Genomic DNA, 72,089 nt, shown 5'->3' with positions numbered 1-72,089 from the left:
CCTATGATTCAACGCCATCGAAGGGTTAGCAGCTGTGGACACCTTTTTGCGGACGATACAAGGGTGAGTGGGCGCATGGTGGACGCCGGCGGTAGGGTGCATTCATTCACCAGCCTAGTCAAGTAACAATACTGCGTTAAAAACATTTCATTCGAGCACACCATCAAGCCTACAAAAGGCATGCTCTACCCCAGTGGGAATCGTAAAAGACTGAGCACAACTGCCCGAGAGAAAAAAAAAAATAACAACGATGGGGAATAAATGAAGAGCCAGCCTGGGCAGTGGTGTCGGGAAGAACTAAGAACATGAAGGACGCTCACACTAACGCGTAACATTTGAAGGTAGCGAAGCTGGAGGCAACGTGGCGTGTTTCCTGTTTTTCGCCTCATGGCGTTGTTTAAGAGGGTTCAGCAGTTGGCGCCAACTCAGATTCGCACTTTTTCGCTTCACAGATGGCATCACATATCGCCCCCAAAAAGCTGCGTCAAGTAGAAGCAATCTAGCAGTGTAAAAAGAACCAGGACCGAAGCATGCTTTATGCCACAGCACGAAAGAAAATATAGCTCCGACGACGGCATGTTTTCGGTCGTGCGCGGACACACGACCGAAAACATGCGCACTGAAGTAACAAGAAATATGATGATGATGATGAATAAATCTTTATTTGCCAAGCTGGTGCAGATGTTACGGCACCCGCCCGGTGGGGGTCTTCTCTATTCCGGGATACCCTGAGCTCGGCTGGCGGTCCAGGCCCTCTTCACCAGTTCACGCTGGATCCCAAGGTCCGGGCTCGTCAGGCGGTTCACCCACTGCTTGTAGGAGGGGGAGGTTATTGGAGCAAGGCCTGGGGTCTTCTGGCACTCCCAAATCTGGTGGTACAGCGTACCGGGCGTTGGACAAAAATTGCAGGTAGACGGGTATTGGGTGGTGTAAATAGCATAGAGTAGGTTTCTGTGGGGGTACGTATTCATCTGTAGTTTTCGAAGGGTGGTGGCTTCTGCTCTTGTTAACTGGGAATGCGGAGTCGGGAAGGTTCTTCGACCTTGACGGTAATAAGTGAGAATGCAAGCATACCTGACAAGTGGTTCTGTTTTGGGGGCCGCAAGCGGTGTTTGTCCCTCTATGGTAATGGCCCGGTGTATAAGCGCGCGGGCAGCGGCGTGAGCCGCCTCATTACCTTCGAGAGATTCGTGTCCCGGTATCCAGATGAGCCGCGTTTCAGGTATGTGGGCACCCTTATTAAGAATTTGAAGTGCCGTTTTGCTGATGCGGCCTCGTTGGTAACTGCGGCACGCCGCCTGCGAATCCGTCAAAATTGTAATTGCATGTTTTCCCGTCGTGATGGCCAGGGCAATAGCGGCTTCTTCAGCAGCTTCCGTTGATGTTGTGCGGACGGTGAGGGCGGTTGTTACTTGCCCTGCTGCATTGGCGACACACACGACGTGGGCTGGCTTGTTTATGTACGGAGACGCGTCCGTATACCTTGTAGTTTGATTGTCGCCGTATTTATTATTCATGGCTCGTACTCTTGCTATGCGTCGAGCTTTGTTGTGGAGTGGGTGCATGTTTCTTGGGATGGGGGCTACCCTGATGGCTTGTCGGAGTTGGAGTGGAACCTGCTCCTTATGGTCTTGCAGTGGCGGTATGGCAAATCCCAGCCGTCGCAGTGTAGCTCGTCCCGTAGGTGTTAGGCGTAAGCGTTCAAGTTGAGAGCTACGATGCGCCTCCTGTATTTCCTCCCATGTGTTATGTAGTCCAAGATGCAATTATCTCTTCGTCGATGTTTTCTGGTGCAGTCCTAAGGCTGTCTTATATGCTTGACGAATCATGACATTGAGCCTCGATTTTTCCAGTGTTTTCAGGGCCAAATAAGGGGTTCCGTAAGCTACCTGGCTTATGAGTATGGCTTGGACAATGCGCACTGTGTCTGACTCTTGCAAGCCAAATCGGCGGTTTGACACGCGTCTTATGAGGCGGATCAGCTGATTGAGTGTCTGTTGAAGCGGTGCAACTGTATGAAGGCCTGATCCATTTTTTGGTAGTGTAAGACCTAGGATGCGTAGTTTAAAAAGAGTTGGTAATGTCTGGTCGGTGATGGTAAGCTCCGGGTCGGGAATGCTGCGCTTTCGTTGGTGCGCCGTCCCGATGAAGAGAGTGAGGAGAGCCGACTTCTCCGGAGCACATTCGAGCCCTTTATCGTGAAGGTAACGTTGGGCTTCATCTATGGCTGCTTGCAGAGAATCCTGTTGTTCCCCTATTGATCCTGTTGGTGTCCACAGGGTAAGATCGTCCGCATAGAGAGCATGTCTAAGATGCGGGATAACTTTCAGTGGGGGAGGAAGGTCCTTCATAGTATCATTGAATAAAAGTGGTGAAATAACTGAGCCTTGGAGAGTGCCTCGGGAAATTGTATTGAATTTTGTTGAGCGGAGGTGTCCGGTGCCTATTATTGCCGTACGGTCGGTTAGAAAGGCTGCGACGTAGTCGTACATGCGCTGTCCACAATCAATGGAGGCTAAACCTTGGAGGATGGCCTTATGACTGATTTTATCAAACGCACCCTTGATGTCCAGGGTTAAAATGCATCTCTTGTGGGTATTGGTGAGGCGATCAATGATCTCTTCTTTCAGTTGCAGCAGGACATCTTGCGTGGATAAGTTTGGCCGAAATCCGTACATAGTGTCTGGGAAGTGTCCACCATCATCGATATAAGGAGAAAGGCGATTGTGCACCATGTGTTCCAGTAGCTTTCCTACACATGATGTGAGGGAGATTGGCCGTAGGTTGCCGGGAGCGAGCGGTTTTCCAGGTTTGGGTATTAGTGTGATGTCTGCGTGCTTCCATGAAGAAAGGAGCTTGCCGGTCGTCCATTGTTCGTTGATGTAATTTAGAAGAACCTCTAATGCTTCTGTATCCAGATTCCGGAGTAATTTGTTGGGAATTTTGTCATTTCCTGGCGTTGTATTTCGGGTTAGATGGTACGCTGCTGACTCTATTTTTACGAGGCTGAAAGGGGCGTCCATTTCTGGGTTAGGAGCGCCCACGTACGGTGCTCTAGGGAGCGGTGCCGTTTTGCTTGTATCCTCCCACGGTTTCTTCAATTCCTCGATGAGGTCTTCGTCTGTGCCTTGGTAGTTATGTATCAATCTTTTGAGTTGATGTGTTGTTGCCATTTTACTCTCTCTGTTTCCCATTAATGACTGAAGTAGGTGCCACGTTCAACGAGTGCCGAGTGTACCTTGTAGTGTTGTGCAGAATTGAGACCAAATTTGCTGGCTGAGCTGCTTTGCATATTCAGCTGTTTCTTTCTTTAGCCGAGCTATACAGACCCGAATCTTCCTGTTGGTTCTACGTTTTTTCCACCTTTTGGTTAGTCCTCTTCGGGCTTCCCAAAGGTGTAGTAAGTGCGTGTCTACAGCCGGGCAATCTTCGGTCAGCGTAATTGCCTTCGTGTGTTTTTGGGCGGCTGCAAGCATTTCTGCTGTCCATTCGTCTATTGCTTGGATGGGGCAGGCTGGTGCTGTTTCGCGGAATTTTTGCCAATCTGTGAAGCGAGCTGTGCCTATTTTCGAGGATCGGGCTTTGTGATGGGGTAGCTGCAGCTGGATGGTGTAATGATCGCTGTTGAGTGTTTCGTCAAGGCATTCCAAAATTGGATCTTTGATGCCATGGGTCAACGTAAGGTCCGGGGTCGTGTCGCGAGAGACACTGTTGCGAATTCTGGTTGGGGTATCTATGTTGTTACACAGATGAAAATTGTTATTACAAATCGCTTCGTATAATTTCTGCCATTTCGTGTTGTCTCTTTGATACCCCCATGTAGTATGGTGTGCATTGAAATCACCGACGATTATCAAGGCATGTCCTTTGGCGGAGGTGGACTTTCACAGCGGAGGTCACCACACCGGAGGTGCACTTTCCGAGCATTCGGGCTTGCACTATCCTGGGTCCTGAAGAAAGAAATATGACAAAGACAAATATTTGGCATATTTTTATTTACAAAGAGAAATATACAAAGACAAATATTTAGCTTTCTCACCATTTACAGCCGCAGGTTTATTCTTCTTTACCAGAATAGAAAAGCACTGCGTCGAGCTGCTGCAGCCGCAAGGGATCGCGTCTTAGCCTATGGTTTTCAGTTCCCTCAAGAATCCTTATGCATCTGAGTTGGTTACGGGAAAGAACCAACGTTCTCTGCGCTTCTCTCACAGCCATGTAAACGCGATTTCCCAAAGGGAAATTCCCCTTCATTTATGCGTGTTAAATACCTTCAGCAACGATTTGCAGTGGCATAATGAAGGCTGCGAACCTTTTTTTTCCATTTCATACTGGGACTATGCATACATTTTAACAGCACAGTTGGTTAGGCTTTTATTTTTGCCGTCCAGCGTTACCAGAACACACAACCCGAGCGCACGTGAGCGTGCGACCCGTGAAGAATGCTCGGCGTCGTCCAGGCGTGCGCGTGGACTTGAAGCCACGCGACGAGCTCGCAAAAAAACACAGAACAAATTCCGTGCGCACGTGAGCGTGCGCTTTGTGAGCAGCTTTCTGCGTCGGCCAGGTCGACCTTCGATAACACTGGAGTTCGTGGTACAATCCCCTATTTCGCGAAGGCGGCAGCCACGGGTCGTAGCGCGGGAAAACAAGGTACACTTTGGGAGAGATGTGAAAACCCGCGGACAAAACCATCTGGGCCTGTCATTCATAGACAACTTTGAGCGGAAAGGGTGGAAATTCATGTCAGGTGCAACATCTGGGTCTCCGACGAAGGGTGAGGGCCGCCAGCTCTTTCTCCATCCTTGCACCAATAGTGCAAGCTGCGCCAATTTTTCCAACTATTTTTTTTTTCCGAAATGTGAGATCTTTCAGAACGACTCGAATAGGTGTATCCAGTACTGTCGATATGCGGTGACAAAAAACGGCATGCAGCAAAAAATTGTTGTTCTAAGCCCGTCAGATAATTTCAACATATGTTGCCGTCATTCCCAGTCCCGGCTTTGATTTCGCTAGTAATTCAAAACCAAAAATACAGGAGAGAATATAAAGATATGACAGAAGTGAACTGACCCAATCAACATCTCTTCCGAAAACATCTCCTCCGAAAAACGAACAGATTATAACGCCCAGAAATAAACGTAGTAAATACGAATAAAAATGTACAGATGGGAAAACCGCGGGACCACCTGCGTTTCGACAAAAATGAATTGTTGCCAGAAGTAGCACATTCACTCCTTCTAATAGCGTGAATACATGCAGATAAATCTTCAAATGAAATTTTGATAAATGTACAATGCAATAAATATAAAAAGAAATAAAATTTTACAAAAATGAGCAGTCTAAATGAAAGATTATGCATATTATGCACCTTCTCCAACAAACTGTGTCTCAAGTAAGAATGTGCGGGAAATAACGCTGCAAGTACGAATGAAAGAATACCGAAAACACGCCAACCCTCCACCACGCCTTCAATATGAGGAGCAATACGGGAATAGCAGGGTATACGAACTAAAGCGCTATAATGATGTAAATTTACCTGGTTCGAGAGAAGAAACAAAAGAAAACATTCCAGCGTGTTTTGTTTGTCTACTCATAGGTATATCTGGTTGTAGAAAACTCACAACGCCCACATGCGTCGTTATATGGTACGCATTAGTAGACAATTATATAAATTTCTGCAGATTATTCTTATATAAACAAGCTAACGAGTTCGGTTTTTTAGTACAATTACGCCATAACTTTTCATTGTGTTTACAATTTTTTGTGCGAAATATATAATAATAAAATGTTATTCCGTTTCAATATTGTCCTACATTGAAGGCCGCTATAAAAAGCCGCCCTTGGATTTTCCTCAAACTATCATATAGAAGCCGGGATTGTTCTTCATTGCAGGACACGAAAACAGGTTGCATTGTCTCAGTGGTTTTGTGGATACAGAGCAGAAAATATGACCTTACCTGTCTTCCGGTAACCGATTTCTGACGTAATCGTTAGACGAGAAATGGCCGGTACATCTTTGTCCTCTCTGCGGGTCCTGAGAAACCAACCATTATGCCAGGCACTACCGCGCTCACTGACTTCCTTCACAGTGGGACAAGCTTGTTTAAGAAAGAGGTGGGACATAAGAGGGATCGTCTATAGAAAGTTTTTATTACATGGCTGAAGCCAGCGAAATAGAACAGCTATTACTCGTTCATTATCTGTGCGTTAAATACCCTAAAAAGAAGTAATGTTATTTTTTTTCAGCGTAAACCCTTTTGTCAAAAAATACTGGCGCGTTTGCTGCTCCGGAGCTACGCCTGTGGTATGAGGCGACCCTATATTGCATGACGGCGCAGTAAGTTTTATCGTCAGAAGTTCAACCAGCGCCAAAATACATAAACGTAGGCGTTTGCAATTCTTCGTTTTCTTCAGAAAAACGGCCGCTGGAGGCGGGGATATAACTGGCATCTTTGCCAGCGGCTTATCCACGAATGACTTATCCGGATAACACTTATGTATTTACCCCCTGCAGGTGTGCGTCCATTTCAAGCAAATGAATAAATGCAGCAGGGTGCATGTTTGGGCTGTGGGCCTTGGCCTTTATGTAGGGCAGCAATCCTGCGACCTGAGTGCTCCTACACAGTGCCTGCAAAGGAGGGGCATAAAGGGTGTTTTATTAAAGCAAAGCCTTCCTGGTCTTAGTGATGGCGGTGTTGTAACCGAAACGCAACGCAGGAAAGCCACCATTACACAATGGGACGGCACATGAAGCTGATAATCAAAGAAGGAAAATCCATCCATCCATCCATCCATCCATCCATCCATCCATCCATCCATCCATCCATCCATCCATCCATCCATCCATCCATCCATCCATCCATCCATCCATCCATCCATCCATCTATCCATCCACCCACCCACCCACCCACACACCCACCCATTTATCCGTCCATCCGTCCGTCCGTACGTCCAATCCTATCTATCTATGACTTGGAGACCGAGCATAAAATGCCTCTCAGTTGGGCGAATTGGCGCATGTTCGTAATAGAGTTTTAGCTGACCGTGTTGGACATCCGCTCTGTTACTGGCGGTCCGCTCAGCGCAACCCCGGCCAAGCGCGTCACCCATGCGCACTGGAGCTCCAGTTTGCTACGGGACCGGTGTGGACCGGAAATCAGGGTCAGCTAAAACTGCTAAAACTCGCCTGTATCGCGACCCCCCTTGTGATGCAACAGGTCCGTTCGTCCTCGAGAAATAGCAGCAACTACGGAACGGGAGACAAGAAACAGACCTTGAGCGCGAAAGCCGCGTTTCATTCTCACCTTTTTAGTACACTATAAGGGACTTTCCACAATGCGACGCGCGTTTTTACGCGGCATGGCCGACCACGTGGCTTCGACGGATATCGCATCAGCGTTGGATATTGCCTCAGCGCTGTTTGTTTGGTCCTTTTTATGGCTTCGCTCGCAAAGCTTGCACCCAAGTAGTGCCCGGCGCTGATACAAGCAATGACTGATGGCCGTGCCATCACTTGGGTTCGTTTTTCGAGCCTGAGAACCTCACTCTGAAGTGGATACTCTCGGACCCCGTCTGCCTCCCCACGCACACCCACTCGCCATTTTCCTTGCTGTGTGGTTTGGGAAGCTCCTCTGAACTCGCGTCCCATACATAAATATATGTGTCACACCCACATTTCGCGCCAAAAAAGACGATATAATGTGTAAAGCGGCCCAAGATATACCACTGCCATTTTAGGCGTCATAATTGTAATAGCCACTTCGGGATATTGCGTGTATTTTAAGGCAAAAACTCAAGCTTATCCTATCACTTCTAGTTCCGTGTATAGTGCATTAATTACTACCGATCTACGAAACCAATGACGTCAGGAGAAGGCTATGATTCTTTGCACTGGGGAAGGTGTTAAAACCTACATTACCGTACGCTGCTCACTTTCAAATGCATATTACATTGTGGGTGTTGCCGCGGAGCACCGCTAAAATTAGGCTCCTGAGCAAATGAGCCTCAACATCACAGGAAACTCCACAACCGTGCTGCTTTCAGTCATGTCTATTTGTAATCATGAAATATTGGTGTGTAATTTTAAGATCACTGTAGTAACCCAGCGTCCTGCAGGTTTGGCAGCGGTCATGATGGTTCAGAAGGATTGTTGTAAAACGAGCTGCAGTGACACGTACCGTAATGAAGACTAAACAACACCACGATTGACCTCAAGGACAAAGCTGTAACTTTACCAACCTACACAGCGCTAACAAACCCTAAATTGGCCCCAACCGTTATCAAAGTGTTGGATAAGGTAAAAGTTTCAACAATTAGTTTTGATTTTCAATTGGTCATTCATCAATGTGCAATTGAATTGTAAGAGGTTAAACTCACAAACACTATGTTCTAGTAATCGATTTGGTAACTCCTAATATAGCAATAGGCGACAATTGATCCGCTCAGAACTTGTAGGGACCTTCAGACCTGTTACAACGCAGTTGTGACAAATTACAACGTAGCTGGAATCACGTTTTAAAGCAACGATTTTACGTCTACACCCCAGGGGTTCTATCGCGACCATTGGTGTCAACAGAAAACTTCCGCGAAGAAATAAAAGAATTTACTGGCACCCCCAGGAATCGAACCCAGAACTAATAGAGTAACAAAGACAGCCCGTTGTCTTACCGATTTAGCTACAAGCCCACGCGGCGACGGGGAAGACAAGTGGTGCACTCGCCAAGCACATCTACGGGGTTATTCCCTGAATTCTTGCTGAATGTCACGCGATAGTAATAAAGGAAGCTCACACCAACCCATGGCATCTTACTTCTAGTACGCCAATGTGCTGAAGCCTGTGGCTTCGTGTTCACGTAAGAAATCTCAGCTCCAAGAAATCTCAGCTCCAAATCTCAGAGAACATAAACATGCTTTATATAATGATTTGAAAGACGCTTGAGGAAGCCATTGTTCGTCAAATGAGCGCGTCCACAGAGAGGCTGCATAGCACGGGGCTGTACAACACGGTGGAAGAGCTGGTAGAGGGCCATCTTTCTATCGAGAAACTCCGATTGAGCAGAACTGCGTCGGGTCGCCGCATCCTTCACCAGACTGGCTGGGCAGCACACAATGTCACTCCGCTTGATGTAATGCTGGACTTTTGATGACAAGAACTAAAGATGCTCGCTTTGCTTAGAAATATGTACCCCTTGCCGGACAAGGGTCGCCGACAAGCACGAGCTCAAGCGCGCAACACCACCATCGGTGGGGATCATGCACTTATCTACACAGACGCTTTCGAACATCGAGCGCAGCAGTACGGCATCATCGCGGCTACCTCCATAACCAACCTCCTTGCTTGTACCTCACTTAAAACCGAAGACATGACGGCAGCAGAAGAGGCAGTCATCGCCCGGTCTTTCACTCATCCAGGGGTAAGCCTACCGGTAAGCCTACCGGGATTCACTCTCTAAGCCAATGAATCATTAATTTCTAATGTAGCCTTTACCATGGTTACCGTTGCGGACAATTCGTTAAATATATATATCGCCGCTGAAAAAAGGAGAAATGCACGAGAAAACATTTTTCAAATTTGAAAACATTTCCTTTCTAACGCACGTTGACCCCTAAATTGCGCATTGTTGTGCTCATTGTTTATTTCCGAAAGTTTAACCAAAGCACTGTTTGTGTTGGCAGAGAAAAAAATTTGAATTTGAACACCGACAGTTCACCACGCTCTTCCACAGGGCGTCTTCTCTGCACGGAATGCGCCTGAATTCGTTAAAGGCGCCCGAGACAGCGGCTTTGCGCTCAAAAATAACTTCCCCTGCAATCGTATTTAGTAGAGTCAATAAAAGAAAGAGGGATAGTTCTCCTGTTGGTGGTAAAAGTACAACGTGGAGAGAGAGCTTTCTTCTGTGGCCCTGGTGATGGTACGCCCGTTCTACGACTACGTGTAGATTCAACGGATGGCTCGACATGAATTTGCCGCTAAGGCGTGCAAATAAATCCATTCAACGTGATGACTCGGCCGCTGTTTGCTTCCTAATGTTCGGTATACATAGGAGATTGCACGCATGTATTTATCTACCTCTTTCCAGAGAAGCCCAATTTCACGAAGGACGGCATGCGTGCCAAATTGGATGACAAGGCAGTACAGGTCAGATCACTGGCATTATGCACAACTATTCGAGCGGGATACAGGGCAGGGTGGTGATCAGTCCAATCACCGTGCTATCCGCAATTTAAATCAGAGAGGTAACATTGCACAGTTTTGATATCTGCTTTAGTAAACCACGACGATAAGCAATCGCAAATCGGCATGCCCGCAGTACCAGATGTTCTACGTTGTGTGGTTTCGGGTCACTACGCATTCTTCATCCTACGGTTAACGTTGCGATCATGGCTTGAGTAGAGCGACTTTGCTTCATTGCAAAGACGGCGCAGTTCCATTGCCTGCTAGTTTCAAGTGACCACGGATACAGCAGCTTATTAGTGCAAGAGATTCGTTTTACGACTTCAGTGTATTAAGCCAGAGGTGAGCAGCGCTAATATCAGTACCGTATAGGTTATTACATAACATTTTGCCTCACCTGCTTTATTCTCACTATTTAAGTATGCGCGTGTCCCTTGTAGTTGCATTCAGGTGGCTTATTGCAATACTAGCCTGGCAAATAAACTAAGTGCCTACTTGGCACGAACAAAAACTTATAGCCATAAGTAATATTCAGTTTTGTAGTGCTTAGAGTATGCAGAGAAGGGCAACATTTTCAATAGTGCTACTTTGGTTTATTTTTTTAAAATGAACTTTCTGCTTGCTCTCTTGGTCGAAGAGACTGCCACAACAGAACGCAGATAAAACGACAGTATGTGATGAACGTACGTGAACATCCGTAATCAGACCACCGCCTGCTGACTATGCGATCAGGGCAAACCGGAGCCATTTCAACGGCTTCTGGATACCACTACATGGTCTATGTCAAGAGGTACACAACGTTGTTAGCAACTAAAACCTGTTGCAATCCTTTCTTGGAGGATGACGCGAATAGCCGCGGAACGTCGGTGATCACAACGACCCTAACAGACCTGTATTCTCGTGTGAGGCTCATTCCGGGAACCCGGCTGAGCCAGGAGTGCAAACGACGCTGCTACAAGACGCTAAAAACTGAGGCTTCTGGATCTCGGGACACAGAAACTGGTGCCAGCCAAAGTGACTCAGAAACACCAAGCCAAGACGTCGACGAAGGCCGCGGTGAGAGCTCGGTGACAAGAAGCCGTCGGCAGATCTCACGTTAAGAAGTCGAGAAATGCCGGGCACTATGTCTCGGAGTAAAAACGTTTGTCTCATATTTCACTCACTTTTGAAGCATTGGGCTACTCTTCGCAGGAGTGGCGCGTGGCCATCAAAACGAGACGCGAAATACTCTTCGTGAGATTTACTTGCTGCTTTCAAGGCGGAGTACTTGAACCCTGTATGGGCACAGCAACACCACCTCCATGACAGCGTTCCGTAACTCCCTTTAGGCGTGAATAAGCTCTACTGGCTGCGGCGTTACCGGCTACCGCAGAAGAGTACTACTACTCTCTCTTGGAAAGCATCCCGCTACCCTTCAGAGCGTTCTGCTATTCCCCGCGAGGTAGCCTGTTTTCGCTCCGCCTGCTACTACCACCCTCCCCACAATGGTACTGTAGACAGTTACAAGCAAACAGAAACGGACAAGCTACATTGAAACAAAAAAGAAGGAGAAACGAGCTCAGACTTTACTTTTCAACAAAATATCACAACAATCGGTTCATTCTGCAATTTCACACAAAAAGCAATTTATTTGGAATTAACATATCGCAGCATAAAAACGGTTCCTACTCCAGATGCACACAGGAGACGTAGCGCCTATTTAGGATACATCCAAGAAAAATTCACAAATAAAAATGCACAATAGCAACAGAAACCACTGAAACTACAAACAATAAATTTCGACAATAAAAACGACATTTACACACACAACTAAAAAGGTACTGGCACTAGCACAAAAACAGTCAGGAAATGCTGCTGTGTGAGAATAGTTAGCAGTATTAAAATAAAACAAAAGGGCCTCAGTACATCAGTAAGTGCTTCACATGGATTGGAAAGCCAGTTCTTCTTTAGACACACTAGAAACATTTACAAATAAATTTTGCAAAACAAAACTCCGTGAATCAAATATTTCAGCTTGAATTACGATTCACACATTACAAAATGCCATCAACACAAAGATAAAAATTACGCTTATCTTCCCGCGAGAGAACCCTGATGTGATGCGACGCATCGGGGGGTTCAATTGGTCATAACGTTGCCTCAAGCGTTTGCGCTGACGCTGGTATTCGATTGTGTCAGCCCACTCGCTGAAGGGACCATCGCTTCCATCACGTCTTCATCGGAGTCGTCAGCACGGAGTCGTCAAGCAAAGTCACGCGGAGTCGAAGAAGAGCGAGCGCTAACCGAATCGCCGCAGCGCGCTACCTGCTTCATATTCACAGCGATTGAAGGAGAGGAGACAACGGGGGAGAGTCGCACATGCGCGCACTTGCGCACACCGCGCGCGCCGCAGCAGTTGTTAACGCAGTGAAGCGCGGCCAAACAAGCGCGCCAGCTGTGGTATGCTAATGAGCCGGAGTGAGAGTGTTGCACACAGCTGTGGGAGAGAATAACGGAGGAGGGCTGCGGACGGACGGTGCGACGACGCAGGAGGAACATGCCTCACAGCAAGAGATGCGTCGCATCTAAAAAGACATTGACACAGAAACTCTGAAACCGATATATGCTGGTGGGACAATAGGAAACCGCAGGAAACATTGTGATGGTTCTGAAATGCGGATGCGCTAGTCAGATTTAAAAAAAGGCATACCTTGGTAATAAAAACAAACACATTCGAGCTGACTGCTTCATAATGCTGGTCCCTTCATAAACCTGGTTTCTTCAGAACTCTAGGAACCAGGGCACTGCGCTTCGGCCGGAGTAACGTCTCCAGAAGCAAGAAGGTGCGCTTCGCCTTTAAAGCGTATTACCCATTGAACAGCCAAAAGACAGACAGCAGCAATAAGAGCCCATTCACGATGTCCGAGGCTGTGAGAAGTGTCTCGAATGCGACGGTCACTCCTGCTTTAGCCTCGGTGCTCTCTCAAAAAAAAAAATGTTCGGGCTAGTAGCGTCTTCCCCTGGTTGCTACATCGGCAGAAGGATGGGCGAGCAAAGATATTTTCCACAAAAAACATTGACTAGGTTGAACAACGTTATATGAAGTTTATTGGGTTATAGCTTAGTTTTTGCGCCGATAGCACGCATTGAACCCGTATTGGAATGCAATACTGCTTGGCGCAGTCACCAGTATAGATGCGAATGTGCGGTGATCTCGGATGAAGCCACCCTCCTTGTGCCAGTTGGCCAATGTCATGTGAGACATTGCGCTGTTCAGCTCTGTCAGCCTACACAGTGCGCGCCACACTCATGACTACTTTTAGGTTTACGTGTCCGTAGCTTCGATTGTTTACCCGGCAATTATTCCCTGTATAAAACATTGCACAAAATTTAGGTACAGATAACTCTTTGTGTAAGGTTATAATCCCTGGTTAATTTGCATTGGATTTTGACACCCTCAGCCGACTGCAACGTGCGGCCCATAATACGTTCGTACGTTCAGTGTAGAAACGTTGCTAGTGGGTCACAGAGCTACTTTTTTCTTTATTCTCGAGCACGCTTCCTTGCATACACGCTGCAGATCGGAATATTTGATGAGAACCAATGGGCTCGTTATTGAGCGGTCAGAACGATCGAACAATAAAAGGGTAACCACATGCAGCGACGGCGACAAGGCACGTGAACAACGTAACGTAATTGGTACAAAACAGTGTGGACGGGCGACAGCGACAAGCGAAAAAAAAAATGTATTACCGCCAATGCCCTCCGTCGTCGTCGTTGCGGCTCGCTTGTGGGCTGGTTCTGGCCGGGAAAAACGCCCGCGACGGCGACAGTCCGTCGCCGGCCGCACTCGCCGCCGCCGGTACCCAGTGGAACAATTTCTCGCTTGTCGTTATCGCCCACAATACCTGCTTGCTGTACCCATTGAGTGAGGTTTCTCGCGTCGCTCGTCGCCACCGCCTACTAAACAACCCAGTGGCAATGTTTCCTGCGGTTTCCTATTGTCGCAGCAACATACATCTGTTGCAGCGTTTCTGTGTCGATGTCTTTTTATCTTTGTGTTGATAGCACATTTTAATGTGTTATTAGTAATCCAAGCTGAATTCTATAGTCACAGAGTTTTGTTTCGGAAAATCTATTTGTAATTGTTTTTAATGTGTCCTACATTGGAACTTTCTTTCCACTCCGTGTGAAGCACTTACTGATGTATTAAGGACATTTTGTTTAATTTTATTACTGTTAACTATTCTCACATAGCAGCATTTCCTGATTGTTTTCGTGCTAATGTCAGTACCTTTTTATTTGTCGGTTTAAATGTCGTTTTTATTGTTCGATTCTAATGTTTGTAGTTTAAGTGGTTTCTGCTGCTTTGGTGCATTTATATTTGTGTATTTATTCTTGAATGTGTTCTAAATAAGAGCTACATCTCCTTCTGGATGGATGTGGAGCGGGAACCATTTTTATACTGTGATATTTTAATTCTAAATAAATTGCTTTTTGTGCGAAATTGCAGAATTTACCGATTGTTGGGATATTTTGTTGGAAAATAAAGACTGAGCTCATTTTTCCTTGTTACTGCTGTAAGCGTGGCGGTGAGTAAAATTATTGTAATTTTAGTGACTGCCACGTGATACAGGAGCTCCCATCATTCAGCCTATTGTTCACACTTCTTTGAAGCCGTGCGGATAGCCTACTGGCCAGCCCCTTCACTACCGTCACTCTAAGCCTAGCCGCCGAGCCAAAAGTACATGATTGCGCGACCGTGCTTCTTCCCTTGCGAAAACATTCAGCTAGCAAAAACATCCGGCCTTAACACCAACACTTCACGAAACCAAGGATTGAAATGGTGCAAGAATTGATGCTTTTCGCACACGGGTACAAAAGCTGCGCTTGAAATATAAGCAACGGTCAAAATGAGTCACGAAAACGTTAAGGCTAACCGCTTAGCGGACCGAAGTTAGAGAGCACCTTCACTTCGTTAAATACCTAGGACAAGAAGACGAGGTTAACTAATGGCTTACATCTACTTCCCGCCAGCGTTTCTTCGTCCTGTAGATAAATCCAAGTTCGCCACAGCAGCGAAAGATCCCAAGCTTATGGCGCAAAGCCTGCGAAGGCCGCAAATGCACTCCCTCCAATTGCGTGCGCATCGCTACACAATGCACACACTACCGGTATCGGCCGCCGTGCCGCCGCCACTGGGATGTTTGTCCGAAAGAAAAACATTCGCGCCAATCCACCCTGTGAATCTGGTTGGAAAGCAAAGATGTAAACGGCACCCTGAACGATTACCCATGCGACGTCACTTAAATTTACTCACGTCGCTCTACAAATCGTGAAACCAGAGAGAAGTGAAATGCACTTAACTACACCCTCTATAAGTTCAAAAAGATATTCTTGGTAAGGTTAAATCAATGCATGATGCATGAACCGTGGTTGGTTGAGCTGTATTGCTGTAGCACATGAGTGGAAGCTCTTTTTTGTATTGTGGCGGCGCCCCGGCGGCGATGGCGCTGGGACAACCAATGAGTTCGGGCGAAGAGGCGCCAGTGCGCAAGCAGCCACGATCGCCCCGAGCGTGGAATAAAACGGGGCCCCAGTTTCGGGGGCGTCCAGCATCGGAAGGCTTACAAAGCGGCCCTGGGTCTATTGGACTGTACCAGCACGGCAAGGCTCTTCGAGCTGGGCGTTCACAACTCCATGGAAGAGATTGCTGAGGCGCAAAGGACCGCGCAACTGGAGCGACTCTCGACCACCAGAACGGGCAGGAACATCCTCGCCCGGTTGGGACTCGATGGGCGAAGTGCACCTAGCGAGGCGGTTATGCTACGAGAGACGGAGCATGCGCTCCCGTCGAGGACCCTGCAGAGACTGAGGGTAACGCCTCTACCTCGCAACGTCAACCCCAACTACAACCCGGAAAGACGTGCGGCAAGAGCGAGAACCCTTACGGACACGTACGCTAGCGACACCGGCGCGCTCTTCGTGGACGCGGCACGGTACGCCGGATCAAGAGACAAGTTCGTGGCGGTGGCGGTAAAGGCCACCACCGGGGAAATCTACAGCAGGTGCAGTGTGCGAGTGCGATCGGTGCAGCAAGCTGAGGAAGCGGCAATAGCGATCGCCCTTACGGACCAGAGGTGTTCCACGGTGTTCAGCGACTCCCGCTCTGCCATCAGGAGCTACGCCCGCAACCGTGTGTGCAAAAGTGCTGTGAAAATCTGTGAAGTGCAGTGCAGTGACTCCAATGCAGCGGACACTGTACCGGCCACCTACCTTCTGTGGTTCCCGGCGCACACCCCCGTGACCAGCGGCCCGCACCCCAACCGCAACGAGACGGCGGACGCCGCCGCGCGTGCTCTCACCCACCACGCGGAGGCTGCCGGAGGGACGGGCCCGCTGAACGCCTCCGAGGAACCGCACGAATGCCGAACCCGGGGAGCGTGTGAGTGGCGGTGTGGTGCGTGCAGCGAGTGCGAGTGTTCGGTGTAGTGAAATGTCGGGCCCCAGTGAGGTGAGCGAGGACGAAGAGGAGGCGGACCCGCTGCTGGGATACGCCAAGATGTTGGACTGGTACCGTGCCGGTCACCAGACCATGCCACCGCCTCATCCAAGACTCACGCGAGAGCACGCAGTGCGGTTTAGGCAGCTGCAAACCAACTCTGTGCTCACGCCGGCGCTGGCGCGCTACGTGAGCCTGGAGGTGCTTGACAGTGAGCAGTGCAGTGTGTGTGGAAGTGCAACAGCGACTTTTACCCACATTCTCTGGGACTGCACTACGGACCTGTGTCCACCCGGGTCACACCCGGGGGGCTTACCGACGGACGTGGTGTGGGCTATGCAGTCAAGAGACTATGAAGTGCAGTTGCAGGTAGTCCAGCGGGTCGAGGCGGCTCTCGCCCGGCAATCCCGAGGGCGGGCTGATGCCGCGCGGGACTGAGGGATGCGAGCCCTCGGGACCGCCCGCGGTCCGGTCGGCCCGAGTGGAGGTCGGGGGGACACCGCGCCTTGACGACAGGCCTAGAATAGTCGGGCTGTGGGCGATCCTGCGTGGTCCGCCTGCAGCCTCCGTAGGATTTTTGATGCAAAAAGTAGATTTCTCTCTCTCTCTCTCCCCGTGTACAGAACCAAATCTCTGGTGGTAAACATCGGCCTACGTCATGCGTTCCGCTGGACTTTCCTCGTGCCCAACGTGCGATCCGAATTCCTTTCGCACTTCGGCCTCCTTGTTGACATGGCCCGAATGGCCCGAAAAAGCATCCTGGATGCCGCAACCGGCCTTTCTGTCACAGGCCGATCGTCTACCGTCTCCCCGTTCGCCTTTACTCTTATTTACGACCTACCTTCTCCATACCGGGAGTTGCTGAATGAGTTTCCTTCCTTGACTGCACCTCCTCACTGGACAAACCCAGTGAAGCATGACGTCTTTCATCCGATCATTAGAACCGGTCCCCCTACGCATGCTGTGGCGCGTCGCCTTGATCCGGAGAAACATAAAATCGCCGAGCAGGAATTTGAGCACATTGTGGAGATTGGCATGGCTCGCCCGTCCTCGAGCAACTGGTCCTCGTCATTACACAGGGTCCCGAAAAAATCAGGTGACTGGAGGCCCTGCGGTGAATACCGCCCCTCAAATGTGGCCACTGTAACCTACAGGTACCCCCTACCTAATATACAGGACTTCACCAATCACCTCAGCGGATGTACCATATTTTGAAAGCCTGACCTCCAAAAAGCCTACCATCAAATCCATCTAGTCCCGGATGACGTCAACAAAACTGCCATCATTACACCGTTTGGCGTTTTAGAATTCCCCCGTATGCCTTTCGGGTTGCGGAACGCACCTCAGACTTTTCAACGCTTCATACATGTCGTCCTCCGTGGCTTACCTTTTGTTTTCGCCTGCATAGATGACGTTCTTGTCGCGCGCTCATCGTCATCTGAGCATCTGCACCATCTACGGATAGTTTTTGAACGGCTAGCAGAGCATGGCTTCATTCTTAACAGTGAAAAGTGCGCATTCAGGTTGCCGTCGCTGGAGTTTCTTGGTCACCTCGTTGACCGCAATGGAATTCGCACGCTACCAGACAAAGTGAAGGCCACAATCGACTTCCCTTGGCCTGAGTCCTTACGACAACTGCGCCGTTTCCTAGGACTGGTAAATTATTACAGGCGGTTCATCCCAAACTGTGCGGCCATTGTACACCCTCTCGAAATTTCCCTTCAAGCTTCCAAGTCTCCCGAGTGCAGGCTTGAATGGACTGAAACTGCCGATCGCGCATTCACTACCATCAAGGAGCGCCTGGCTTCTGCTACTCTCCTTGTGCACCCGCGCCACCAGGCTCCCACGAGCCTGATGGTAGACACTTCCCATTGTGTGGTTGCAGGTGTACTTCAGCTGCACATCTGCGGTACCGGGCACCCGCTCGGTTTCCTTTCGAAGAAGCTTTCTCCAACTGAGCAACGCTACAGCACGGTCAGGCGGGAGCATCTGGCGGCATACCTCGCTGTTAAGCATTTACGTTTTATAGCGTAAGCTACACTGGCCGATGTTGTGCGGCTTGGCGTGTGCCGTGAGGGGCCCTTCTGCGCAAGTGCGAGGAGCATTGAATTGGTTTGGATTGGATCGGATTGAATTGGCGTGGATTAGATTGGCTTGGATTGGCTGGGATTAGGATTGAATTGAATTAAATTCGATTGTGTTGTATTCAAATTCAATACAATTCGTAGTACGGGTGTGTAGAGAATTGGGTCTGCACATTCGCTGGTCTGCGCTTTCCAGAGGAGTGACGTCATAGCCGCGGCAGACGCACTGGCGCAGGGGCGTACCTAGCTCTGCGCCACCGTAGCGCAGTCGCGAAGTATGACGCTGCGCCGGAGCCGCTTGATAGCTGTTTCGCGTGGCTCCTGGAGAGCCGTGCTGCGCATGCTCGAGGAGCAGTGGTCCAGCAGACTGGACTGGAGCGGACTGGACTGGACCACACTCGACTGGACTGGATTGAATTGGATTGGATTGGAAATGGTTTTAGCAGCAGTAAGCGTGATAATCAGCCAATCTTCAGCAACCAGGAAATTTAAATTAACCAGCTGAACCTTAGCTCACGTTACGTATATTCCGGCATAGCCGAGCTAAGCGACTGCTGTTTTTTTTTCCCTTGAGGGCCCAAGCTTCGTAATCTTCACCGATCACAAGCCTCGTTCGCCTTCAACTCATAGGAGACTACATATTCTCCCCGTGAGACGTGACTTTTGGCGTATATTGCAGAGTTCACGACGGACATTCAGCATGTCAAGGGAGTTAACAACATCCCAGCCGACGCCCTTAGCCGTATTTCGGCCTTAAACGCTGCGGTTTCAGTACACAGGAGTTGGCTCAAGCCCAGCGAGATGACGAGGAGCTCCGCAGTCTGCGTTCTTCAAACAGTTCCTCTCTTCAACTCCAGGACATTATCTGCCCTCATTCGGGAATAAGCATCGTATGCGACATTGACCCCGTTCCAGGCCGCAGACGACCGTGCCTTCCTGGTTCTCTCAGCCGCATTGCTTTCAACTCTATTCACCATCTGTCTCATCCGGGAGTTCGTTCCTCGCGGCGTTTGGTCGCCGAGAAATACGTCTTGCCTGGCATGAATACGGACGTACGCTTATGGGCTCGTTTCTGCCTCGTCTGCCAGCAATGCAATGTCTCTCGGCATACCACATCACCTCTGGCCTCTTTTCCCGTGCCGGGCTCAGGGTCCTCCACAATTCACGTCGACCTCGTTTGCCCGCTACCACCATCGAAGGGCTACCGTTACATCTTGACAGTGATCGACCGTTTTACTCGCTGGCCGGAGGCGGTTCCAATCTGCGATATTACGGATGGGACTTGCTTCCACACTTATGTCCACGTGGATCGCCCATTTTGGCCTACCATCGCAGATTATCACAGACCATGGCTGCTAATTTGAGTTCACGCTCTTTCACCGTTTGACATGCCTACTCGGTGTAACTCACCTAAAAACAGCGGCCAACCATCCTCAAGCCAACGGCATGGTCGAGAGGTTTCATCGGCAGCTAAAGGCCTAACTGATGGTTCACAAATCACCTGAAAAGTGGACAGTTCACCTTCCTCTTGTGCAGCTAGGATTACGCACTGTCATCAAAGATGATGTGTCGCCTCTCAAATGGTCTATAGCACGTATTTGCGCTTACCGGGAGACTTCTGGTCCCTCCGCAGCCGCAAGACAACCTTTCCTCCCTGACCTGTCCTTCATAAAAGATTTCAGGTATATCCGTCCCCAACCACCACGGTCGTCTTACACTAAGCACACTTTTATTCATCCAAACCTTTCTGACAGCCAATACGTTTTCATCCGACCCGACAGCACACGCCAGCCACTTCAACCACCATACACCGGCCCTCATCTCGTCATTTCACGCACTGACAACACGTTTACAGTTCGCGTCAACGGCCACGACACCGTCGTTTCCATCGATCGCCTCAACCCCGCTTTCACTTCAGCTGCCCTGCCTGCGTTCCACTCCACCATCCACTATCCCAATCTGAACACCACCGCTCCCCTTTCCGCTCGCACCACCACCCGTGAACCTCGCAACGCAAAAACTGTGTGTTTTGCTGTGCCGCTTTCTACGAGGACTCCACCTCAAGACTCCGTCTCGAGGGGAGGGGGCTATGGGGCGGGGCCCCAGCGGCGATGTCGCTGGAGCTGAGTGACAACCAATGAGTACGGGCCACGCGGTGCCGGTGCGCAAGCAGCCACGAACGCCACGAGCGTGGGATAAAACGGGGCCGCAGTATCTGGGTGCACGGCATCGCGTTCAGACGTGTCTGGGCTCGTCTCTCTGCCGTGTTCGCGACAGTATAAAATTAAAGGAAGCTGAAACCAGGTGTTAGACGATCGCACTTCTTTGCCTATGCCTGCCGCCGCAGACGAAGGCGACGAGATCGGCGGCAGAGACAGAGAAGGAGGAGTGCGAGGAGAATAATAGGACGAAAAAGAAAAGGGAGGAGGTGGTGGCAGAAAGGGCTAGGGGAGGGAGGTAGAAATATTAAAGACGATAGTCTTTCTTGGGCTACTTAAAACCTGAAATTTTGGCCTGTCTATAAGTCTGTCTGTCTTTCCTTCCGTCTGTCTGCAACTCGCTTCAGCCACCCGGCCAAAGTAAAATGCTAACTGCGCAATAGTCTTGTATACTCACAGCCAAACGTAAACGTCTAAGCCCGGTTTATATGTTCATACTTGTCAACTTTGTTGAACAAGAACAAGGGATTACGCAAATATGAGAAAATTAGTACACAAGGGATATTTACAGTGTTAATTTATTACAACATTCCTGGGTGCTTGGTTTATAGATAACAAATGATATTCTACATCTACTCCAGAAAATCGCCGCCTACTGGCGGCTAATGAAAAATCACGCCGCAACAGCAACGAAAGGTTCCACTAGCTACGCTCCACGTTCTGCTTGGAACGCACGTGGAGCATGGCTACGCGGTTATATAAACCTTGTAGTCAGCCGCCTCCATTCACGGGCGTCTCCGCCGTACTGCAGCGCTGGCATCGAGGAACCCCGCTTGTAGCAGTGCAACGCGGTAAAGTCCAATCGCCTTGAGCAAACCTTTAGTGTGTTCGCTTTGGTATGAGCGCGACAGAACAGGAAGAGCATGAGAGGTGAGCGGGAAAGCGAAGGCGGGCATTCCTTGGCAACTTTCTACAAACACTATCGTCTTTTGACGACATTTGCAACGAAAGAAGCAGATGCGCGGCCACTTTTTTCTATTCAGATTTCTGAACGGTCCAGAGTGTGGCCCAGGGGGTTCGGTTCCTTCTTCACTGGAGCCCATATGCATTTTGCGCAGCCTGTGCTCTGTCCAGCAGCTGAAGGTGGGTAGGTAGAGAGCGGCGAGGCAACAGCATCTCCCATCACTCTTGTTGGGTAGTCAATGGAAAGAGAGGAGGGTGCTCAGGAATACCCCACCACCCCCATTATGTGGCGGAGTATTCCTACTTCTGAGAAAAATTTACAGTCAGCATCCTACCGATTCGGGTGTAATAACTGAAGACGCATCGGGTGAGAGAAGAAGCCGGATTGTATGAGCCGTAGGGTAGTTTGCTCTTCTATGGAAAGGTCACGGTCAGGTGAGATACGACGTGCCTCTGAAGGCGATATTGCTGGGTTATGTACCTGAACGAGACAAGGAACTGGCTGTTCTCTGCAGCTCCGTAGCACGGGGGATAAAGGAGCAGGCTTGTTGCTGGGCGTATTCGTTGCCCTCCATTAAAGCGTGAGCGGGTGTTCAGATGAGGTGAATGGAACCGTTTTCATAGTGGTTTTTAAAGAAAAGTGTTTACCTCTACCCCCAGGATTTTTTCGCGAACGTTGGTGTTAATAGAAAACTGCCGTGAACAAATAAAAGAATTTACTGGCACCACCGGGAATCGAACTTGGAACTAATAGAGTAACAAAGCGAGAGCCCGATGTCTTGCCGGTATAGCTACGAACCCTTTTTTTGTTTATTGCCTGTTCACTCTCAAAAAAAAAATATAAATATACATCAGACATACCAGAAACATCAGCCCCACACTGGCCGGAATGTAGTGACTAGAATTTTTTTAGGCATGCCAATTCATCCAGAACTTTTGTCCAATCAGGGGGGTCGTTTTGGGCTTGAAAAACACTACGTATACAAAACACACTTTCAATGAAGTTTTGCCGTACCGGGCGGGCATGCAAATCTGCATTATCTACCGCTGTTCTCGTTTTCCACATTGCGTGGAGGCTCAATAGCATTATCAGGTCACCTAGGATTTCTGTGTTATCAACCGGTAAGTAGTGAATACCATGTGCACTGATAGGCAGTTCTTTCTTTAGGGTACTCTTCAAAACATCCCAGTGAAACACGGCGTCCCAACAATCAATAAATACATGTTCCACGGTTTCTGTGGTTCTGCAAAGGCGACAGTCCGTGTTCCATGGAACAAAAAGGCCCTTTTCATGCAACCACGTTTTAACTGACAATGTGATTGTATCCAGCTTGAAAAAGAAAGTGTTAACTCATGGTTTTACTGACATGTTTTTCACCCATCTCAACACATCCTGGCCTTCCTTGCCAATGCAGTTTGCATGGTAAAGGGGAACAGGCAACAATGTGTCCACCTAATCCCTGTACAACTTTTTTCTTGTAATTGTGTTCAGATACTCTCTCGAAAATCGAACTATTAAAAACGGTACGACGAAATAACTTCACGCACGTACCTGCCACGGACCATCCCATGCACTGTGTAGATGATGCAATGAATTCAGGCAGGTGGCTCTGAAGACGAACCTGTATCACAGTACGCAGGAAAGGGTCACTTCGATAACGCAAGGAAATAAAGCGTGAAACAAGTTGCCGAATAAACAAGTGGGCAAGGCCAAGCCCTCCGGACCGCACAGGTCGAAATGAGTTGATTGGGCTGGTTCGCTCTCAACTATATCCCCAAACGAACGTTGCGAACACTGTGTATTTTTGAACAATGACGCGAGACATGAATAGCACTTGTAACACATGCCAAACTTTAGCAACTAAAAACACATTGCAAACAAACGCACGCGCAAACATAGAGAACCCGCGTCCCTGCCCCACCTGCACCTTCTCGATCATTTTTTTCGTTTCCCCTGCCCAGCATTCCGCGCTTTCTATGTAACATTCCAGTGGCACACCCAAGTACGCCGTCGGCAGCGTTGTGGTATGGTTACGAGCCCATGCGAAGACAAGTGGTACACTCACCAAGCACATCTACGGGCTTAACCCCTGCATTCTCGCTGAATGCCACGCGATAGCGATTAAACGAAGCTCACACCAACGCATGCCCTCTCACTTCTAGTACGCCAATGTGCTAAAGCCTGTGGCTTCCAGTGTTCTCGTAAAAAATCTCAGCTCCTTGTCGTCCGCCCTCAGGCCAAGCGACACCTCACGGAGCAATTTCAAATACTCCTTGATGCCCAGGCCATTACTCCAAGACCCAGCATCAAGATCCCGGGCATACATCTTCATGCCAACACCAAGGGTGACGTATCTTTACATCGCCTCTAAAAGAGCATCAATAAAATTATGCACATGTTCAGGCGAGTTGCCACCAACAAGCGAGGCCTCAAGGAATCGGAAACCTTTCGATTAGTTCAAGCTTTTGTCCTCTCGAGAATCCCGTACGTCAACCACCTGTCGTCTTCTTGGCAAGGAGAACATAAAGATGCTTTATATAATGATTCTAAAGGCGATTGAACAAGCCAGTGGTCTGCCCATGAGTGCGTACGCAAAGAGGCTGCTTAGCACGGGGCTCTACAACACGGTCGAAGAGCTGATAGAAGGCCATCGTTCTATCCAGAAGCTTCGAGTGAGCAGAACTGCGGCGGGTCGACGCATCCTTTGCCAGATTGGCTGGCCAGCCCAGAATGTCATTCCGCTTGATGTACACCAGTGCTTTTGGCGACAAGAACTAAAGATGCTCCGTTTGCTTAGAAATATGAACCCCTCACACGAAGAGGTGCGCCGACAAGCACGGGCTCAAGCGCTCAACACCTCCCTCGGTGGGGACCATGCAGTTATCTCCACAGACGACTCCCAACATCCAGGGCAGCAGTACGCCATCATCGTGACTACCTCCAGAACAAACCTCCTTGCTTCTGCCTCACTCAAACCGACGACACGACGGCAGCAGAACAGGCAGCCATCGGCTTAGCTCTCAGTAAACCAGGGGTTCGTCCGATACCTAACCTAACCGATCGCCACCGATGCAAGATGGTGAGTGTGGTGAGTACATTCAGTTTGCTACTATTCAATTTTTTTGACACCTCTACGTTTCCTGAGCTATCCCGCCACGAGACTGTTGTCGCGAGGCCTAGCACGATCATCGTAAATTTACCGCAGGTTCTCATGCCTGCTGGAATATGTTGGCACTAGCTGTTAGTAGGGCCAGTAGGTGTTTCGCAATCAAGCTGGTTCTTGGCTTCAATGCAAAAGAATGAAAACACAGCATATTACGCAGTCAGGAGGCCAGTGAGATGGACCAGGCAACTAGGTGCCACGGTATATAATTACAGAAAAAATATTTGCATTAAGAAAACCAAAGAGCTGTCGCGATCGGTATTGATTACGGTAAAACCACATTCCCGCTATCTTGGTACCTAGTTTTTGACGCGGTTTCTGGTTGCTTTCTCTCGCAGCTTCGTACCGCAAACCTGAATTTGTGGGGGCTTTTTGCGGCTGTGGCCTGGCGAACCGTTTTCTTCTCTACCATGGCATTCTGTCGCAACAGTTGTGTGCCATGCATTCGGGCGGCTAAAGTCCATGAAATTGTCTCGCGACGAGTTTTGATTTGGCCAACCTGGTGGCAGGGCATACAAGTACCGAAAAATGTTTGTATTACGAAAACCGAAGAGCGGTCGCGATCGGTATTATTTACGGTAAAACCACAGTCTTGATATCTGTTCGAGTCTTCAAGTAGGCGTACGAACCTTTTAGTTTGAGTATGTGTTCTGTAAGTTTGTTTATTGAACTTCTAACAATAAAATTGCCAAGGTGCTGAGGCAAAAGGCGATTGAGGCATTGCAGTCGCTCCAGGTGCAGCAGCTGCCGCCAAAGACGACTGCAATACTCGCCTGACTAGGCCCCTAGCACCTGACAGCACAAGCGACAGCTGAAGCAGCTATACCTGCCAAAATACGTACAACAAGCATGCACACTTCCGGTGTAACAACAGCAACATATGCCAAAATAAAGCATACTAAGGAGACATAACTGAAGAGAATTACACGCTTTTCTTGCGTAACTAAACGTAACAGAAATAATATTACCGTGCCCCCTCTTCGTTTTTGCGCAGGAAAAGTAATATAGCGTAAAAAATCACAAAGTCAACCGATCTACAAGAAAAATCTTACACATCATGGAGAAAATACATTTTGGTTTTCCGTTTAAAAGCGTATACCGAGGAAGTGTGTTCAACCATGTCAAATAGTACAGGGTGATTCTTCAAAAGATTAGGAATTTGCCATTTACGTGCTTGAGTGCCATAATTAGTTTTAGTTCGTGCTTTTATAAATTTTTTATGCCGGAAATTATATGCCACTTCAGTGTTAGTGAAATTAAAAAGAAAAAGCTCTGGATTAGTACGGGGTTAGTATTCAGCCAGTCATTGATTATACAACGACTGAACATCAAGTATGCAATCTTGTTGAAAGTATGTATATGTATTGGTATAGTTTGAGAGATTATGAACGAACCGCAGACCCTTCTTTTGCATGCGATGCAAGCCAACCATGAGTGATTTTGACGCATATCCCCATACAAGTAAGCAATAATGTAACCGTGCGTGCACATAGGCAAAATAAAGTTGCTTTTTTATTCTCGTAGGCAAAAGGGCTCTAAATTTACTTAACATGCCAATGTGTTGCGCAATGTGACGTTTTATAGAACTTATATGATATCCCCAACGAAGATGTTCATGAAATACTACACCTAGAAACTTATGGTCAGAGACTCGTTCCAAAGGCTTAGATTCAAAAGTAATTACATTAGTAAGAGTAACAGTTCTGCTAATAGAACAAAATACTATATACTTCGTTTTATTAATGTTCAGGTGAAGCTGATTGGAACGGAGCCATTGGGATAGGCTTTCGAGCCATGAATTTGCTAAGGAAACAAGAGATGATATGTTCCGGGATGAAAAGAATGCATTTGTGTCGTCTGCCTAAAGCAGAATTTCTGGTGTGTGGGGGATATTAACTATGTCATTTATGTATAGAATAAATAATATCGGTCCTAATATTGACCCCTGTGGGACGCCAAATTTTATATATTCAGTATCTGAAAACATGTTATCAAGTAATAGTGCAGTCGAGTAAGTTTATAAATTTTTTTTTGCGTAGTAAGTATGTCTGTTTCTTTTGTTTTTTAATTGGTTCGGGAGGAGTGGCTTTCTGAGATAGAGCCAACAGCTTTTTCAAATGTTGTGTTTTCCTGTTTAATAAACATGCTCAATTCGTATCCTAAAATGGCATGCAAACTTCTCCAGATGCTGACATGACTCGCGCTATTTCTTCGCCTATGCAAAGAAATTTGCCTACTTCTTTGTCTCCTTGCACTGCGACAGTGGTGGCCGTGGATGCAGTCCGAGCACACATTATGTAACACCATTCTTTAATGTTATTCAGATTGTGCTGTAGGGCTGAACCTCTACAAGTAGCGTCAGGAGCACCGGAAGGGTGTTATCGGCCCTGTTACTTTTCATCTACATAAATGACCTGCCCGTAGATGTGTCTTGCAAGATCCGCATTTTCGCCGACAATTCTGTGATTGACCATACAATAGCTAATGCTTCCGATCAACTAACCTTACAACGCGATCTGAAAAAAGCCTAAACTGTATTACAGCCCCTTGCCCTTTGATGCCACTTAGCCACCCTTTCTGTTTTACAAGCTTTTTCATTCACCCCTCAGCCATCCACCATACGTCATCCCCTGACGTACATTTCGCTCCACACCAGCCCCCCTCGACGTTACTCGTTACCGCGCCAGAACTATTATCTTCTACGTATCCTTCTTTCCGTGTGCAGCGAATGACTGGAACCACCTCCCAAACCACGTTGTCACAATCACCTGCCCATCAACCTTCAATAAAAACGTAACTAATCATCTCCGTCAGTGATCTCTTGTGGCATTGTTCTTATACCCACTATATTCACCCCGAATGTGGCAATGTTTTTATACCTTGTATACCCGCCCCTTATCTAGCAAATGTTCTTTTTACTGTGTATATGCACCACTTATGTAATACCCCTTTGTTGGGTCTTTAAGGAAATAAAATACGATGACGACATTACCTCTGCAGCATCCTCAGAATCGCAGTCACTCGGCTGCTGCCCCTGCTCAGTCACCCAAGAGTGTGTAGTGGCTGCCATTCCACCCATGCAAGCACTATTTCATAACACTAAACTACAAGGGTTGTTGCAAAAGCATATTTATTGGAGCCGATAAAAGAAAATAAATTGGGTGGCGTCGCCTTTATTTCTGAAGCCTGTGAGTGAATGCTGCAGTTTTAGCAACAGACTGTTTTTTAAATGTAAAAATTGGAGTAGTTCAACCAATCCCTATTCCAGTAAAGCAACCACAGAGTTGATTTATGCTTAACACCGACAGCAGTTTTGTAAAACGTTTTTGTAACTGTTTCGTAAATGAGCATTGACTGTTTCATTCAACATTTTTTTGCTTTTCGTTTGTTTTTGTACAATGGCAAAAAAACTCGTCATTGTTGTCCGTTTCAGGCAATGAAGCAGGCTTCGGAAGGTTGCTCACTTGCAGAGGTAGAGGATTAAAGCTGGTACAATAAATACAGAAGGATGGACAGTTGTTATTCATGCATGCTGGAAAACAATGGAGCTTTAAACATACACAGAAGAGGAGGAATAAGTTTTTATTGCGTACAAGAGGATGTGTTCCGCTTCCTATGTCCAGGAGGCCGCGAGCCGAGTCCAGAGCTCATTCACTGCACCAGGGCTTGCTGTCTCTCTGGGGCTGAAATGGTCAGCTCGGCCTCCCACTGCTCAGGGTTGGGGATGGATGGCATGGGGGAAGAGTGGTGAAGAAAAAAAACAGGATGGGCACTGAAAGTACAATAATACCACTCTTAATACTTGCATGAAATTGCCACAGAAACAAGTATGTGGCTGTTATAACAGATGCCAGACGTTTTGGGAAGTATTTGCATGTCGTTGTGCGTGGCAAGTAATACACTGATTCTGTATACATTGGAGATAGAGATACCCAGAGGCGTTCACAAGCTTAAACCAGAAAGCTCAGCAATCGTATTTGAGGGATCTCTTGCCAGCAGCTTTAAGAGCAGAAGTGGAAGAAATATTCAGCAGCAGGAAGAAGTTTTCTAGCTGTTCGTGTAAACTAATTTTATATGTAGGATTCTCCAGGACTTGCACAGTTGAGTGCGAAAAATGGGCAAGGTCTGGGAAAAGACGTGAGACAAGCGCTCTACTACAACTGAAGTTTATTACAAAGACACTCAATTTAAAAAAAAAAACTTAGCAAAGATAAAACTGTGCAAAAGGAAAAAAATGAAAAGAGGGTTGGCACATGACATGAATTCTGCACTCTCAGACACCGCCACTGTCAACCCCGTGCACCAGCAAACCGAAGAATTTGAATTTCTCTGGCCGATTGATGCAACCATGGCACACTGATACAGCTTTCTTGCGCACTCTCAATATTTGCTGCTTCTACTATCTCCCTCGCACACCTGTGCGTCGAGTTTTGTCACATTTGTCAAATAATGGACTGAAAGCACGATCTTTGCCATGCGCAGCTAAGTGTCCCTCAATACCGCGGCGTACATTATTTGCATGTACATGCAAACACGCATTCAAGGCATTTTCCCTATTGGCCAACATAAAACTTTCCACACTCCCAGAGGTACTTTAGATGTGTTGACCTTTATCGTCTAACTCTGAAAGTGAAAAGTCACGCGGAGACCAAACGGGATGGTACCTTGACGTTTGTTTGCATGAACATGCAAATAATGGACACTGTGACATTGATGGACACTTACCTGCCCACTGCAAAGATGGTGCTGGCAGTCCGTTGTTGGACAAATGTGAGATGCTCTTCAAATTGAGGGACAGATGCATGAGGGAGATAGTAGAAGTAGGAAATATTCAGAGTGCACAACAGCTGTGGCGGTGTGCACTCCTTGCATCTATCAGCCAGAGAAATTGAATTTCTTGGGTTTGCTGGCACACGAGTTGACAGTCATGTCTGAGCGTGCGGAATTCATCATACGTGACTACATTTTTTTGTTCTTAGCGTCTATTAAAAGACAGTGTCTGTGTAATAAACATATGTTGTACTAGCGCACATGTGTCGTGTCCTTTCACAGTACCTGTTCATTTCTTGTGCTGAACTGTACGAGCCAGAGAAAACTAACTAGGCCAATTGACCACGTTACTAAATCATGCAGGGTTTTCAATTCTGGTACGAGTGCCCATTAAACATTTGAATACTTGTACTTTAAAAAAAATGTTCCAAGGTGTGGAGTATGCGGCACTTTCTGGTGGAGCGCCCACGCACTGTGTGCGCTTGTGATGTAACTAGGTTGTAACTAGATGTCGTCGCGGTGGGACGCACGTGATGATAATGCTCCAATCACGTGCTTATGCGTGTGTGGTTGTGCCGTCATCATGTGAATAAATTATTCTTTGTCTGGGGTTCAAGGAGTGAGGCAGGCAGCACTCTTTCTTGTGCATTGTGCGCGGGCCGGCGCGGCGCGCCTTCGCTCCCGTGACTGCCGAGGTCGCTCGCCGTCGCCCATGACACAACACAGGATACCCTCAAATTAATAGTAAAAATGATAGCAAACTTGAACTGTTTTTTTCTCTCTTTGTCACTCATTTGTTCCATCTGTAGACTTTCTTACTCCTTTCAAACTGCAGTACTACAGGCCACCTATTATATACAGCCACAAGATTTATGACAGTAAACACGTAGCGCATGCCGCTCTGTGGGAGGCTGGCGCACTCTTGCAGTTCTTGGGTTTAGCGAATGCACTCCCTGAAAACGCTTTCACGCACAGGTGCTTGTTGCCAACGTACGTCCCTGATTCCAGAAATATGACGGCTCAAGATAAAGAACTGCTTATCACCCAATCGGACAGCGAAAAACAAACCTTTGAGTGGTTCACTGTGTTTCGCCAGTTGCTAATATGGCCCTCAACTGCAGGTGCCTTTCCTGGAATAGCTTCCCGATGCGATGTAGCCGATGCGATACAGCCGATGCGATGTAGCCGATGCGATGTAGCCGATGCTTCCCGATGCGATACAACAGCGCAATAAACCGTAGTCAGGGAGTGGATCCGCCAAATGCACGAACTATGAAAGAGTGCCATGCCATCGATAGACAGCTCTGCATGTGATGAGCGGCACAACCTCAATCATCCGCTCCTATGTTTATTTATTTATTTATTTATTTATTTGACATACCCTCAATCGCTTTCACATTGTAGAGGGGAGTGGGTTACATACAATACAGTTGACACAACTGCGGCAAAAACAAAAAAAAATTGTGACTGACTTTGTCAATGATTTGATAACAGTATTCAAAAGTAAACCAACAGAAAAAACAAAACACAGCAAAAACCACGCACACGCAAAAGTATCAAAAACCCGACGATTAATCAATCATGCGGCATCATCGCCCAAAAAGAAGCACATAAAGTTTGTCCGATATCTGGGCGATGTCACGGGGAAGATGATTCCAATTTTTGGAAGTATTTGGAACAAATGAATAAAAAAGGCATTCGTGCGACATTGTGTTAGCGCAACTTTATGTTGATGATCTACACGAGAAGAGCGGTAGGCAGGCATCAAAATAAGTTCGTTTTTATTCGAAGCATGACTATAAATCTTAAAAAAGAGGCTAAGGCGAAAAACCTTCCGACGAAGAGATAAACAAGGGAAAGATAGTGTGGACTTCATCAATGTGACACTAGCAGTGCGATTAAAATTAGAGAGGATAAAGCGACAGGCGTTATTTTGTACTATTTCAATTGTTTGCTGGAGATTAGCGTAACTGGGATCCCATATGGCCGCGGCATACTCAAGTTTTGGACGTACTAGTGTTTTATAAAAAAAAGCAATTTTAAAGAAACAGGGGCTTTACTGAAATTCCTCCGCAGGTAACCAAGCGTTCGGTTGGCGCTACAACTTATTGTCTCAATGTGGAGGTTCCATGGGAATGTAGAAGTTATGTGTACGCCAAGATAACGGTAAGATGTTACGTTTTCTAAGTTAATGTCCTGTAGTATATATCTATATATTTGGGGATCCTCATTCTGGCGTGAGACGTGCATTACCTTGCATTTATCTGAATTTAATTTCATCTTCCAATTTTTGCACCAAGACGTAATGTTATTTAAATCTTGTTGCAGCATAAATCTGTCGTCAGCATTATGAATTTCGCGATAAATAACACAGTCGTCTGCGTATAAATGTGCATGGGAAGAAACACAGCTGGGTAAATCATTATTATAAATGAGAAACAGTGAAGGGCCCAATACTGAACTTTGCGGTACACCAGAAATTACTTGTGTTAGCGCCGAGTCGTGATCATTAATAGAGACATACTGTTCACGGTTAGCAAGAAAGCATTCTATCCATGTTAATATTTTCTCGTCAAGGTTTATTCTACGGAGTTTTATGATTAGTAATGCGTGGTCTGGTATGTTGTGCAAGGAATCAGTGAAAAGGACTAACTGAGTTTCACAGGAGAATCTTCGACGAAAACCATGTTGAGCGGTAGAAAAAAAAACGAATTCGATTCAAGGAAATTAAAAATGTGAGTGTAAAGTACATAATCCATAATTTTGCATGGTATACAGGTCAGTGAAATTGGACGATATTTGTTTGAAGAGTGTCTATTACCGGCCTTACACTGCGGAACTACTTTGCCTATTTTCCATTGTAATGGGTAAGATGCCGTATTGAAGTGACTGCTCAAATAACTTAGTTAAAAAAAGGGAGGAGTACACTTTAGTCTGCTTAAGAAATTTAGAGTTTATATTATCGATGCCGCAGAACGAAGATATTTTCAACGAATCGATAATTTTCATAATACCACAGGGCTCAAAAACAATAGGAAACATAACGGGAAAGTCATATTCGAAAACATTTCTAACATCATGAACACTCGTTGGCAAAAACAAAAGCGCGGGAAAAAACCTCATACAACAACATGGCGCCCTGTGCAAACGAAATGGGCTCACCGGCATCATTATACACAGAAATTGCACGGTCTTGCTTCAGGTTAACAATGTTCCAAAATTTTGTGGGGTCATTTGACACCAAGTTTGGAGAGTTCTGTTTAGGAAGTTTTCTTTAGCTTCACAAACTGCCCTATTATATTCCACGTCTGCCGTGCGGTATGCCTCCCAGCGGTCCCTCGTACTGCGCAGTTTTGCTGCGCGGAAGAGCCTTTTCTTTTTGTTGCAGAGGCGCTTCAACGTGTTGCTGAACCAGGGTGTTCCCGGTTTTGACCGAATAAATTTTACTGGCACATGCTCATTGGTCAATTCGTTTATCGTATTCTGAAAGAGGTCCCAGTTTTCCTGTACACTCCGCTGTTCAAATTCTGTTAAATATGTATAAAAAAAATGACACATCTTTTGATTTTTAATGTCGAAATCTGCCTTACTATAATCGCGGATTATTTTCTTAGTGTCCACACTACGAGGAACAGCGACGTTAAAAGAAAATTGTAAGATGTCGGGATCGCTTAACCCAGGCAGGTATGTAAGGCTAGAAATAAGTTCTGGGTGTGTTGATAGAAATAAATCTAATGTATTAGAACAGGTAGCAGTACATCGGGTGGGTTCCTTAACCACTTGAGTAAAATTAAAACACGTGCATAGGTTTAGGAAACTTTGGCCGACATATGAGAAGGGATTACGCAGAGGTTACGTACCGGACCAACTAATGTTGGGAAAATTGAAATCCCCCATCAAAAGAATAGGTAAAGAATTATAACGACATACGGTCGTGAACATCATAAGGTCGTGAACATCATCGACAAACGCTGGGGAAGCATTAGGAGGGCGGTAGCAGGCGCCTAACACAATTTTTTTGCTGTTAAATGTAGCACAAACCAACACGCTTTCCACATTTGAGACCATGCTGATATGGGTAGACGGAATGCGCTTAGATACGGCTATCAACGTGCCGCCGCCGCTCCTGCCCTCTCTGTCGCAACGATACACTTCATATTCTTTATTGCTCTGAAAAATTTCGCTGCTGCGCACTTTCGCACTGAGCCATGTCTCTGTTCAAAAAACTAAATCTGCGTCACACGAGGTTATGGCAGAATTTAGTTGATCCCGCTTGCGCATAACGCTTCTTACGTTAGCAAAGGGAACTGATTTCGGTGACACAAAGGAGCACTTTGCCCCATTCCCCCTGAGTAGTTGTTATGTCATAGAATTTGAATTTGAGCCTTCCGGTCCAGACGAGTTTATCGGTTGATTTGTACGTGACCGAGTGTTAGAGGCAGGCCCAGCAGCGGTATCATTGACCTCATCAGTAAAACCATGAAGCATGCTGTTCAGAGCCACCTCCTGCACGCAATCACTCTGTCTATCGTAAACGTACGTTGCATTACCTACAGTTAGCTTAGTATAGCGCAACTTGAATTCTGGCGATTGTGGAAGAGCTTTGCCAAAAGCTATCAATTTTTTGCGAGTGTGCCTAGTTCCAGATGAGAAGTCTTCCCCAACAGATATATTACAGACCTTAAGGGTTGATCGCTGCGAAAAAATCTTTTCTCTTCTTTTGTAATTCGTGAATTGGACAATAACAGGCCGGCATTTCTGTTCGTGATAAGGGCCGCTGAGGCGATGCGCGCGCTCTATTATGTTGGGGTCAGGTAAAGGATCTAAGTGCTCCTTGAAAATATTTACGATCTTTTCTTCAGTCTGTTCCCACGACTCCTTGCTATGCGCAATTCTATAAAAAAATGAGATTATTTCGACGACTTCTGTCTTCTATCTCGTCTAAACGGTTCCTGCAATCGTCACTCTGGTCCATGACACTGCCAAGTGAGTCCTGCACAGACTGAAGGCTATGTTCAATGGTGTCAAGATCGTTTGTCCTGGACTCAATCTTCGTTACACGTTCGGTTATAGACAGAATTTTATTTTCCAGGGATTCTTGCGCACGTCTAACATAATTTAAACCTCTCAAAAGGGCAGCTTGACCTTTCGTCAGTTTGGCCTGCCCCTTTGCCAAAATTTATGACTGGTATTTAAGGCCCTGCAGATGTTGCAGGATTTCTGTTTGCAAGTCTGCTAGTGGGGTTGAAGTCATTTTAGCATCTAGTACAGGTTTGGGTGGCCCAGGATTGGACTCGACGTCACCACAACAAAGCAGCAACCCAACAACCACATCAGCGCATTCCCCAACAACAGCCAGCAGAACACTTGGGCATGGGAACAGCAATAAAAGGCGCTTGCTAGATCGCTTGGCGTACAGGGAGTAGGATTTACTAACCTGCACGAAAGGAAGACACGAAGCGTCAGCCATGCTAGCTGTTACGCCGTTGCCATGTCCACTGAAACGGTTCCAGTTGAGGCAGCTCTTTAAATCCAGCGCAGATTGGGGTGGCTCTGGCGACGTTGCTGTCGTCATGCTCCCGAAGAAAGTTCTTTCGTCGGCGCGGTCCATACTTAAATGGTCGAATAAATGGTCGCTGCTGTGTGGTGTAGCCAGGAATCCAACTCACGGGCAGGCCGTGGCTGCCTCATGGTGGTAGCCGGACAGCAGCAAGAGGAAAAACTGCACGAAAGGAAGACACGAAGCGTCCGCCATGCTAGCTGTTACGCCGCTCCCATGCCCACTCATAAAGCTTCTGACTGTACATACTGTACACACTTATCAATAACACAGCTGCCTTATTTCTAGCCTTATCCTGCCTCCCCCGAAAAGAATACAAAGAAAACAATTAGGGCATGGTGTTCTTCAGTCGTAACCACACCTTTTGTCTTGACAGTTTTTGTAAAAAGTTTGATTCCGCAGTTTTCAGTTGTAGCTCGTTGTTATAGACAAGTGTGTTCCGAACTGTGCTCTGATTTATCGTGTGCTATTAACCCGGGTATAGCAACTCACTAATAAATACGGATATTTTCGTGTAAGAGCCAAAGAGCGCAAATTCTTTCATAGCGAGACAATCCCCTAGACGGACTTTAACCCTATCATCCAGATGTTGCGACCACATGCCATGCTAGAGACAAGAAATCCGTCACACCCACAACAAGTCCCCAAAGATTCCAGCTCTGCGGTAAGAAGCTGCGAGAGAAAGCAACAGAAAATCGCGTTGAGAGCCATGTACAAAGGAAACTTTGTACTTTGTTCAATTAAGAACCAAATATAGCGAGAATGTGATTTACGTGATGAATACCGATCGCGACAGCTCAGCAATTTTCGCAATGCAAATAATTTGCTGCAATTGAACGCCAAGGCAGCTAGTTGTCCATTCCCTCTCACTGGCTGTGTTGCATTTTCATTTGTTTACATTCAAGCTAAGCAACCAGCTTGTTAACGTCTAAGATTGGCCCTATTAGCAGCTAGTGCCAACGCATTCAGTCATGAGAAGCTATGGTAATTTTGCGACGATCAACCGTTTAATTTGTCTGCGCGGATATACTGTGCAAGGCCTCGGGACAAGACACGGGGCAACACAGCTAACAGACTGAAAGTATTCACCACACTCACCATCTTGCATCGGTGGCCATCTGTTGGTTAACCCGCCACTGCCGCTGCCCCTGCTAAAAATGACGACCGAACATACGCTACAGACAAACTCTGTGCCCATGCAACACAGCGGTCAGCCACAATTACGGGCACAATAAAAAAAGTAAAAAGAAGAAAAAAAACGTACGCATAGGGCGCAGAGATTACCACCGAGCAGGGGCCTAGTAACGAGAGTAAACCGCCCGTGACGTCACGCTGTTTTTTTTTGTGTTTGGTATGGAATGTCGCAGCGGCGAAGCTCTCGTAAAATGCAGGGTGTAAACGCTCAGATGTACTTCGTAAGTGCACCACCTGTCTTCCCCGACTCCGCGTGGGCTCGTAGCTCAATCGGTAAGACTGGGGGCTCTCTCTTTGTTACTCTCTTATTTCAAGGTTCGATTCCCGGCGGTTCCAGTACCTTGTTTTATTTGTTCGCGGGAGTTTTCTGCCGACACCAACGGTCGCAAAAGAACCCTTGGTGGGTGGAGGAAGAAAGCTTTGCTTTAAAACTACCAGATTAGATCGTCGGCTTCGGTCTTCCAGGTTAACATGTTTGCGAGTCTGAACGCTCATTGAGTCTTTGTACATCTTAATTGTGCTGTCAATGTCATCTAGTCTAGCTGTTTTTGTTTGAATTCGGTCATGTTCTCTTCTATCGCAGTGAAACGAGTCTTGAGGTAAGCAATAATTCCTTCTGTTTTGCGCGTAAGGTCGGCTAGTTCACTAGGCAAAAGGCTTTGCCCGACCAGAATTTTAGACAACAGCTCCTGGTTGGTAGGGCCGGCATTAAGCTCAACATCACTGCAGAGCAATCACCGTAGCACAAAAAAAAAACATTATTACGTAATAAACCAGCCCTTCCGTGGGCACAGCAGGACTACAAGGCAACGGCAGTCACTTATAACAGAGCTATGAATTGAACCAACGTGCACGAAACCGAAGGATGGCTGGACAGAGCCATGCTCGCGCAAGGCTCACCATGCCCACTGAAGATGAAGTCAGGAGAGTGAAGCTTCCTATACCTTGCACGGGACGCGATATGAGCTCGCAGCGCCGGACAAACCCCTCGTGTTGGGGGTGGTACTAAAAACACGGCGCCGCGTTGCAGACATGCACTGGGAGACGCCATCTTAATGAGTACTGAAGCGAGACGGGGGGGGGGGGGGCGATTTAGCGTCGAATTCAGTTCAGACGCACATGCAAGGTAAATTGAGCGAGTGAAATATATTCAGATGGCCAGTGCACGACCATGTTCCTGTTGTGCAACCCACCTAATTATCAAAACGGCAATTGTTTTGTTCTGATTGATAAAGTTTTGCGTTGTTTTGGTTTATTAGTTTGCACAATATAGACAAGAATAAAGAGTACAGTTGTTTTATTTTTATTTCCTAAATGTACCATTCATACAGTAAAAACAATCCTTTGATATTTTGCACTTTTATTCCAAACAAAAGTGTATGGCACATGGCCGCATGCTAATAACTAGGTATCCAGCCAGTGCAAATGTATCCAGTGCCTTGTTTGTCCAAGGTCCGCGTAGTCTCGGCCGGTGAAATGAGATGGACAAAAATTAGTGCTGTAGATCTGTTCAGGCGGTAAATGAGCCAGCTGCTGCCTTCTCGCAAACTGGAGCCAAAGGCGAGATCTGGAACATCAACAAGCTCGTTTGTATATTTGGGTTCGAATGAATAATAGCTTTAATGCGGCTCTGACGCGCACATAGGTTTGAGGGAAAACTGGCATCTGTATTCGAAATAAACGTGATCTGATAGATTAGGAATCTTTGTTACTTACATTGACTTTGGCTACGAATACGACTTGAAGAACAACACCAATCGTAAAGGCAAAATGAAAATCAGCCTTTATTATTAGGAGACGCGGATACGTTTTAAAGCAAAGCTTTTTACCTCTACCCCTTAAGGATTCTTCCGTGACCGTCGGTGTCAACAGAAAACGCCCGCGAAAAGATAAAACAATGTAATAGCACCACCAGGGATCGAACGTGGAACTAACAGGGTAATAAAGACAGAGCCCGTTGTCTTACCAATTTAGCTACGAGCCCACGGGGAGACGGGGAAGAGAAGTGGTGCACTCACCAAGCACATCTACGGGGTTAACCCCTTCATTCTCGCTGAATGCAATGTGATAACGAATACAGGACGCTCCAACCAACCCAGGGCATTTCATTTCTAGTACGCCAATGTGCTGAGCCTGCGGCTTCCAGTAAAAAATCTCAGCGCCTTGTCGTCCACCCTCACGCCAAAATACACCCCAAGGAACACATTCAAATACTCCTTGATGACCAGGCCATCACTCCAAACTCCAGCATGAAGATCCCCTGCCTACATCTTCACGCCAACACCAAGAGTGACATATCCTTGCAGCGCCAGAAACACAGCATCAATAAAATCATACACATCCCAAGGCAAGCTGCCACCAAGAAGCGAGGCCACAAGTTATCCGATACCTTTTACTTAGTTCAAGCTTTTGTCCTCTAGGGATTCACTTACATCAACCCCCTACGTCTTCTCGCCGAGGAGGACATAAAGGTGCTTTATATAATGATTAAAAAGGCGGTTGAGCAAGCCATTGTTCTTCCCATCAGTGCGTCCTCAGAGAGGCTGCTTAGAACGGGGCAGTACAAAACGGTGGAAGAGCTGATAGAGGGCCATCTCTCTATCCAGAAGCTCATAATGAGCAGAATTTCGCCGAGCCGCCGCATCCTTCACGAGATTGGTTAGGCAGCACAGAATGTCACCGCGCTTGATGTACTCCTGGACTTTTGGCGAGAAGAAATAAAATGCTCCCTTTGCTTAGAAATATGAACCCCTCAAAGACAAGGGCCGCCGACAAGCCCGGGCTCAAGCGCTCAACACCATCCTAGGTTGGGATCATGCAGTTACCTACAGCGACGCCTCCCAACGTCGAGGGAAGCAGTGCGCCAACATCGTGGCTACCTCCAGAACCAACCTCCTTGCGTGTGCCTCACGCAAGACCAAAGACATGACGGCAGCAGAAGAGGCAGCCATCGCCTTGGCTCTCACTCAACCAGGGGTTCGGAAGGTAGTCAATTCCCAACAAGCCTACCAAAATTACCAGTCGGGGTTGGTGTCCCGACCTGCACTGCGTCTGCTCAAAAAACATTTCCCAAATGGGTCCATTCAGCTCATCTTGACACCCGCTAACGCTTCCAAGGAGGGCAACGAATCCGCCCACCAAGCCCGCACTTTTACCCCCTGTGCTATGGAACTGCACGACGACAGTCACCCGCTTGCCTCGTTCAGGGACATAACCCAGCATTATCGCCTTCTGAAAGAGGCCCTACGTACGCCTTACCCTGACCTTTCCATAGAACAACAAACTACCCTACGGCTCATACTATCCGGCTACTTCCCACACCCGACGCATCTTCACTTAATGCACGCGAATTGCTACGACGCTGAATGCAAATTTTGCTCAGAAGTAGGAACATAAACGGTGTGTGCGACTTTAGCTCTGATCACCCTCCTCTCTTTCCGTCTACTACCGAACAAGAGCAATGGGAAATGCTGCTGTCCAGCCCCAGTCTGCCTACTCAGCCTAAGGTGGTGAACGGAGAACAGGCGGCGCGGACTGAATATGGGCTACAGTGAAGCAGGAACCACTCCCCTGGGCCGCACTCTGGGCCGTTCTGATATCTGAATAGAAGTTTTCCTCCTCTATGTCCTCCTCCTCCCCGCGTTTCTCCGTCTCTGCCGCCGATCTTGTCGCCTTCCGTCCACGACGGCCGAGGCAGAGAAGTAAGGCGTTCTAACACCGGGTATGACCTTGAATTTAATCAAAAAAAGTTTCCACTGATGCGCTACACCAATATACCTCAACCAACCACCGTTCATGCAGCATGCCATAATTTAACCTTACGAAGAATATCTCTTTGTAGTAGGAGAGAGTGTTGTTAAGTGCCTTTCACTTCTCTCTGGTTTCACTATTTGTAGAGCGACGTGATTGAATTCAACTGACGTCGCATGGGTAATCGTTGAGGGTTCTTTGCTTTCCAACCACATTCCCAGAGTGGATTGGCGCTAACTTTTTTATGGCTTACTAAGTTCCTTGCTGTTTTAAATGTCTGCTTTGAGTTGGTGAGGTCATCTAATGCTAGGTTAGCTTATCTTTAGGTACCTTGCTGTACATTATGTAAAGCGATGTAGTGCGAGACTCCCCATTTTTATTTACGAAACGCAGACGGACGTCGTTTCTAGTACCGTTCCAGAACCGTTACTTTTGAGAACAGTTACTTTCCAGAACCGTTACCTTCCAGAACCTTTCCGGAAGCGTTACTTTGTCTTGGAGACAGTGTGAAAAGCAGGAATGCTACATCCCAAGAGGCCTACGACGAGCGCTTTGTCTAGCTGCAAGAGTGTTGGCAATGAGCATCCCCGGGTGCTTCCTGTCACCATCCGCGTGATGATGATGAGGAGGAACCAGCCGGAAGTACGTTTCTGTACACTTTTCCTCCTCCGCTACTTCAATCTAATGCCATGATGCACTTTCTCAAACATTGGGGCGAGGAGGCGCGATATATTTTTCGCGTACGGCGCAAAAGCGGGCTAATCCCGATTCCAGTTCCTGAAAGTGGATTGCACGTGGTTTCGCAATTTCCGAAACAGTCGGCGAAGAAGATGACGACCACGATGGCTGCCACCGTCGTGGTGTTGTGAGTTGCTCCAACCGAGAAGGCATCGTAAACGGCGGACGGCAGACGGGTGGCTGAGCCGAGTAAGTTCTCAAGGGCGGTGGAGCGTCGGTGGCTCGAGTTCGCGCCTCCCGTGAACGCCCTGTCGAGCTGCTCGCTTTGTGAGATGGTGCCTGCCCGCCGGTACACGAGGGAATCGCGCCCGTACGAACTCTGCTCGCACTGCCTGGACAGCCTGCAGCCTCACAGCCCTATCGACGGCGCGGCCTGGATACCTGCGGCAGCTAACACCGAGTCATTCAGCCTGATCTCCAAAGCATCGGTGTTCTGCTGGAATCGACGCAAAGGGCGCAGCTACGTAGGATTTTGCTGCACATGCCATCGCACTACCACAGGTGCCCGTACTACGTCACTCGTTTCGGGAACTTCGACCATCAGGTCGGAATGAAAAACATGACCGCGCACGCCAAGCGTTTCTCCAACGCTGCTGGAAGACCCGAAGCGGAAAAACATTGTGCGGTCTACAAAATACAGGGTGCCGTCTTCGCTGGCGGATCCATCTCCATCACACGGCTTGGCATCGCCGACCAGGTCGCGAAAGGCCGACTTCATCTGGAAGACCGCGTCTTACTCAAGAATTCGACGCGGTGTTCACTTCTTCAGGGGTGAGCTGTTCCTTACAATGGCAGGTCATATGGTTCAGCTGGTGGGCTCCATCAACGGTGTGAAAACAGCAGAACTCAGAACGGCAGTTAGCTACTTGAATCGCACAACAGGAGAAGCACCAGAGTGGCGAAATCCTCGCGCAGCTGGCTGATTTATTCCCTTGAAGAATGACCGGCTCGGACAAATCAGCGAAACGACGCTTTCTGCAGAACTGTGCAGGTTAATTTGAAGACTGATGTTCCAGAGAATGCGTGACAGGCCGTCGCAAGACTAAAAAAAATAAGGTTTGAGAAAGATTTTGCGTCCAGTGACGCCTTCGTGCTTGAGTTTGCCGAGTAGCCCAGCGATAAGAACACGAAACTCGGGCTTTGAACATCCAAGCCCCGTTAAAGCCTTACGCATACCTAAGAAAAAAGATTTGCAATTCGCTTTTGATGTGCCCACTAATGCCGAATACAAACATTAAACTCTCATTTGGGTCAAATGTACCGCCAGTATATAGTGCGAATGTTTTCGGAAATAATTTGCTTGAATACTGCGTACTGCGTGCTTAGGTCACGTTATCAACTGTAGTCGCTCTGGCTGCTGATTCGTATTTTGGTTGTAGTTGCGAGGCCAGGGCAATGAATGCTTACGGGAAATTATTTGTGTAATTAAAGTTAATAAATGTACAATAAACAGTTAATCAAAAAGATATACACAATTATTACCCCAATTTCGATTGATTTGGGATGAAATGTTAGTGAATGTGGAAATGGAAAGGTGGGAGATCAACGACAAGCGGGGTTTTGTTTACCAGAAAAAAAAAGTAACGTAATTTTTTTTATCAAAACGTTTTTGAGGTGAAAGTTCGTGGCCACAACTCCGAAACGGTGGCGGCTCTCTGATAAGATATAAACAATGCCACCAGCTAGATATCTCGCATCGCCACTCGCCATGATGTAATGTAGAAGGAAACTCCTATTTGTCTGGCCCACGCCATCGTGGCTAGTTATTCCACTCGTTTTAGATGCAACGCATCTCATTTACTCGCCTTGTAGAGATGTTTGCCGGAATTTCTACATCGACACGGCGGGGGAGGGGGAGGAAAAAAGAAAGGCCCCATAGATTACAGGGCAGAAGAAGGAGGAAGAAGATAGATAAATAAATAGATAACCAGATAGATAAATAAATAAGAAATAAACAAAGACAGAAAAATAACAAAACATGATTCTCAGTTTGTGAGTAGTGGGATTAAATAAGTATGTGTTCTAAACTCTAAATCACTGCAACCACGCCAATCTCGTCAAGATAGTCGAACAACGCATCCAGTACATTGCGTTGAGCTGGTGGAGGTGGCCATGGACCAAGACGTACTTTCAAGATTATTGGTCTTGGGCTAAGGTGCTCTATAGTTTCTGCACAAGACTGCACCTTGCGAGTATGTATGCCGGGAATTACAACAGAAAATGCTTCACGGTTTCCGGCAACCCGCAATTATCGCAGTAAGGGTTTGTGGCGACATCAAGTCAAAAAAGGTATGACTTCGTAAGCGCTGCATTGAGACGAAGTCGGTGGTATAACGTCTCTAATCGCCGCTGAAGTACCTCTGGCAGCCTCATCCTGAGCTCAGGGTCTGCGTAGCGTAGGTAGGCATTTTGGTGATCTGAAAGGGACCAGATACGGCTCCGTTCTATTGAAACGAGTGCCTTCGCCATAGTTGTGGCATCACGCTTAGTGAAAAAAATCTTCCTGGCAATGCGCATTTCCAGGCCCCTGCGAGCAGCTTTATCCGCCTTATCATTTACCCAGAAACCACTGAAACTTTATACGGTGTCCAGCGTCGTTGGCAAGGTGGTGCAGGCACGTTCATGAATGGTGAAGCAGTTGCTGCACTGTTAGAAAAACCGTAAAATTACAGCGAACTTTACGCCACTGGAGCCGTAAACGCGCCGTAGGCGCTGCGAAACCGTACGTTCCCGCTTACGGTACCTGTACCGTATCTTCAAAATACGGACGTTCAGGCCTTCCGGCCCCTTATTTCTGCTTCATTCAATTATTAGCAGACATTTCCATAGCGTATAAGCAACGTACCCAGCATTTTCACTTTATTTCGGCAACATTCTCATCAAATTTCTCGTCTCTACGTTTCTTCTCGGCGCAACGTGACCGGAGCACCAAGCGGAAACCACGCGGCTGATCGCGGAGCGAGACACGCATGCGCAGACAGCCCAACGAAAATTTTTTTCGCGCCGTCCGTGCCGTTCGGAAGCTTGCGGGCTCCATGACAGCGAGGTTCGTCAACGGCATATAGTTTCGAGATTTGTTTGACCGCTGCCAACGCTGGAACAACGAGACTGCTTCCACGAGACTGCTTCCACGGTAAGAAGTCTCCCGTGAACGTGGATGATTTAGAATTGTTTGGCTGGTGTAAGTTGTCCATGTCGCGAGCGTTTTAACGCCGCCGAACGGTTGACTGAACGTCGCGAGCTAACCCTCGCGTAGGCAGCTTGGAGATGCGAGATTAGACTACATGTGGTCGCATCGCGTCCCTTGAGATAAGGAGCTGGGCGTTATAGTAAATAAGGTATACGCGGTCGCATTGCGTCTCTTGAGATAAAGAGCATGGTGTTACTGTAAATAAGGTATACGCAGCGTGTAAACAGCCAGTTGGCAACGAACAAAAGGCAGCTTAGTGTACTCGCGAGTGTAGCCTCTACGAGGCGAAATTAATTTAAAAATTGCGTTGTGGGCAGTTCTGATGCAGTAGTATGATATAGCGCGTTCTGTATTGCAGAAATATGCCATGCACTTTACGCAAGCTGCACGTTTTGTTCCCCCTGCTGCGTCCTGACTCAGCCTTCACCGCTAGGCATCTAGTTTATGCGGGAAAGCTGTAGCTGGGTTTGACGCAACGAAAAATAAGAGCGTAGGATGTTATGGGGCTTTTTTTTTTTTTTTTGCCTGGTGTTTAAGATGAAGTTAAACTACGCAATTTTTATCTAGACCAACTTCACGAAATAGATGTAACTTCAAAAAAATCTTTCTGAAAAATTTTTGAACAATGTCATTTCTGCTGGTAAGTATAGTAGTGTTGGATAACATTAATATGTATGATAATTTTATTACAGTGCTTGTTTTTCAGTGTTGGCTTTATGATTTTTATCATGCATAATTGTTTTATGGAACATGTAATTCTACTCAGGAGCCAAGACGTTCGCCGCGTCGCTTTATTTGTTCTAGGGGCGCAGCTCTTTTTGGGATGGAAGTGTGGAATAAAAATACCTGTCTTGAAATCTCGCTCACGTTAAAGATCCCCACCCCAATCATTAATTTGCTGCCCTCTATTACTATGCACCCATAGATTAGTTACTTCAACGTATTCAATCTCAACAATGAAACCTAATTACGTAGAAAGCAAATAGGATATCTTATGTAAAGCTTAATGCGTCTTTGCAATTTATAAATGGGCAAGTTATGTTTGCAGTTCAGAATATGTTTGTAAGGATGGTTTGTGACGACAGATGGTTTGTGACGACAGCGTGACGACAGATGGGGACAAGTGGAAAGACAAAAAGCATGCTATTATGTCTATTTATGATTTTATTTTATTGTAAAAATCCCACAACCAGAATGTAGCTGGCCACTCAAAAAAAAATCTAGAAACCCAGGCCTGCTTCAGAGCAATGTTAATCTGCATCGCGATCCCAAGCCGCATATTTCCCGATGACAACATAAAATTTTGGTTCTTTTATGGCAAAATGCAAGGAGCACTTATTCATTTGTTATTGTCTATCTCAGTTTATTTCTGAAGCATGCTTGGGTTTCTAAGTTACATATTATTTTCCTGTGACAGTGCATGTGCTAAAAACACGATCTCTGAAATATATATACGTGTGTGATCTTTTTATGATAACATTTTCAAGTCAGACCGTGTTCATGGTTGAAATACGCAGCGCATGAAGATTGAGATGGCGTTAAAGAGACCTCTTTCACTGAGCCTTTGTCATTTTTCTGCATATTTCATTCATTTGACCCCTTGCCCCCGGGTGGGGAACAGGGGGATCGCCGTGTGTTTCGTGGGTCTAAAGAAGGGAAGTTTACCGGTGTCGGAAAAGAAGTTTTTGAGTGCCTTGATAGCACGCAAGACGGTGCGCTGTGGGCCGACAGCAAATGTGAGGCGGCAAGCAACTTTACTAAGGAGGGTATAGCTCCATGGCGAGTACGAACCCACTAGCATGTTGCGAATAAAAAAGAAATTTGATTACATAATTACCTACGTGTTTCCACGAAAATGGCAAGGCTCTGACAGTGCTTCTCTGAGCAACTTTATTGTATGAAATTTCGACCTTTAAAACTGTGGCAATTTTGTCCTGCATAATCAACCCTCCCCCCAATTCACGCCGAATTTTCTGGAAAAAAAGTGGGTTCATTACGCGAGTAAGTACAGTATGCTCAATCACCTAAAAACAAAGGTTTTGTATAGTTCGAGTGGGTAAGCTCAAGCTAGGCATAAATGCCTTGCGTGTGAAAGAAAACTCCAATGGTAAATGCAATTTTGTGTTATTGAATGTTGATGCCATGTTATTATATGAACTCTTTAGGCTCACAGGTGTCAGCCTCAGGGGGAAGCTCTGCGGCGTGCCAAAAGAGGAAGTGGCTGAGCTGGTGTTGTTCATTCGGTCCTCCTCCAAGAGCGAGTGCGTTCTGGAGTGGGCCCTGAAGATGGAACAGCCTGGAACTAAGCTTGGCAAGGAAAATGCTGATTCAATCTGCCTGATCCCACTGCTGGTGTCCTACTTTGGTGACGACCTGGAGAAGATAATGCAGCTGCACGAGGTAAGAGTGCTCCCATGTCTTGTATTGTAGCTGTACATCTGTGTGCAGTGATGGTTCAGCTATACAAAACAAAGAAGGCAATGCATAGTACTTTTTTAAGTGTAACCTTTTAATGATATTTATCTGTTACAGCTAAAAGAGGGTGGAAGTGAGATGGGAGAAATTTCTTCTCCCAACTTTGGGTGTGAGGATTCCAATTAGCACAGCCAGTAAATAGTGGTACCTTCTGCTGCACCCTCCACGACAATCGAGAAAATTTTAATAAGTGCCAATCCATCAGGAATGCTCGGTAATTGTTTTAAGTAAATGAGTAAAACATTCTTTGCAGTAGAGCACTCTTTGTTTTCAGATCCACATTCATTCAGAGAGGTAAAAGTTGTTTTTTCTAACCAGTTTGCGGGCATTCTTTTTGCTCACCAAAATGGATGGGAAGGTGGGAATTGGGATTTCGGAGCTTCAGTTCCTTACCCAATAACTGCACTTCGATATTGAAGCACTTGGGGTGATATATACCAAGTACAAATATTGTTATTGGTTCCTGTTGCATTGACGCAAGGCAAAAAAAGTGCCTTGAATACTCTTCAGCTTGTTTTCTCCTGCATGCACAGAAAAATGCTGTTACACTAATAACAAAAAGATTTTCCATGTTTCTGTGTTAATACTGTCAGATAACGTGTCTGTGTTAATACTGTCAGATAACTTTTGAAGTTTGTGAAATGCTGCAGCCAAGATGGTGTGGCAGAAATTCATTTCAACATAGGTGTTATAGATTCTACACTCTGGCATTCACCCAGGCTCGTAGCAGCATCTGACAGGTTGGCTTTAAGCAAAATGCTATGTGTTGCTGACGTCGTGCCATAAAACACCTCCCACTTTCTTTTCTGTCATGCTGTGCACTAGTGGCGTAGGCAGACCAATATTTCAGATGTGTTATACACCAACAGGAAAAAAAAGGTGACTGCTCTGGTTGCCCAAACAATATACGTCATTTTTCTCTATGCATAAATTTTGGGTATTCTGACATCACAACAGCTGCACCCCCCCCCCAGGCTACACCCCTACTGGGCACTGTTTTAGATGAAACAGAAAAATGTGGGGGCTGATATCATGTAAGAAGTATAGGCATGTCTTAAAAAGCTGGGATGACTGAAATGCACCAGTCCTTGGGCACAAAAGTGAGATGTAGAGAAGAGAAGAATAATTCTGGTACAAGAAGGAGTGGTTGATAAACGTTAACAAGCCTTCGAATGTTTGGAATGTGGCTAGCTGAATCCTGCAATGACCACATGCGGGCCTTTTCTTCACCACTCCCAAAACTTCAAGACTCCAGTAACACTAAAGAGAGGCCATGCGTATCCACCTTAGCCAGGACCTAGGAACTGTTTCTTGGCTGCATGAAACCTCAGTACGACCATTGCTTACCTGTCCACCATTAGGACATTTGAGCTGACTCGGTCACTAGCAATAACCAACAACCTTGACCAGGCTCACTCCAGGCCCTCATCTAAGCTTGCACCATGTACATCAAAAGGGTCATGGTTTGGGCCTGTTGGTGATGCATAATGGAAACTGAAAGCGCAAAATAGACACGGACAAAGAAAGGGGACAACAGGACGAGCGCTAACTACCAACCCTACCAAATGGTTGGTAGTTAGCGCTCGTCCTGTTGTCCCCTTTCTTTGTCCGTGTCTATTTTGCGCTTTCAGTTTCCATTCCACCATGTACATCCCACAGATTGTGTAGTGGGAACTGTTAAAAGCTTCAGTCTAACTTGTTATTTGACATTTTAGGATGAAAGCTTTAGATATCTCTGTACCAAGCGCACACGGCGTGAAGTGCCAAAAAGTAATGGTACAAAAAAGTGGAAGCTGTGGGCAGAGCAAGTGCAAGCTGGTGATCACATACCAGAAAAGGGAAATAGCAGCGCAGGAGGAGGTTTGAAGGAGGGCTGGGAGAAGGAGGAATTGAACGCGCCTCAAGAAAGTGGAACACCAAAGGAGTGTGGGGGGGCTGCCACACGTTCTATACAAGCCGCCTTGAAGGGTAAATGTATGGACGGGGACTAACAAGGACGCTCCTGGCAATAGAATGCGAGTGGAACGAGCTTTTGAAGATGCAATATATGTGACAGGGTGCAGCCGCAAATTTCAACGAGTTCAACAAAAGGCCCAAGTAGGCTTTCACATTCTTAAAAAGTTCACCCAATAATTTTTTCTGTTGCTTGTGAGGAATTCGTGTAGTTCGGCTCTCCCAATGCGTGGCTACTGCATTGCAGTCATATACAGTTACAAGTAGCGAGGACTTTCCTGCAGGACAGGGGCTATAACGTGTCACCGAAACATTATGCACAGGGATTGTAATTAATTTTTCTGCTTCCGGATGGCCTAACATCAACGTTGCGTGAAATGTGACGTGTGCGTTCTCACCTCTTACATGCATGACAATTAGTGGACCACCTGGAGTAAATTATAAGATGTCTGCATATCACCCAAGCTTTTGGCAGTGCTACACATGCTGCCTGCAATAATACGTACATAAATATACAGGTACATACAGTCTATGCTCGTTACAGCGGATCCGGCAACAACAGACTTTCGGTTACAACAGTCCATTTCTGTTGCTTTGTCTGGTCCCCATGCATTTTAAATGGAGTCCACTTTGCTCATAATGGACCCGGCTAGAGCAGACTATCGGCTACAATAGACTAAATTTTAGGCGAAATTTTTCGACTGAATGTTTAAATCGGGCTTCCGCAGGGTCGGCATGCTTTTTCTTTGTTTAATTTGGCGAGAAAACCTATGTCTGGCAACATTGTTGGCAGCCGGGTAGTTGGCGTAGCGAAGTTAAACCAGTGCCAGTAGACTTGTCTTTTTTTTGTGTGTTTGCGACCAGCGGCATGAGTGGCAGGGTAGCTGATTTCACTGTCGGATAAATTAAGCCCATTTAGCGCTGTCAAACATTGGGAAAAACAGGCCGACATCACGAGAAGTACAGGCCTGTCTAAGCAGACGGTCCGCTCGACCATCAAGAATGAGGCCGCTGCCGATAAACGCGACTCTGGTGAGATTGAACAACAGTGCTACGAGTGCGCGAAGTGGTGCACCTGGAGTTAAGTCTTCCCTTCGTCACAGTTTTTTTTATGTAATTAAGAACCCGGGTTCAGTGAAGGTCAGTATTTATTATTCCCATGCATGCATCAATCCCGTTTCGTTTGGTGAAAAAGGTAAAAAATGCCTCAGGGGGGTTGGTTCCCGTACATTGTATGCAATCTGCCGGTGGCCGTGCGCAGTCCAAATGGTCTAACTTTCTATTTCACAGCTGTCCATCATCAGATTATTTCATTACAGCTGTTTCAATGACCTGACTAAAATCATAAAAACTGTGGAAGCTGCTTTGGGGGAACGTCAGGCAGCGATTGGATTTGTCTGATGAATGGTTTCTGGAATTCTGCCTTGTCACGAAGGAATTCAAAGCGCCCAGCTAATTCTGATGGGCGCAACTGATTTTTGTAGCTGGTTAATAATTGCTCCTAGTTATATTCTTGCTTCATTTGTTCTGCTTATCATGCATCTTTACAGACTTGACCGCATGCAGTAGGCCTTTTCCAAGTGCTGGTGCTAAGCTTTGGAAATGATGTTTAGGCGATTCTTTGCCCGTGGGCAAACACTGAGGTGCTGCAGGCGTGTAAAAACAACAGTGTTTGTACTATGTATATCCAATATCGGTCAAAGTACCCAATTTTGCACTCATAACCCCTCCCCTTCCCCTCCCGTGTCTGATACTGCATACTTCGGCTACAGCAGACGTTTTTCTGAGGATTAAGAAGGTCCATTGTACCTGTAAAACAACAGAATAGATGAAAGGCCTCTAGATATTTGGAGACATCTTTAAAATTTGTTCTTATTGCCCTTCTATTTTTTCATTGTGTATTAGGCATCAACAGAACTTACAGAAGAATTCCGGACCAGACTTCCTTGAATTGCCAATTATTGGAGCGCTGGGTAAGCTTTCCCAATTCATTTCCTTTTATCCCCTTTATTTTTTTGAAGGGTTTTGATAATTAGCTTTAAACTTGTTGAAACTTTGTATAAAATGTGATACATTTCAAGCCTCCAAGTTTGGCACAGGAAATTGCGGCATTAAAAATGGCTGGCATGAATTACATATATTGGCCAAGCATATACTCTGTTGGGTTGTAGGTTAGCCACCCGTCAATCAAAAAGAGGTTCAGTAAATATTATGGCCACCTTGATTGTTAAGAGTATCATATCGTGATCATCAATTTCAAAAAGAGCAATGTGGGCATGCAGCACCATTGTTTTCATTGATTCAACTGGTGTTTGTATTCTGCCAGAAAAACGTCTTTTCTCTTTGCCAGATTACTCATTAAATTTTTTTTTGTGTGTAGTAATACAATACTGATTTTCTTATAAAACACCATATTTCCCCACGCATATAACCCGCCCCTGCATATAATCTGCACCTCCGCTTTGAGATGCCGAAAAAGAAAAAAAAATATCCTCGCGTATTTCCCGGACATTTGATTCCCGGACTACTAAAGAAAACGCGTATATTTAGCAAGTACAATACACTGACTGCAAGCCGAAAGTCACAATTCGCCATCCTTGTGTTTTCTTCCTTGTATGTTTCGTGTAATCGAAGGCTTAGCCTGTGTTACACCACGCACATTGCCGTGAACCTGCACTAAAGGGAGAACCCCATGCATTATCTGCACCCTACTTTGCCACTAGAATTTGGGCATTTTTGGTGCGGGTTATACGTGCGAAAGAATGGTATCTATTTCAAATGTATTCTTTGCTTCCATCTGTTTTTGCTCTGTAAGGTAACCTACACATTAAGGTAAAAGAAAAAAGCTTATGCGCACCTTTTCTCAAACTTTTCTAGGCCAATCCTAAGCCCTCTCGACCACAAAGGACTCAAAGAATCGGCTTTACCTTTAAATGTGACAAAAATATTTTATAACAGTAAGAAAGAAAGGTGTCTTGTCTATATATCCGACATAAAATATTTCAGCCTCGCCCGGTACACAAGCTTGTAAATTTTTTTGCAGCCTGTACACTTTTGGCTTGGCCTAGAAAATTTTGACAAAGACTGTGTGCTTCTGTTCTGCGAAATCTGCCTGACATTTGCTTTGTGCTGCACAATGCGGACATGTATGAGCCATGGTAGCAGTTCTAGTAGTTTTGAACGGTCTGGCCTATATATATATATATATATATATATATATATATATATATATATATATGTTAAAGCAAAGCATTTTTCCACCCGGTTTGTATTCTTCGATCCCTTAAGGCGCGGTCACACTTGGCTGACACGGCAGTGATGACAATGCGACGGCAACGTTTACGAGTCGCTGAACCATTGGCCAACTGCTCAGTTGCAGACTACGTTGTTATACTACGCTGACGGTGACATAAACATGTTGGCCGATGGAAAGTGCGCGTAGTGTAGCTGGCTTGCCGACCGAAGGCGCCAGCAAAACCGTTAGCCCGACCAGTCGCCTGACGCGTCGTCGAGAATAGACCGAGAAGCGAAAACTGCGCCCCTACAACATTCGTGCCACAATGAATGCAGCTCTGTTTGGTTAGTTTCTGGAGTGTAATAAACTCAGTAACGTCCATGAAGCTCATGCAACTCAACACTAGCGCTAATGCGATCCGTAGTTTGGCTTTAGATGCTTCGGCTGTGTTCTTCGGCGACACCGCTCTCCCGAACCTCAAACTGCACATGTGTGTGCTATCGGCTCGCCTGTACAAAAAAAAAATCAGTTTCATGCAGAAAAAAAGTTACGTAGGGTAATTTGGGTAATAACATATAAATATCGGCCAAGGTTTTTATCGTAAAACGCAAAACCAAAGTACGGCAAGCACTATCCCTGCAGTGTGAAATCGCAGTCGCAGCCGGGCACACATATTTTCGCGAGCGCTTTCGCGAAGCAGTGGAGTTGATGGCGATAAGCTATTGTGGGGGCTTCGGGGAACATTGCTTTCAGTTTACCAGCCAGGTGTTCTGTAAACCAGCTAGTAAACACCGATGTACTATACGAAGGATGGACCTCCATCTAGTACACAGGCTAATTGGCAGCTGGTCGGCATTTGTGTTGGGGCACAGTGGTGTCATGCGTCGCGCCGCTCGCTCGACGTTGCGGGTTCAATTCCTGACGGGGTGGTTTTTTTTTTTTTTTCGGTTTTTAAAGGAGCATGGTCTGTGTATCCAATTTTCGAATCATTTTCTGCGTGATTTTGAGAAGCAACTACCTTTGTTATGGAAAATTTCCTTCGAAACAGCAAGTGGCGTCTGGAGCCACAATTAAGCTTACTTTTCTTGCACCGCGTTTCTCAAAAATGCGGTACCATGGTGCACTGTAAAGCCTTCTCTATTAGAGGAGGTTAAATTTCCGCTGACGTACGTACTAATTTAGATGCATATTCTACGTGCTACAGAGGTCTTTTTGCCGGGGTTCATCCATAAAATCCGTAATATTACTGCCACGGCAGCAGTGAACACAGCTCTTTTATCTTTGTTTGTGATCTAACAAGAAGTTGAGAAGTACACACAGTACAAGCAGCGCACACGCGAGTACACACGAACGGCTTATGTCGCGGCAGTCGTGACACGATACGCTATGTTTGACTAAAGAAAGAAAGAGATCCCCAGTGGAGAGGGTCGCCGTGCGGTCGTCGGCGTGGTGTGACAAGCGCGTCGGCCGACATCGTGCAGACACCGAGGCCCAGCCGATTTCTCGCTGACGCAGACGATTGGCCAACGGTCGGTGTCAACGTGGTGTGACATGGCTGCCGACAGCTCGCCGACACGGTGTTGGCCGATCAAATCGTCCGATGGTCAGGCTAGTGTGACTGCGCCTTTAACCATTTTGTTTGTTGCCAGTGTGCCAGTTTTCAACCTACCGAGTTAAAAAATGCTTTCACATTAAAACAAGACAACTCCGAGTGCACTCGACTCTTTTACAGTCTGTGAAGACAGATCAACCAGAGAGCTAGCTTGTCTTTAGCACCTGATGGCAACAGAAACAGTAATGCTTTATTTGCGTGCTTAGCAAATTAGCATCCTAGAATAAGCATGGAGAGGACAAGGATTTGTACTGGCACCTTGTTTTGCTATTACAACTCTGAGCCCGGAACTCTGATTCGGCGGATTTTGTTTTTTTTTTCTTTCAAAGTTCTCCATTATGATAAATGAAGTGGGAAGTGACTGCTCTACCACAAAAAAAGTTGTAGAATGCTTGGGTCATGTGTTCAGTTTTTCAACTGATTTACACGCAATTTTAGCAGAAGTGTATGCTAAAGTGCCACTTCCCTTGCACAATCCTCTGAAATCGTTCTCACATTAGCTTGGACAACATGTTAGCAAGCCTGTATGGCTGAGTATGGCCAACTAGTTTTTACCTTTTGAAACTGTGCATAAAATAGCACGAACAGAGTACAGAACTTGGTTTTAGGAAGCAGATGCGACAGATACAAGTGCCAAATTGACAATACCTGTTTACCTTATCGGAAAACAAGATATCCTGGTGTAAGTGTTTTTGCCACGGCATGCTCAAGAGTGTGTCGATTGACTTGACCACCCCTTTTCTGGCTGCCTGAGGCAGTTCACTCCTCCTCTTGTCCTTGCAGCCCGCAATGCTTCATTTATCCTCCTTCCTTCTGTTTCAAAGCAAGTCTGCCTGGCTGTCGTGGCACTGGGCTAGCTCAGCTCAGAACAATTGGAACCTTGAGAAATGGTTTTCCATGTCCACCTAATTTCAATAATTAAAATCAAATTAGATTCTTGAGTGTATAGTTAACTTCACATTCGCAAGGAAAATCTAACTAGGTGCATGAATCACGTACGTCATGGTGGCATAGAAGGAGCCGAAACGTTTATTGAGAAAAAAAAAAGAAAACACTTCATATAAATGCCTGTAACATATACAGTAGACTCTCGTTGAGACGAACTTGGTTATGACGAATTTTATGGGTAAAATGTCCACCCCTTTTGCTCTCTTGCCACATGCACAAAATTAGGCAAGCGTCTGCTTAAGACAAATTTTTAATAATATGAACAAATATTCATGGTTCCTTCGAATTCGCCTAAATGGGAGTTTGCTGGATATCGGGGGACCGTCTGAATTGTAATGTAGCATTTGGTATTCAGATGTATTCTAATAACACTTGTCTGGGGGATGTTCATGGAGACTATCAGCGATTTAAACAAAAGAAAAAAGCAGCTGCTTCAAGCACTTTTGTATTATATATTTCCAGCTGTACAATTATGACTTCTTTGTCTTTCTCAGGCCAGACACTCTTTAACTGCAGCTGCCACGTGTTTGTCGACCGGGCACTTGTCGTGGAAAATATAAGCTTCCTGCTTGGGGTGGAGCTTCTTTTGGCTTTGTACTTCTGCCTGAACATCAAGTATCCCAGAGGGGTTGCTTCGACAATGGAGTTCATTCAAAGGTAGGTTGTTTTCTGTTTAGTTTAATACTCTGCTTATTGTTGGTGTAGTAGCTTCTGGTGGATCAGCCTTGCAGATAACAGCTGTATTTTGTTAAACTTGGCATCCTCATAAGCAGTGGTGCTGAGCAACATAGTCGTGTAACCACCTACTTATACATCTGATGCGGCCAATCAAGTTAAACTGTGAAGACAAAATGCAACTGTGGAGAATTCAAATTATGTACTGCATTGACCCAATCACTACGAGGCCAATTTTAATGCAAACTTCCAACAACTAAGCTGAATAATAATGGCAAGAGATGTAGTAGTGGTATGTCACCTGCCACTTTCTTGCCGAGTCCATATGACATCTTGTTAGTGCCACTAGCGGCTGCAGTCTAAAGCCATTGCCATGAAGCATGACTGTGGGATAGTAGTTGTGCGTCAGTTGTGTTGCAAGACATAATTCGAGTTGTAATGTGCAATTAGCACACCATTACCTCAATTTATAGTATTACTGCTATTACATCACTTCTGTGGTTTGTAACCTGAAATTTTAAGATCTTTCACTATTTTTGTCATTCTTCAGTTTAAAAAAAACATCTTTCAAGCATGGAATGTAGTTGAGCGAGCTACCTAAGGCTAGTTCTTTCTGACCCCTTTAAGCAGCACTGTAGAGGGGCATGCGGTGTCTGAATGAAATATTTTATGCCACAAAATCAAGGAGAAAGTCAGTTCATTGCAGCAACTTGAAGAGAAGAAATGACAACTGCAGAATAAAAGTGCAGATTCAGCAGGTGTGTCTGTTACCGTATTATGCGGAATAGAGATCGAACTAGAATATAAGTCGACCTCCTGACCTTGTAGCCGAAAAATGCAAAAAAAAGAATTGGTACACGCTATTGGTTTATTGAGGCTACAACCTGTTTCGTCTCAGATTACTCTTTGGGGTTGTCATCCATGGTGCAGACCAGGGAATTGCTTATGCAGCACTTTTTAAACACTCACAAGACCGTCTCATCGTGAAGCAAGCGCAAAGCATGGGAAAATCGTGTGCACACCGTACTGATAGCCAGTCTGTGCAGGTGGCTAGCAAGCATCTCAGGGTATCCATTCATAGAGATGTCACACGGCGCTTGCAGACAAAAGTCGCCACTTTGTACAGAAGCACAAGTGCACATAGCAGCGCTTTTGAAACGAGGTCTTACGAGCATTGCATACAAAGAACTGCCCTTCAGCTAACACCAGTAGCACACTGTAGATGGCCTTCAGCGACACCAAACTGGCGCAAGCCAGACACATCATGAAAAACTTCCAAATTTTCGTTTAATTGCTGCTGTGAAATGGCACCACGTGCTTAAACTTATTTTGAGCGAGAAGGAAATGTATGCACACATTCACTGACAGCAAGAGAAGCAACAAAACAAAGATTGTGGTGCGTCCGAGTTGTTGAAGAAAAGTACTGTAGAAGTGCAGCTTGCTGGGCCAGTTCGTGCATATCGAAAGAACGGGAACCAGCGAAAAAGACGCAAAACACGGGGAGGGACGAGACAACACAACGCTGGACTAGCAACTGAAATTTAATGAAGAAACCGACACACTCTCTGAACAACCAAGTCAACGCATGCGCCAACACGTACGTGTGAAACGAATGAAGATGCTGTTGTTACTAACTACCTCTACTTTCGTATCAACACCACTCAAGTTTGAACGAAGCCAATTCCTTTATCGCCGAGGATGATAGACGGTGCGCTAATGCAGTTGCCTTCCTGCTGTGGTCTTATGAAGAACGCCTCCAGTATTTCCCTCTCATTCTTAGTCCTGCCTTTTCCCAGGATCGTTACACTATCAAATAATGGTTCGCACTTGCACTGTCGACAATGAAAGGCACGGTGTCCATCTCCTTGAGAACTAACTAACGCGCAATGCTCCTCCAGCCGCTCATTGACACATCGGCCGGTTTGGCCGATGTAAACCTTCCCACACCTCAGCAGAATTTTATAGATGACACTGTGCTCACACTTAACGAATTTCTTGGCATGGTTTGTCTTACACGCGCATTTCTCTTTTCCCATATTTCCAAAGCATGCGCACAGTCTGGAGAGTTTACACGGCGTGGAAAAGACCACTTGAACCCCGTGCTGCAAAGCAATTTTCTTTATGTTGTGCAACACTTTATGTATATACGGCATTACTTCAACCTTCCTTTTTTTCCTTCTTTTCATCTGGTCCCTGTGACTAAGAATTAGAGGGAAGTACTGCAGGACTAAGAATTAGAGGACTAAGAATTAGAGGGAAGTACTGGAGGCGTTCTTCATAAGACAACAGCAGGAAGGCAACTGCATTAGCGCACCTGCGTCTATCACCCTCAGCGACAAAGAAATCGGCTTCCTTCAAACTTGAGAGGTGTCGATACGAAAGTGGAGGTAGTTAGTAACAATAGCATTTTCATTCGTTCACGCGTACGTGTTGGTGCATGCGTTGACTTGGCTGTTCACAGAGTGTGTCGGTTTCTTCAATTAAATTTCAGCTGCTAGTCCAGCGTTGTGTTGTCTCGTCTCTCCTCGTGTGTTTCGTCCTTTTTCGCTGGTTTCCGTTCCTTCGTTGAAGAAAACCACCAGTAGTATAAAAAAATTAGAATATACAATTTGTAGGGAAGCATTTCAAAACGCGCCCTAGAAAAAATGTCGACTTGCGTGGAGCAGTTTGTCAGATATATAAAAAAATTTTAGTTTGCATTGTGCTCTTGCCATGCAGTGAAGCCCAACCTAAATTTCAAAATGTGCAATTTCTGGCGGTTCCCTGGAAGAAATCTGGTGGTTTGACATTAGCAGCGGCAGCAATTTGCCCCCACGTAACATAAAAACATCTTGTCAATGACCGACTTAGCATTTCCGGCCAGCAGAGTATTTGGGGCAAGCGCGCAATGCGGAAAAACATGCATGATGTTGAAAACAAAATGAAGTTGATGCTTGTTGACGCTCACCGTCAGTTATGATGTTCTGACTCGCTAATGTAGCCTTGCTTGCAGCAGTGAGGTGCAATGCGCTAGAATCGTGCCCTGCAAACGTTTGCTGTTGTGTGATAAAAAAAGATCAGCATTACCAGCCTCCTCCATTGCAGTGCCACCTAAAATTTTTGAAAAGAAACAGTACAAAACGTATTGGAGACTGTCCGAACAGAGGGTTCAACTAAGAAACAACACTACACTCTGAAGATAGCCTCGTATGAAAACGAAACTGGCAGGCGGTGTGTAAGACGGTTTGAAGCACTCTCCTCGTCGAAACTGATATCTGGTGACTGGGTGCTATCGTTTGACTTGCTTGGGAAATTCTCATCACAGAAATTGGGTTAGGGTGGGTGAAATCAGGAACGGCAGTCTTTTTTCAAGGATTAGTAGCGGATGCTCAAGGCTTGAAGTTGGGTAACTGCGTGGTAGCGCCTATATGAATTTCGCCATGCAGAAATGAAAACGAAACAGCTGTAAACTGTTCGTTAATGGTCCTGTGGTAAGTGAAACTACAACACACCTTAGAACAACGTATGCAGAGGGAATAAAACTACCTAAACAGACACTGCTGGACATTTTCCGCCAATTTCTGAGATTATTACTGTCAGAGTGCAAGCCTGACGATGGAAAATCGGCTTCTGATTCACCATTATAAAGAAAAACAAACGCTGATGCAGACTAATTACCAGTGGCACGTATTCGTCTTCAGTAGCGTTGACCACGCCCCTTTTCCACACCAAGGTAATGCAAACGCTTCTCAAAAATCACATTTTCATTGCAAAAATGAAAACGAAATGGATTTTGAAAGGGCATTTTCTGAGCTAACTCCAGATCGTTCCAGAAACGGCTGGAATGCTGTGAAAAGGGGCTCCCAAGGTATCTTTGAAATTGAACGGTTTTGAATAGGTGCGGTAAAGAAAGAATTAAGTCGCTGTGGTTAAGTCACTTAAGAAAGAGGCGTCACTGTGGTAATAAAAGAACAGGCTAAGCCAGCAAGGAATTTAATGTGTTGGCTGGACTGACTGTTATCTGTTTATTTTGTTTTAGGTACCTAGTTGGCATCACACCAAGTGAAGGTACCAAACAGGAGGAAGCGCGGCCCAAAGGAGCGGAGTCAAAGGCCATGAAAGTCGCCGCAGAGCTTGAGACATTCAAGAAGAAATGGAGCAATGTGAGTTGCAGGCCTTTATAAGTTGTGTGGTGAACTGTATGCGTCTGTTCTGGAACTTATACCCCCCCCCTTCAAAAAAAAAAAAAAAAGAAAGACTCCACAACCACGAGAACCCCACCCAGGGGGATATACACAGCCTCCCAAGAGGATACACAATATGGGGGGTTGTCGTTCTCCCCAGGAGGACAACGACAACCCCCTCAGGAGGATTTCGACACCCCCTCAAAATCAAAATTCTGGATTAACCCCTGCGTCTGTTCATATGACTGAAAGTACTACACCCAATAAGTATTCTTTTAATCTGGGTATATTTTAAAGGAGCCATGAAGAGAAAACACAAGTTTGGTTCATTCAAAAGATTGCCTCGTTAGAATCATACTGACGCCACTGCTAACGTAAACTTCGCTCAAATAAGCTATATATTTAGGAAAAAAAGGGAATGGCCATGCGACCCACTAGCTCATTTCCCGCAGCAGAACCTATGCCGTCACATGTTACAGTTCTGGGATTTGCGGAGGGCGGCAAAAGCAAACGCAAATTAGGCAGAGCTTACAAGCTTGCCGAACGAGCTATTTGTGCTTAAATGTAGGGCAAATTCTTTTCAAAGCCGTAAGAATGGTGGGACAAACAGTGGAAGTTTCGGAAGCACACGTAAACAGAAGTGCCGATGTGTACTGCTGTTCGTACTGCGCGCGTTATGCTTGGTTTAGCTGCACAGAACTGCAGGGCTTTGGGGTTGTCTCAGACTACACTTGCCGACTGACGCAAGGAACGGTGTTTTACGTGAGCATATTTGTAGAGCGAGCACTATGTTTCACGAAGCAATTATTTTCTTCCTGAAGAAAACCAAGCCAGGTTTAAATACGGTCAAAAACAAACCAAAGGCCACGGAGAAAGAAATTCTTGCTCCGCGCCAATGGCAGAAAACGGTATGCTACGGTATGGTGGCGCCATCTAGGTTCACTAACGGCAAACAAGGCCTCCCAATTGGCTGCAGAGCTATGGTCCCTAGAAATATCTTTCTAGGGACCATAGAAGAGCGCTCAATTCCTGTGAAGTCATTGCGGACCACGAGAACACTCGATTTAGTGGGACAATTAAAATTTTAACTTAAATTAATCAATTTCTCAGTGAATAAAACATTGTTTGCATTTGGACAAGCGCTGGGGGCACTATAAAACATTAAATCTTTCGAATAACGCAAACTTGTATTTTGTCTTCATGGCTCCTTAAAGGCCAACTGCACTCAAATTTTCGACAACGTAAAAATAATGTCACCTAACAGTTCATATCAAAAGGGTGCGAAATGCAAACTACTGCGCTTCAAACATCAACGCGCGCGACGCAAACGGCTCGCGACATTCGCGTTTTCGGAACCGAAACTGAATAGAAAAGGCGGCCATAGCGGCGGCCGGACGTGACGTACGTGAGGGAACGGAATCGACCGCGCCAGAGCCGGCGGCCGCTCAGAGCCGCCTTCAAATGCGCGTGGTAGCGCCGCGTTTCGCTTTTTTATTTCCACAGAAGAACTTCCACTAACGTTTGCCCATGATAATGGAGTTGGGCGCAATTCCGGCATCCCGTTGCTATCAATCGAGATGAAGTATACCGCCCGACAGTAATTTTTTCCATCATAATAACTACCGGAATAGCAATTTTCGGCATTGCAAGTAAAAAACGGACCCTGATTTACAAAGCTATTTGCTCGTATACGATATCGAAAAGCAGCTTTTATTATAGCCGACCCCTCGGCTATCACGTCGCCCTCTCTGAAGGGAACAAATCGCACGCGGGCGGAGATAAATCACTGTTACTACTATACATTACATGCAAACAGCTTCGTGAATATCGGCCCAGTATTTTTTCCCCTGTGTGCACATCGAGAATCGAATTATAAAAGGGATCTGAAACTATAAGCCCGCCTCCATAGCTAAATGACACACTAAAACACGAAAACACTTCCTATCTACCGCTGTTTTCTACTTTAACCAGATACAGGTGCTGTTGAAAACGTTTTACTTTCAAATAAACTAAATCTAACGCTCAAAGTAAATACTTCACTTGGGAATCGAACAAAAATATAATCTATTGTTTAGGAGATGAGCAGTTTAGTTATCGCACTTCCCAAATACGACGCCAATATTAGTGCGGGTGTATTTGTTACTACGAGAAAGGCTGATTTTGGTTCACTTAGCTAGGGAGACAAAAGTCGCACAAATGTTTATAGCCGCGTGTACAAGAACTCTATTTGGGTCGTAAAACTTTTGGAAATGTCTAAAGGATATAGAGGTGGCGTTGGGCCAGCCCAAATGAGGCCAATATTGGACGCGGAAGTGCAAGTGGTCAATAATTTATAATATATCTTTTTTTTCTGTGGTAAATGCAATAGGAATGACAAATGTAAGGCAAGTGCTCCTTTCGCGCTATTTTTTTCTTTGAGTAGAAATATTATTTTCAAGTAAAAAGAGTTTTGCTAACTCCAACACGTTCGCAAGCGCCTGAATAGGTTTAGGCTTCTAATCTTTTTTTTTTTTTTTGCATTGAGAAAAATGGGGGATATTACTTCCTATGCGGTTAGTTTAAACATTTGATGGCGACGCCGGTACAGCGCGCTGGTATAGCAGAGAAACTCCGGGCGAACGCATTCCTGCGCCCGGCGGAGCGCCCTGCAAGTCGCCGGAGAAGTGCGAGCTTCACGGGACAGGTTCCCCAACCTCCGTCACAGGCCGCTCGGAACTTGTTACGGCAACTCTCCGCCAGGTGCAAACGTCGTCTGCTCGGAGGTACTTTGAACAGCGGTACCTAGCGCTCTCTGTGATTACGAAGCTAAGGATTTCGCCATGGTAATTTTAAGAGCATAGACTACTTATTTGGACAAACAAAAATTTTGAGTGCAGTTGGCCTTTAAAGGGGAGACATGGATGGATCCTAAAACTATTCCTTTTATTTTTAAGTAAACTCTGTTAAACTTGTCACTCTTGCTGCTTCTTTTCCACTGATTTCAAATATTCCGTTATATTTTTAGTTTGTCAATTAGTTCCCAAGATAATTAGAGGCAATTAACCATTTTTGGAGGAACAAGGGACAAAGCAGTGTTGGTCATAAAACTGTAATCTTTACATTTTCCAACATTATGAACCCTGGTGAGTGCAATAAGAGAATCAGTTTTTTGATGCATCGCTTGGAACTAATTTTAAAGCCCATTAAACTTCAGTGTTTGAAATGGGCACTCAAAATGGTTCCTTGCCACTGGTGCCACCAAGGTGTAAAGAAATCAGTGGGGGAAAGCACCAATCCTTAAAAATTTCACAAAGTTTACTGAAAAATTAAAATTTTTTTTTAAGAGCAGTGTCCCCCCTTAAAGATATATCCTGTACTGTACTAATCTGACTTGTCATGACTTACTTATCATGACTTTGACTTACCCGTACGTTCTTACAGGTAAATCTGGCATATAATTTGAAATTCCACTTGCTTTTTGCCCCAGTCATTTGGGCCTAACTTGCTTTCCCTTGGTTTAGAATTGCTCCTTAGGGTGTTTTACTCCACATAGTAATGAGCAATTCTTGCCATTTTCAGCAAACTGCATACAAATTACAGTATCCCTTTTCACAATGTAACATGTCACAGTGTAACATGGCACACTGATAATGGAAAAGACGAAAGCAGCTGGTACTGTCATTATTTGGATATATTACAAGACACGAATACATTGATAAGAACGGCCATTGAAGAATCTCAAAGGCGAATGTCAAAGGTGATTCTCAAAGGCAAGACAGGCACACTCAAGTTAATCTTTATACCATAATTACATGGTATAAAGATGCTGCACCCTTACAAGTGAGAATCTTCTTTCCCTGCTTCCTCTGTCCCCTCCGCGTGCCGTCATGCCGAGGTTCTCATTCTTATGCACGCGCTATCTCCCGCAGACGGGCGGCAATTTCAATACATTTCGAAAACAGAGCAAAATGTACTCATACAATTATTAGCCAAAGCCGTTCACGAGGTAGTGTCTACTTTTCTGTGAGAGACTAATCAATCCTTTTTGGTGGTAATGATGGTAAATTACTGGAAGCTATCATTTGTAAGTACGGTGGCCTCGGCACTAAAAAAATGCAGACACGTCTGGTAGCTTGTTATAATCAAAGGTATGTTTTAAACGTATATCAGCTTTTTTGGCCTTATTTTTTATGTACCATTTCATGGTCGTCCTCAAATATACAAAATAGGTCTACGGCATGCATTTTCACCCAGTTTTAATGAAGTATGAAATTAATATTTTATTGGTAATGGCTTTGGTAATTGTCCAGGCTTTGGTAATCTCCCAAATAAAAATACTTTCTTGTTTTTGTTTTCAGCTGCTCTGCTAAACTAGTTTCTGGACCGTCCACTGGACAACTGGACAATCTGATCCAGAAATGTTCGTCATGCAAGCCCGTCAAGTGATACGAGACAAGTTGCAAGTTGCAAGTCCAGAATGATGTATTATACAGTTCTCAATATAGCCTCAAAAGTACCCTTGTTGCTGTCAGTCTTGCCAATCTATGTCGATTTGTGTCATAAACAACACAAATTCTGTACACCAAATATGTTTCATTGCAGCAAAGTGGTGGGTGGAAATTGTTAACAGATTCAGTGCGCATGCTTGAAGTTACATGCTAACTGCAGAATTTCTTCTCTTCTCTATTGTGTTTTAGTAGCGTATTCAAAAATAGTACCACATGTGCCTCTTAAGAGTTAATTGCACTGAGAAAGCTAAATGAATCTGGAACAAAGTCAAACGGGTCAAGAAAATACAGTATTTATTAAGGGTACCAGTGATTGTGATTAAACTTCAAACCATTAATGAAATACTAAACAGATTAACGATGATAAATGAGCATCTCTTTAAAAGTTTTTTCTGAACTTCTGCACTGCTGTGCTTGTGCTCTAAGTTTACGCAAAGGTCACATTATGTAGTCTATCTTGTTTGACAGTAAGAATGCCAGTGGTACCTGCTTATTTAGAAAATGAAACAATTTTGCCTATGAGAAACTAGCCATTTCAAAGGGCCGTGGCTAACTAGTGACATTCCCAAAGGCAAATTTTTTTTGTTTTCTATATAAGCAGGTTTTGTGTCAACCAGAATAGACCGCATAATGTGACTATCGCGTAAGGTTAGAGTGCAAATGCAGAAGTGGTTTGTTCAAAAAAACTTTTATAGGCGCTCATTTTTTGCCGTAACCCTGCTACTGCTGCGACAGTTGCGATACAGTTAGCATGCTTTACGGTTCAAATTCATCCGGTAAATGCCGTATTGATCTTTTACAGTTACACTCTTGTGAAAGTGCATGACGGCGTCAAACCGTAACGGAAAATAATGGTTTGTTTTCCATAAAAATGCAGTACGGTTTTGCATCATCAAACAAAACTTACGGTTTCTGCACTGCACAAGTGTGCTACAGTTCCTGTTCCGTTGAACAGAACTTACGGTTTCTGCACTGCACAAGTGTGCTACAGTTTCTGTTCCGTTGAACAGAACTTACGGTTTCTCCACTGCACAAGTGTGCTACAGTTACTGTTCCGTTGGACAACACTTACGGTTTCTGCACTGCACAAGTGTGCTACAGTTCCTGTTCCGTTGGACAACACTTACGGTTTCTGCACTGCACAAGTGTGCTACAGTTCCTGTTCCGTTGGACAAAACTTACGGTTTCTGCACTGCACAAGTGTGCTACAGTTCCTGTTCCGTTGGACAAAATTACGGTTTCTGTTGCGTATTCTGGGCTAACAGTGAAAATGCCGTAAAAGGAAGGAACGGTTAAATTAGCGCAACGCATAAATACGAATACATGCCGGCATCAAGAGTTAGCGGTCATTATTACCGTAGATTTACGGGAAAATTTTTAACAGTGTGCGTTGCCGGCTTTGGACAGCCGCCTTCGCGTCTGCGAAAACCGTCCATTGCTTTGGTACTGGAGTAAAATGTAGCCTATAGGTTCCTTGATGGTGTCACGCTCAGCGGTCATAGATGATGTCGCACGCTCGAGGCGATAGGATAAGGTCTGGACAGTATAGGGGGAATAAATATTCCGGATGAACGGCGCTCAGGTGTGCAGGAGCCATCCGTGAAGATGTGGTTTGTGTCTGAGTACATCCGCCTGATATGGTGAAGTGTGAATTGTAGAAGTCCACTTTTAGGCGTCCTCTTTGTGGAGTCAATTCCGGGGATGCTGCATGTGATATGCACGGGCGAACGGGTCCTGGGTGGAAAATTAAATGACATTTGTTTTGCTGTCTATGAGGGAACGGAAAGATCTTATGTCCTGAGTGTTTGCCCGAAGCTCGAATTACCAGTTTCAACCATGCGTAGAAATTGTTAAAAAAACACCCAATGTCCCCGCAAATCCACATACGCTATGCACACATTGGTTAGGCACAACCAGGAAACTACTCTTCTATTTAGGTATGATAACCTATATCAGCAAAAACCAATGCTTCAACTCAACTTGCCGCGAAAGATGGATAAATATTTGATGACACATATAAGCGATTTTGTTGCCTTTGGTGTGTAATTTCCCCAAGCAAGTTGACCGGGTACGTAATGAGCGAAACCTTCACCAATTTTAAGTCTGCGGGTTCAGAAGTTTCGGCTTGGTGCTCATGAATCAGTCAGTCGGTCAGTCGATTGACCACATTCCTTTTAATGTACCGATGTACCTAATACCCAAGAATTTATTGCGAAAGCAAACATCAAAAAGATGTATTCCAGTAGAGGATGGTGAAAATGCGTTAACTGGTTTAAGTGTTAATTGAATAGCTCCAGCTGATTCATAACATCCCTTTTCTGTCTTCGTCTGCAGGGCAGGGAGTTGGAGTAATTGAATTTGCTTCAGTAACTTAATTTTGAGCCGAAGCGAACGTGAACTTCCATTCGAACCCGTCAAACTACTTGGGTTGCCTTTGTTGCGTTGGTGTCTTGCATGTATACACATCTTCTCCTTGCTGCAGTGCCGCAAAATCTTTGCGGGGGATGATTGCTAAATAAATATAACTGAAGACGGAGAAGTATACCATGCTTACGAGCGGCAACAACAGGGCACTGCTTCCTATTTGTTCACCGAGAATTTAACGCGGAAGCGAACAAGAGAGGATAATTACATTTGGGCTGTTGCGGCAACGGCCCTTTTATGTGCGTCTGTTCTCCATTGTTTCTGCCCCGTCGAGATTATTTCAGAATTTTATCTTGTGCGGCTGGCGTGAACGGAAATATTAAGATTATCTCATCATTGACCATGTTCGCAAATAAATAGTTTTTGTGTGTCTAAAGCCTACGTATGTGACGCGTATAGTCGTTTCCTAGTCAGCACAGCCAAGCGACGTATGGCGCCATCTAGGGGCATGTTTGAAGCTATGTCTACGTGCTTGTTGCCCTCAATTTAATCGCTGAGACCCGCTTGGTCTCGTAGTGCAGTAGTTCAGCTGCTGCGAAGCAAACACCCTAACCCGGGTTGAAATCCTATTACCGCTCTTTTTTCATTTTCAAGGGTTTGTCTTATTTGAATATAAACCATTCTTATCATGCCTGTAACCTAATTATAACAACTTTATGCATTATGAATGGTATTTCGGGCATTTTTGTTTCCTTCTGGTGCGTTTCAGCTACTGCTTCTTGTACGTTTTCGTGGGTTCGAACTTTTTAGGCCGGGTTCGGCTATTTCTGTTGAATATTTGTCAACACCCTGGTTTTTAATAAATGTGAGTCCGTTTTGGTTGTTGTTTATTTATGCTCGAGTGGTTTTGCTTAATTTACCTGCGTTTATGCGTCGATATACCCCCATAGCAAGCTAAGATGAAAGCTGGCTGTGCTGACTAGGAAATGCCTATACGCCGCGAAATAAATTATTTTTGTATGTGTGTATTTCGTATGTAATAATGCCTATAGTTCATGCCACAAGCTAGGTGCAGCACTGTGGGGGCTATATGGTTGTCAACAGTGCCGCCATTGAGGGCGCATAACTCGCCGTGAAGGGGTCCTGAAAGGACATTCTTTTCTCCCCTCTCGGCAAGTGGACCTGCAAGGCCCCGGCTCCTTTTGTCGCTTCCTTCGCGGTGAGTTAGGCGCCCTGAAGGGGCGGGTTGTTCACAGCATTGTAGCCTCCACAGTGATGCACCTAACTTGTGGAACAAACATTAGTACGTGAGCTATCGTGGTTTTTTGCATTCATAAATTGGGTCCTGAAGTATTTATTAATGTACTATTCTTAAATTATACTGTTACATTGGAGGGCGTTGTTATCTCATCGCATGAATACCAAAGGCACTTACTTCCAGGCTAAGAGCCTTAGATTGTGAATTAAATTGCAACATACTGACGGCCGTTGGCGCACAGCACGCCTAGGAGCCTTAAACCATATTCACCGAAGGATACTGCCGTGGCTGCGAAAAGAACACTGGTAGGAATCGTTACTGATTTGTGATGGCTTGCAGATGTGTGAGTGGCCTGTAGTGTGAAAGTGGCGTTGGACGTTTGGCGGAAGCAAATGCTTGGCTGGAGCTTGATATTTGTTTTACCTACCCGTGTTACGTTTACTTGTACGGTGTCTGTCTTGCTGACATGTTCGGTAAATATGTTGCAATTATATTGGCTTCAGAGCACTTTTAGTTCCGCACGACACAAGTCTGGTAAAGCCTATCTCAACTCCCTTTTGCCGGCGTCAACCTGGCGCGTGACTTGTAACTCAGAACAAGCATTAAATTGTGCCGTCTAGTAAAATAAATGCCTTTTCTTCTCCTACATATATTTGAAGTAGTGGCGCCTTTTTGCACGCTACCTTCTAGAGTCATCTTTGTGGTGACTTATTACTCTACTTGCGCCCTGCGTATAATTTACTCACTCGCTGATTGGCGGGAGGACCGTCACCCGAATTTCGTAATAACAACTCAACAAGAAAAGTTGAAGTAATGCGGCATGAAACAGTACACGCACTCTCCGCCGCGTGCACACCTTACACTCAAAAAGACAGCCCGGGAGACTGGCAAAGCGGTATATAAAAACAACGTGCTGAAGAACAAGGCAAATGAGTGGCCCTACAATTCGTTTTTGTAGTTGGAAACGTGGCAGGCTCTTGCAAAGGTACAATTTTTTCTTTCCTGCTGCGTCAAAATGTACATCTTGAAACGTAATACCATGGTTGGCAGCGACATTTTTATGCGCAAGACCTTCTTCCGCCTTCGCCTACGTGACTTCACGTGCTCGCACGACTAAATGCAGTTCAGCTCGAGATGACGGCAGGTCCAAGACGGATAAAAATAGGTAACGGGAACGTCTTCCGGAGGCATTTTTTTCTGGCACCAGTCATTTTCGAAAAAGAAAAGCGGCTCTGGGAGCTCTGTAGACGGGCACCCTGACTGCCTAGGAAAATTATTAGCCGCCTCGCCACTAAATTTCCTACCGCCGCGTTCCGCATGGCGCCGTCATTATGTAATAAAGACCCGGCTTGCGGCCTGAAGTTCTACCGGCTCAGGGAAAGCGTAGGACATGTTACGAAAAATGGGTACTTCCGGCGTGCTGTTAGAGGTGCATACGTTATCCGGTGGCGTGAAAAAGCATCAGCGAGTCACCGCAGCGTATGCTAATAAATATAATTCAATGTTGTACCTCCTTTCAAAGTCCTTCGGGGCAGAGCTCTGGGTTTGCTGGTTTTTTGTTATATCTGCGGTAGGCAGCGTGCAAAAATGTGGGAATTTTCTTAATGGTCAGTAATTAGTTTTTAACTAGGAGTAAGTACAGCTCTTGGAACATCACTTTAATAAAAACCAATAAACCTTGATCTTCATTGATGTATCCACGCGCAGACTGGTTAAAAAAGCCATATTGTAAACATTTGCAGCTTACCGGGGTTCTTGCAACCGCTAACAAGCAACCGGCGACGGCCAACTGTGCCTCACAAAAACAGAAAATACAACGATAGTTAGAGTATCTTGATACTGCCGAAGGAAAACAGCATATCCCGAAAAGCCCAATACAGAATTAGAACAGTCTACATATTGAACGTCATGAATAAGAAAGGATATGAGCAGTATTTGTTCTGTCAACCTTTAATTACAGCGGGCATTATGAAAGCATATCAAAACAAGTTGACTAGTGGAAATGGGATGTTAGGCAGATACCTATTTTGTTCTTTGCGCATAAATTAGACGTTAGGTAGAGCTTGTATGGTGTCTTTATAGTGCCTATAAATGCCTATTTTGGCGTTTGTGCCTGAATATGTGGAAATGACAATAAATTCGTAGTTCCGAAATCGGCGCCTGCATGAACACGATTTAGCCTAACATTTCGCTTTCGAATGCAGTTTCACATCTTTATCCACGTTACCGGTCACCATTCACTGTTGGGAACCTTAAACACTGAGAACAACTGGGAATCACTGTATGGGGTTAAGGCTAGTCCTCTGTTTCAACCAACTCGCAGAAAAGAACCGCTAGCAGCAGCGGAATGGGAAGCTCATTCTCAGCTCATTCTGAGAATCTGCTTTACACACGGAGACCGTGCTAAGGAAGCAGTCACGTGTTTTGTAAGCGCGATGAGCAATGATTATCCATGCAATGGCGAAAAACGTACGGGCACAGCACCGTAGCCCAAAATGTAATGCGCAATGTGGGCAGATGCTAAGCATTCCGAAAGAAATATTGAGTTTTCAAGAAGACCTAAACACTAATGGCACACCAATCAAACGAAACACATCTCAGACGCTGCTTCTGATGTGTTGACAATCCATACGAATTACCTGGAAATAGTATCCGCCGACGCCCGGGTGTGTTATTACACACCCGGGCGTCTCTACACACCCGGGCGTCTTATTACACACCAGCGCATCTAGTGCGAATTTTGAAATTCCTAACGGCGGCTTATTTTGCACCGAATGCATATTCGCCTGGGTAGTGGTCATTCGCGGCAAATACGACAGCTACACTATCTGAATTGATACGCGTTAGATAACTGACAATTTACTGTTTTCAGAAGAAACAATGGGCGTCTTTCGCTACTGTAATTAAAAAGGGTAGCAGTGTCCACCTGCTACCCCATGGCAGAAGTGCTTTCCCGGATGTTAGGGTCTCCTGTTCCGGAGCCGTGGAAATAACATTTTAGCCATTTTCGCTCAGTTTGCGATGACACAGAAAAAGTACCGCTAGCTCCTTCTACGCCTTCTTCTAATTAAATCCACAAACGTGATTCAACGCGTTTGCATGAGTAACATTTGTCAGCAAAAACCAGTTTTGTAAACCACCTGGCAGAATAATGCTGGGCGTTGCGCAAAAACACGCAATTTAAACCCCAAAAATTCGGATTGCAACAAAAGGCGTTACTTATGAGAAAAACATTATCAGTTTTACACATTTCTTTAGGCAACGCATGACAGGAAAAACAAATTCTCTGTATCAAAGGCAAGCAAGGCGACCTAGAGTTGAATTTCCTCGTTTTACTTATTCAATCGTAGAATTGCTTGTGCACTTGCGAATAGCAGCGCCTTGATCAAAATATGCTCCGGACATTTCAAGCCCCCACATTATGAAATTTTCGGCTGGGTGCTGATAAATCAGTCATTTTGTCCTTAATTAGCTCAAGATTAATTAGCTCTCTCTGTAACTCTTGTTAGAAATATGAATGAACGCAGTTATGCAAGTTACAAAATCATGCGCACCGGTCATTATTAGTAATGTTCGAATGCGTTGTAGTTGCATGTTGTGTTTATCTATTACTTTAGCTCCGCCGAGTGCGATTGCTTGCTAACTGTACTGGGCTCGTCGGAAATTTCTCGGCCCATTTTAATCTGTTGCGGTGTTAAGTTCTCAGTCAAAAGGCGGGCTCTGGAAAATAAACCAAAAGACTATCCTTTTTCGGAATGCTGAAGCATTCTGCCACCGCTAAGGTACCTGTCAGAGGAAATTCGCGCTTTTAATTTCCTTGCACCACTTAAAACCTAAAGGAGCCGCGAATTTAGCCGGGTTACTGGTGGGCACTTCGCAGTTACAGCCCTGGAGCACTCAAACAACTTTCACGTTGCCACAATTCCCTTTGTTTTGGTCGCAGATGCGCCCGGGAAGAATTAAGTCCTCGCACGTTGTGCAGACATGCAGAACGGTGGCACAGAGCGCGCACCAGAAGCCCATAATAAGGTTAGCGAGGTCGGCACGCAGAGAGCTGTTTACTCACGGACAAAGACATGCTGTCCAGCGGTAGGAGGCAGATACGCACGTAGTTGTTGACGGCTAGTCCCGCATGAACGAGTTGCTGGTGGAGTTGCGGGAGACGAGGCCCGCCTAGTTTAGACCATCTCCAGCTGTCGACTGTCGTGTTGCGCTTCGGTGGACCGACGTATACAGCCACTTTCGCAATTAGAGCAATGCGAAACTGTGTCGCTAGAAGTCGGCATAAAACTTATTTGAACGAATGTGGGCTCATTGTAGTAATAAAAAATGTATCTAGGTTTGTTACACAATGGGCTGCGTTTTTTCAGTTTTTATTTTGTACGGGCAAGGAAAACAGGAACGGCGACTCTATGAATGCAACTGCAAATAAAAGCACTTTTATTCGGATTTGTTCGTGGGTATGCTTTCGTTGACAGCGTGATGCTACGGACGATACCTCTAGCTTTGCGTGAAATTTTACACTGTGCAAAGCATTCGGGGGAATGCTCTTGTACAGGATGCATTATGTACTGCCCTGTACTCATATACTGCTCTGTATGCGTGGATCATTTTCATGTATATATTTCTAGCAGCTCATTGCAACCACACCGAAAAAAATATAAAGCGTTTTATACCTTACATTCGCTGAAA

General features: G+C 45.8%; 1 protein-coding gene across 2 annotated transcripts; it reads left to right on the top strand.

Annotated features, from left to right (window-relative positions):
- Positions 1–44,032: 44,032 nt before the first annotated feature.
- LOC144180665 (uncharacterized) lies at positions 44,033–63,783 on the top strand. Of its 2 annotated transcripts, XR_013324496.1 has the most exons (6): positions 44,033–44,170; positions 46,393–46,627; positions 50,561–50,628; positions 54,945–55,107; positions 59,144–59,267; positions 63,626–63,783. XR_013324496.1 is itself a non-coding variant. In XM_077708968.1 (5 exons), the coding sequence occupies exons 1-2, from the start codon at positions 46,370–46,372 to the stop codon at positions 50,603–50,605; spliced, it is 303 nt and encodes a 100-aa protein (XP_077565094.1). In that variant the 5' UTR covers positions 46,305–46,369; the 3' UTR covers positions 50,606–50,628; positions 54,945–55,107; positions 59,144–59,267; positions 63,626–63,783. The 2 variants fall into 2 exon arrangements, 1 of the variants encoding a protein (XP_077565094.1); XM_077708968.1 differs by lacking the exon at positions 44,033–44,170 and having other exon boundaries at positions 46,305–46,627.
- The last annotated feature ends 8,306 nt before the right edge of the window (positions 63,784–72,089 follow it).

This window comes from Haemaphysalis longicornis, unplaced genomic scaffold (assembly GCF_048455015.1).
Source record: "Haemaphysalis longicornis isolate Haplotype H1 unplaced genomic scaffold, Haemaphysalis longicornis Haplotype H1 scaffold_4, whole genome shotgun sequence".
NCBI lineage: Eukaryota > Metazoa > Arthropoda > Arachnida > Ixodida > Ixodidae > Haemaphysalis > Haemaphysalis longicornis.
The sequence above is the reverse complement of the archived record's forward strand: the minus strand, read 5'-3'. Positions and strand labels throughout refer to the sequence as shown.

Excerpts from the sequence above, each read along its gene's own strand:
- LOC144180665 (XM_077708968.1), top strand. The coding sequence starts at position 46,370 with ATGTTATTATATGAACTCTTTAGGCTCACAGGTGTCAGCCTCAGGGGG. Across the intron at positions 46,628-50,560 it reads AGATAATGCAGCTGCACGAG|GCATCAACAGAACTTACAGA; the intron begins GTAAGAGTGCTC and ends ATTGTGTATTAG.